The sequence below is a fragment of the Pinus tabuliformis genome, chromosome 4_2 (assembly GCF_031772625.1).
Source record: "Pinus tabuliformis cultivar Carrire ecotype Pingquan chromosome 4_2, CPIR1, whole genome shotgun sequence".
Taxonomy (NCBI): domain Eukaryota; kingdom Viridiplantae; phylum Streptophyta; class Pinopsida; order Pinales; family Pinaceae; genus Pinus; species Pinus tabuliformis.
The window spans coordinates 414,788,586-414,860,674 of record NC_142304.1 but is presented as its reverse complement, the minus strand read 5'-3'; the positions used below and the strand labels follow the sequence as shown (position 1 = coordinate 414,860,674).

The 72,089-nt window shown below is 37.4% G+C and overlaps 3 protein-coding genes across 3 annotated transcripts in view; 2 read left to right on the top strand and 1 right to left on the bottom strand.

Annotated features, from left to right (window-relative positions):
- Positions 1-164, top strand: part of LOC149169717 (uncharacterized) — a 606-nt gene extending 442 nt beyond the window's left edge. Inside the window, exon 1 of the mRNA XM_089425306.1 lies at positions 1-164. This exon is cut by the window's left edge and continues 442 nt beyond it. Coding sequence (XP_089281432.1) covers positions 1-164 — 164 coding nt within the window.
- Positions 165-3,381: 3,217 nt separating this feature from the next.
- On the top strand, positions 3,382-3,846 carry LOC149169716 (uncharacterized). Its single transcript, XM_089425305.1, has one exon. The coding sequence runs from the start codon at positions 3,382-3,384 to the stop codon at positions 3,844-3,846; it is 465 nt and encodes a 154-aa protein (XP_089281431.1).
- Positions 3,847-31,092: 27,246 nt separating this feature from the next.
- LOC149169715 (pentatricopeptide repeat-containing protein At1g06140, mitochondrial-like) lies at positions 31,093-64,169 on the bottom strand. Its single transcript, XM_089425303.1, has 5 exons — positions 63,845-64,169; positions 58,318-58,400; positions 46,088-46,425; positions 31,403-33,074; positions 31,093-31,293 (listed from the first exon to the last, which is right to left on the bottom strand). The coding sequence occupies exons 1-5, from the start codon at positions 64,167-64,169 to the stop codon at positions 31,093-31,095; spliced, it is 2,619 nt and encodes an 872-aa protein (XP_089281429.1).
- Positions 64,170-72,089: the final 7,920 nt, after the last annotated feature.

Here is a 72,089-nt window from a genome sequence, read left to right as displayed (position 1 = left end):
TTGAGGAAAAAAGTGGGGGCCGAATCAAATTGGACATTGAAAGTACTCATTTCAAGGATTTCATACAAAACAACTGGCTCATTGATCTGCCATTCAAAAATGGAATCTATACATGGAATAATAAAAGATCAGGCACCCAGAAGATTGCCACCCGGCTCGATTGATTCCTAATTTCAGACAATTCCATTCACATTGGAGGAGACTTTTCAACCTTAATCTTACCTCTATCTGGATCAAGCCATTGGCCCATCTCGCTTCAATCGCAAAGACCTGGAAAATCCGCTCGAAGACCCTTCCGCTTTGAAGCATTTTGGTTGACACATCCAGACTTCAAAAATTTGGTCCATTCTGCGTGGAAAAGTTTCATTCCCCCAGAAGGAACAAAAATGTTTCAATTCTAGCAAAAACTAAAATATCTCAAAATGCACATCAAGCAATGGAATCAATCGACCATTGGAAACATCTTTCAAGCTCAAAATGCTTTAGCTCAGGAAATGAAGAAAATCCAACAGACCATAATTACTGAAGGAAGGACTGAAGCACTTTCAGAATAGGAAAATAACCTTCAGAATAAGATTGCAGAAAGAGAAAAGAAAGAGGAGATCCTCTGGAAACAAAAATACAGAGTAAGATGGCTAAAAGAGGGAGAGTAGAATGCGAAATTCTTTCACCGCACCACCATATAGAGAAGAATGCACAATAACACTACGCAAATTCAGAATCAGCAGGGAGAAAGATTGGAAGAACATGAGGATATTGAAAAAGAGCTCCTCAATCATTTCAAAAAAGTTCATCAAGAGCCACAAATCAATAGACAGCCAGCTATAGAAAGGATTCTCCAACATATCCCAAAAATTATAACAGAAGAACATAATCAACTGCTCCTTCGTCTGATCTCTTTACAGGAAGTCGAGTCTGCCATGCATCAACTCAAGGAAGGAAAAGCACCTAGTCCATACAGTTTTACCTCAAACTTCTTTCATAAATTCTAGGATCTTATCAAAGAGGAAGTTTGGCAGGTAGTGGAAGAATCTAGGACCCTCCATTGGATGCTTCCCTCTCTAAACACGATTTTTATTACTCTCATTCCCAAAGAAGAGCAATCTATTACTCCAGACAAATTCAGGCCTATAGCTCTCTGTAATGTTATCTATAAAGTCATATCTAAAGTCATTGCTTCTCGACTAAAGCCGTTGCTTCCCCTGCTCATCTCACCAAAACAATCAGGCTATGTGGAAGGACGACAAATCATAGATGGCATCATTCTCACCCATGAGATCATACACTCCCTAAAGCACCATAAAAAAGTAGGTATGCTCCTCAAAATTGACCTCTCTAAAGCTTTTGATAAGTTGAGTTGGATTTACATTCAAAAAATGCTTTCAGCCTTTGGCTTCTCTCCTCCTTGTGTAAGATGGGTCATGAGTCTAATCTCTTCTACTTTCTTCTCCATTCTAGTTAACGGAATTCCTTCCATCCATTTTCATCCCTCTAGAGGCATCCATCGAGGAGATCCCCTCTCCCCCTTTATCTTTGTACTTATGGCTGAAGGGTTAGGTCGTATTATCAAGAATGCACTTCAATCTCAACAGCTTAGAGGAATCTATATCCATAATTCCCCTGCTATCACTCACCAACAATTTGTGGACAATAATATGTTGTTTGGGCACCCTTTGGTTCAAGAGACCCTAAAATTAAAATCCCTACTCGATTATTTCTCAGAAGCATCTGGAGCCAGCATAAATACTATCAAATCCCAAATCTTGTTTTTTCACACTCCCTCCATAACTCAATCCTCTATAGCCCGCATTCTTGGATTCTCTGTCGCCTATCTCCCATACAAATATCTTGGTGCCCCCTTAACTGATTCTGCATTAAAGCATACCTCCTGGCAATTGCTCCTAGAAAAATTTGAAGCCCGCCTTTCGTCCTGGACTTATAGAGCCCTCAATATGGCTAGTCGTCTAGTGCTAGTCAAAGTTGTCTTGCAATCAATGCCTCTTTATCTCTTCTCTATTTTGGAGGCATCAAAATGGGTGCTTAAAAAGATCAAAAATCTACAACGGAACTTTTTATGGGGATCTTCTGGTCAAAATCGCAAATGGGCATTGGTCAAATGGGCAACAATATGCCTCCCAAAGAACTCTAGGGGTATTGGTCTCCGAGACCCTCAACACAGTAATGCAGTCATGGGAGCAAGAATATGGTGGAAATGGCTCTCTGCTCCACACACACCTTGGGCCATCCTCTGAACTACCAAATATGCAAAAAGCAGACCACCAGACGATGTAATCCGACTCACAGACACAGAAAAAGGCTCCTTAATCTGGAATGCTGCCAGACAGCACAGAGCCGTGATTCAACAGCACAGTTTCTGGGAAATAAGAGACGGAAACAACACCCGCTTCTAGGTCGACTCTTGGTAGTAAAGACCCAAGATAAGAAACCTGATCAGACCACCCCAAATAGAGGATTGGGATGAGCATCAGATGGACAAAATCAACCAGCACTAGACTCCCACCCTCAATCAGGGTTATAGACAATGGCTAAGCATGGCACACATCATCAGGCAAGGAACAGAGCTAATACATAAGGAGATTGACACAGAACACACAAATCGGAAAATTAGATTTTCTAATAAGAAGGATATCTTACGTTGGGGGTACACTCCACGTGGGACCTTTACCACTCAGGGGGCGTACAACCTTCTGATTAGAAATCAGAAATTCAAGGACCGTCTTTGGGAAAAAATTTGGTCTCCTAGAATTTGGCCCAAGGTCTCTACTTTCCTCTCGTTGTTATTTCAAAAAAGAATACTCACCTAGGACAACCTAAGGAAAAAAGCTTCCACGGGCCCTCAATATGCCCAACTGTAAACAACAAGAAGAGACCATATAGCGCCTCATGGACACATGCAATTTGGCAAACAAACTCTAGGAAAAAACAAGCTTCAGATGTCAAAAAGAAGGCAGAGTAAAAGGGGACATCACCAACACCATCCGCAAGTGGGTAATCAATCCGTACAAGAGAAAACTGCTAAACTCTTTGTGGAAAATCATCCCAGGTCTTCTCATTTGGACTATATGGAAGGAAAGGAACCGCTGCAACATCAAGAATCAACGCACGCCAATAGAGATCATATGGAGCAATCTATGACCCAATCTTTAGGAAACCTTAGCGCTCCAAACATGGCACGAAGATGATTTTCCCACCCTTCCACAGGAGCAGAACATATGGAAGAATTGGAATCTTCAGATTAACCAGATACAGGAGAACCCCAGTAAATCCTCTTTAAATCACAAAACTTCTAGCAAATGGCTCCCTCTGCCACACGGAATAACTCAATTAAATTTTGATGGAGCCTCCAAAGGCAACCCAGGCATGGCAGGTTATGGAGGAATATTTAGGGATCACAAAGGCAAACCTCTCTTGATTTTCCTGGGCAAAATTGGATGGGACATGAACAATTCAACTGAACTTGAGGGATTGTGGCAAGGACTTCATCTAGCTCAGCATCATGGCTTCTTCCTCTTAGACTCTCAGATACTTATCAACATGGCTAATCAAATTCTACAGAGGACCCCTGCTCACAAAGTGGCCTACAGTTGGAGAGTGGCAGCACATTTAGAGCTCATTGAACAATGGCTCACAACTAACAGAGCAATCACGTTCAAACATATCAGAAGAGAATGCAACAAAGTGGCTAATCTCCTGGCAAATTTGGGGGTGGACAGTGATCGGACTCCACACTCAGGTTTGCTCGACATTATAAATGATGGATCCCAGCTACAGGAATGCACTAAACTAATGCAAAACGATGCAGCACCCCCGGATGCGGGTGGTTAAAGACGCGTTAATGCGGATTAGATAGTGGGATGGCAGGTGGCTTAGCCACATGGCCACCCGCGTTCCCACCCGAGATGATTTATGGCGAGCCACCGTCAACCTGTAGGCTCCATTACTCTGGTGCACAGGTCGAGGACTCCTCTGCAAGTTTAAGTCCATGGTTTCGACAAGGCTGCATACCTCTGCCCCACCCCCTTTGAATTGCTCCTGCCTCCCTAATTCTACGAAGCCGAGCTCATGCACAACAACAGGGAGGCGTCGTCGACTCCTGAGCTATATAGATTTGGGAGATGGAATCCATTTTTCCCATAATGTTCTCTGCACTCTGCAAACTGAAGCCTCGATTCTGGTCTCTGTCTCTCACCTGAATCACCCTGTGAATTCCTGCACTGAGTCTACCTCTTCCTCTATGCACATTGTTAGCACCTTCGTCATTTCGACCCACACCAGTCAGCTCCACCCCACCCGCAGGACCATGTCGCAACTCCACCACTGAATGCATTATAGGCGGGGCAGCAGCCGAGGTAGCTCCATTCGCCCCCCCTCTCCATCCCCCTCTGAGCCAACAACCCCTTCATCCTCCCCTTCCTCCAGCAGATATCCAGCCACCCACAATGGAAGAGGTTGGGTCCAACCCATCGAAGCTCGGCATGTAAATGCTGCAACCCAGACGCTCAACCTCTCTGTGTCCCCTCACCAGCCACATCAAATGGCCCAATTCCACTTCCACTGCACCATGAACCACCCTGCCATCATCGCCACCATCTTTGTGGCGTTCAGAGAGGAGACTCGCCCGCAGAATGAACAAACTCACACCACTGCAAAACATCTTGTCACTGCGCAACCCGCCACTGTTCAGGAGAATCCGGACACTAGCAAACAGAAGGCGACTCAAGAGAAGGCGGCCACCAGCGAACAGAAGGCCTCAGGCAATAGCTCTGGTTCTTGCAAACGCAAAGGCGCCAAGGATAGCACCAAGCATGGTGAAGGCATTCCTGGTAGCACGCAGGCAGTTGAGGATGATTAGGATGAATACAGGTGTCTAGTCATGGAAGAGCCTCCTCCACCAAATGACACCTAAAGAGTCAACGCAACCAGGTTTTGATTCCCGGCTCCTATTCTTAGGGGCTTTTTCTAATGTTTTTTCAAATTATGTCGTCAATTTTGGTAATTTACCATAACTGTTTCTCTTGGATTTTGAGCTGTAACCCCTGCGCGGGCAGCATTTTCCATCGGTTTTTCGGACTAGTTTCCCCTCAGTGGGCAGTCTTGAATCAGTCTTTTGGATGTCTAAACTTGTTATAATTCTGTTCTAGCGCCGCAGAGGCTGGAGCCTCACTGTAAATATATTGTTTCATTAATAGAATTAGTGCTACTTAGAAAACAAAAAAAATAAATAAATAAAAATTGGATCATTGACAATTTCTTATATTTTTCTTGTTTTCATATATATAGAGAAAGGAACTAAATTGTGGATTGCTTATCCAAAGAAGGACTCCATATGGACAAATATCTTTAGGTTATAATGGAACAGGTCATTGACCATTCTTATGAGTTCTTCCATCATCCGTTCAGGGAAGTAAATCGTGGACCAACAACAGATTAAGCTTCTTCATGGGATCTTCAATTTCATATATTTTCCCTTTTTTATTTTTTGCTATGTACATAGTAACTTTTTTTCCTGAATCTAGATGGTTATTCTCATGGACAGATTGGTTATTGTATACTATGTGGTCTGATACAATCAGATTTCATCATTTTTCAGTTGAGTAGTATGCCCTTTTTTTAATGTTAGATGTGGACAATATGTATAGATAGTACTTGTCTCTATTTTTCTCCTGGTGAGCATTATTAAAAATGTTGTCACCTGTGGGGTGATTAATGAATATACACTAGTTGTCTATATGCAGAATGTAATATCAATCATTTTATATGAATGAAATTACAGGTCTTTTTCTATGGAAAAAAAATTGCCTATGAGGACCAAATATTGATGTAAGGAGAATATTTTTTTTAATAGTAATTGGTCAATCGGTAACTTCGGAGGACCATTCTAGGAAATAACCAAGATCGAATCACAATCACTGCCACTATACACCTCAATATCAAGATATTAAATTTTCTTGCCCCTTCAAGTTTATAGGAATTACTCATGATTTTCAACATATTCATTTTTTTCCACATTGGCTAACATGTTTTCGGAGAATAGAACCCAGGTGGAGGGGAATTAAACCCCCTAGCTACCACTCGAGTTGTTGTCCTTTGACGATATAAATAGAATACTTGCAAAGTTGAATATGTCTTATCATTTCCTTTTGAAGAAGCTAAATAGACTATTGACTGTAAATTTGTACAAAGCATTACATTTTCATCTAACAATTCCCTACTTTATTTTGAAGTCTTCAGGAAACTCATTTTTTATCCAAATAAGATATGAAAATAAAACCATGAGATCATTCACTACGAAAAGGCATAAGTTTTATCCAAGAATTTTGGTCAGCGTCCATTTGAAGTAGAAAGAGAATATATGCATACATGTTAACAAAGAAAAGTGAGTCTACAAGCAAGGATAATCTCAAAAACAATCCAATTGAATAGTCAAGGCATGAAGGCAATCAACTTGCAAATGAAGAATTAAAGGCTCATAAGCAATATTGAAGACATCAACAACATTGCTTCTATGGTATCAAAGTATGGTAACAATTATTTTTCAATGTTTTAAATTTTGTTGAAAATGAATAATAATACATTTTTCTATACCAATTACCAATTTTGGTAGTCATGATTAACCACAAAATTCCAATTTTGATTTAGACCTTCAATAAAGTACCTATCCTATCATAATAATCTTGTCCTATCCATTTCTACTCTAATTATACATTTATATCATAACTATCAAAAACTCTCATTAACTCACTACATACCCTCATAATAACCTCACCATATAGTTCTTACTATCTCATACACTTGTCCTCGCACTTAAGTTATGAAATGACTCCTAAAAAGGAAAACAATCTCTATATGTTTTCACATCATATTTAGTAACACGCATACTCTATTTTGAAGCATAAGATCTCTATGCCACAATTTCATTTCAAATTGTGTTTCCACCTTACTGTGCATCCACGGTACCAAGCATTTCTACACAATTGGAATGATAATACCTCCAAATTTTCCTTGAAATCAAGGGCATTTGTTAACCAACAAATTTTTGGTCATGTGGAGGAAGGAATAGGGTTCAACACAAGTATGTTTCCATTCAAAATGTTCTAGGAGAAAGCATTTTCAATGCTCAATGTATCTATGAAAACAAATTCATATGGAATCGTCCTCAACAAATAGTTTTATCTATACGAAATTTCTGAGCTATTGACATATAGTCTAAGAAATTCGAGTAGCATCTCATTGTACTCTTTAGAGTTTTGTATTAATTAGTAATAGACATGGGAGTTTGAAAAAAATGTTTTTTGTTCCAAATGTTTTCTCTGATTCAAAATATTGTTAATCCATCCTTCAAAACTCAGAATTAATTGTTCACTAGAAAAACTAATTTGCAAAGTTTATATATTTGAGATAATGACAATAAGGATTGAACCTTCTAAGTTTGAAACAATACATTTGCACCCCTAATACTTGACATTTATCCAATATGCAGGGTGGATGGATTTCTTTCCCAGATTTAATGGGTATAATGTAGAAGTGATGAAGGTATTTTCCCATATATTTGATGGAGAAAGTGCAAGAATTGGAAACCTTACCATTCACATTTCTAATCATACACTTTCTCATGTCAAAGATTCATACATAGTAAAAAGGTGGTTTGAAAAAAAGTAGATGGATTAAAAGGCCTAGACACCCTTCCCGATAAAATTAAGAACAATGCCCAACTAGGTCAATGAAGTATCAAGAAGCTGGTTAAAGAATCCATGAAAAGATCTGGTCTTTCTAATTCAAAAATACATTCCTTATGAAGGTAGATACAATGTGGTATTTGTATATCGCATATGGTTGTTTCAACACCTCAAAAAGGAAAAAATTGTGAAAATTCCATATGATTTGTTAAAAAAGCTCACAAGGATGGCCAAAGCCATTCAAACACGGCCAAGAAACGAGGACAAGAACCTCTACCACCATGGTTTAATTAAGATGATAATGATCCATGAATGGCAAAGAAGTAACATAACTTGGAAACAATTTCTCATTGACAATGGTTTTGAGGAAGAGAAAAATGCAGAGGATATTGTAAGCATATTAGAAGAAGAAGAAAGAGAAGAATCCATTTAGCGAAAAGAACCAAGAGCCACATTTTCAAGAGAGAAAAAAAAAAAGGAAAGGCCACAAAACCCACAATTACATACCAAAGAAGAATTACTAGCTCCATGGCCAAGGAAATCAATAAACAAATGAATAGGACAATAAAAAAGAGTAAGTGTTTACAAGTGCTACCAAGAAACTGAGAACCAATTTTTCTACTTCCACTGCATCTACAGTTTCGGAAATTGATAAGGAACAACAAATTTTGTATGACTACATTGAATCAATGGAAGCAAAAGAAGGAGAATCGTCTACATCAAGGGAAGTAAGTGAAGAACCATACATAGCAGTAGAAGAAGACCCCTTTTCCACTAAAGAGAAAGAATCACCACATGAGGATGATTTTGATACCATCCCAAAAGACACTTCTAAAGAAACCAGAGGAAAATCTTCCATGAAGTTTTCAGAGGAAGATATGAAAAAAAAAAAGAGAAAAAAATCAAAAGATTAAAGAGAGAAGTGGAAGAAATGAAAGCATTAGAAAGATACATGAATGAATAGATCAGCAGGGATAGCACGAACATTATTGAGGAAAATGATAAGCTAAAGGAAGAAAACAAGAGGTTGCAGGAGGAAAATATTATGATTTCAAAAATGACTTATCAATGGTACAAGCAGAAGAAAACATTAAAGGCTAAAAACCAAAGCTTAAAGGTAAGGGTGCTTATGCAAAGGCCATGACAGTCAATCCAAAGAGAGTACATGTAATGTAAATGTTCTCTTGAGAGCAGCATGGGCCACATGAATATCAAATAAGTACAACTTTTTTGGATGAGGACATGCAACAACTTCTCCTTGGGGAGATGTTGGTCCTCATTTTTGTTGCCCAATAGCCATCTAAATAAACGTAATTGTGACCATAATAAACGCATTACCCTTCACTTTTGTCACATCTTGTTTTCATCTTGACCAATAAAACCACTAAAAATATATTTTCATTATTTCATTTTAATTCTTATTATTTGACAATTTGTATGCATTGAAAGACCATTTTTACCAGATTTTAACAAAAATAATGTGATTTGGTTATTTTTCATTCATTTATATATATACAAGAATTATGGAATAATTCAGAGATATGGGTTTTGTTTCCATCTTTCCCAAGATGGATAGGGTTCTCTTAGATCCGTGAAATATCAATTGCAATTGTTGGATCAATGCGGCCACCCAAAAAGGATAAAAAACAATTTTGGCAAACGAATTCATACAACTACTAACAATTGCAATTTGGCATGATTTCAGGCCACCTCAAGGGTCGAATTTGATCCAGAAGAATGCTAAATTAGGAGATTAGTTGGCTAGATGAGTATTATCAAGAAATTAGTTTTGTCTTGTTGTGTATAAATATCTCTTGAGGTGAAGGCATGAGGGAGTGTGAAAGATTTCCATATACGATTGATTTTTTTCATCAAAAGGCATTGTACTTGCCTTCTTTTATTAATATATGTAGCAGCTTTGAGTTTCTACTACAGATAATTCTCTTAGTGTGCAAGTCAAGGCTTGAAGGGACCTTAATTCCTTGGATTATACATCATTTTCATTCATGTGCATATTTTAGTTTGTTGTACCTTTCATTTTCGAGTAAATGCTTCTTGATTTTTCTTTAAATCTTTGTTATGTATGTGTAAATTGCTCACTATTCATATGCAACATTAGTTTCCCTTGATTAGAGTTGATATTTGTTTTTTAAACCAAGTTTAACTTTGGTTGATTGAGTAACGATTAAATATTCAAAGGAGTATTGTTGTAAGTATTTAATTTACACAATGGACAAGAATAAACACACTAAATCCATATTTTCTACTAGTGGAGACCCTAATGGATGCCTCATCAATCGATTCAACTTGAGTCAATTGTGTTCTTAAATTTTATTTAAATAGTTTTTCAATCAAAACATGTGTGATTAAAATTTCTTCCTCAATCAATAATCTACATAAGTGAAAAGAATATTGTTGTGTGGGTCCTTTTAAAGCATAAATCCCCCAACCTAGACTTCTACCTACATATGCTTTTGTAGCCTAGATTTAAGAGGATTAGTTCCAATTCTGTCTTAATGACCTAAGTTGCTAGACTAGAATTTGTTTTACTTTGCAAGTTATAACCTTTATTGCTTCTGTTGCAATGACTTAGTCATTATTAACATTTTCATTTTATGTTAGTTTAAATTTCATTTTCAAATTGAATTTCTAGATAAATAATAGTTACAACTTTGGATTTCATTTAAAATTTGTTATAATAAATTTCATTTATAGCATTAAGTGACAAAAGGAAAATCTAAGGTTAATTCTTCACATATAGTGGTGTCCTTATAAGCTTACGAACTGCCAAGTTGATAAGATGTATGTCCTAATTTATGCAAGCATATTAGATGAACAACTTCCTACTCCTCATCCTCTATCATTGGAATACGCTCATGAGGCTTCTTGGTTGCAAAAGCTTCCTCGAACTTTACATCCTAACTCGTTATTGTCTTCTACTCTAGAATATAGACCCTGTAAGGCTTTGAAGTCTCACTAGAGCCCACAAATAAACCCTTCATGTTGAAAATCCCAAACTTGGTCCTCTTCTCTATAGGTACATGGATATAAATTTGACAACCAAAGATGCAGAAATGACTCACCTCTAGCTTCACACTAGTTAATGCCTCCTCTGATGTCTTGTTCTCCAGGATCCTGCGAGGACATTGGTTTTGGACGTTGACTTATGTGTTGCATCACTTTACCCAAAGAAGCATCAACAAATCATGATTATGTATCATGGCCTTAGCAACCTCTATAATGGATCGATTCTTCCGCTCTACAACAATATTGTGGCTTGTACAGAACTATCAACTCCCTCTTGATTCCCACCTCCTTATAGAACATTTGAACGCTTTAAAGGTATACTCTGCCCCATTATCCAATCTCAAGAGTTTGACTGTCTCCCTTGTATGGTTTTCAACTAGAGCTTTGAACTCTTGAAACCTACTAAAGGCCTCATCCATAGTCTTTAAGAAGTAAATCCAAGTATTGCAAAAAAAATTATCAATAAAGGAAACATAATATGTGCTACCTGTAATTGACGCCACAAACATCTCAGTGTACAAGGTCAAGAATCCCGTTATTGTTGGAAATAATACTGAGAGGGGGGGTTAATCAGTATTTGTAAATCAATAATTTTTTCATTTCCACAATCAGATTTATATACGCTACTTCAGTGAAGGGAACTCGTGTGTGCACGCAACTGTTCTTAAGACAACAAGCGTATATCTAGTGAACTTATGATTCAGTTAATTCATCATATGTTGATATTTAATCTATGCATCAGTACTTTATTAAACATTAAACAGTAACCATGTGTAGTTAATAACAGAATGAACCATCACACATAAGCAACACACATGAACAACAAGATTTAAGGTGGAACCCAATGTGAGTGAAAACCACCTGCTATTGTCATCTTTGTCTTCTTTTAATAATAATAAAAATTGTTTACAACATTGTACTGGTGCATACTCATACCAGTACGTAGGCACCCACCTGCAGAGGGCTACAACCTTCTCTCATTCTCTAGCTACTACCAGAAGGGAGCTACAACCCCCTATCTCTTGTACTAACCGATATGTTTACTAGTACGGAGGCGCCGACCAACAGAAGGCTACGACCTTCTTTCTTCCTCCAGGGACCATGTTTCATGAATTTTCAGACTGGATACTCTTGGAACACAAGACCATAATCTGAAGGCCACTTTTCATTCAATTTTCATAATGGACCCATCAACAACATTGAAGCTCAAAATCAATCACCACTAAAATACAACCATCAAATACATCTGCATTAACCAATCATTGAAAATTAATCATCAATCTCTGAATCACCCACAACTGAATCATTGAAGGCCCATCATCACTGAAGCAAACCACAATCAACCAATCTGAACATTCAAAATACTGTCATCAAAACACAGTGACCAAAACACAGCACAGAACCCAGAATTCTGCAACAACAGCCAGATCCAACTGCAACTTCAAATATCATATTTCATAATGTATATGCTACTTAGATGTGTTGAACCAGCATGTATACGCGCTTTTATCAAAGCCAACCAGTGTACATATCTGCAAATATTAATTCATAATTTTGCAGCTATTCCAGACTTCAGTCATACCCAGATCATAACATTTACAGAATAACACATGCATCAGTATTCAGATCTAGACTATACATGATCAAACCACATAATGATAATTCATTTCAAGCCTTAAGATCCCGATCCATCATTAGATCTTATCCCTCATCAACCGCTAAGGTTCATCCTTGGTTCAAATCAAGCAAAGCACCATAAGCCGATAACCTGCATACTAGATCTCACACTTCATCAGATATTCAATACTTGCACACCTTGGCCTAATGATCTTCTCCTCCTTATATAGTTCTAGGCCTTTCTCAATACCTTGGACCAAAACCACTTAGGACCAATACCTTGGACCAAATACCTAAGGTCAATACCTCAGACCAATACCTTGGATCAAAATACCTTGGACCAAATAACTCGGACCAAAAACTTGGTTTTCCAACATGTACGCGTTTTTCCTTCTGTGAAAGTGTGTGTGTACGTATACGCTCCTTTTGTTCAGTAAACTTGCGTGTATACGCAGCTTGGACAAGGTGAACCTGCATATACCTCTCCTTTTTCATTCTTTGGAGTCTGATCTGTAATCCTTTGCTGTTGACATGTTGCACTATGATCTTTCATCTGAAAGAGTTGCCATTGTACATTACTTCTGAACTGATTCCTTTGAACTACCCTGCATTTTGTCACATCTGTAAACACAATTGTCATGCATTCTGTCACATCTGATATCTCTTCTGTAGATTCATCTAGTTACCATATACAAGTGAGTCGTTCTGCTACAAGTGGGTTGCTATCAAGTACAACACATGTATCATAATGCCAGCAATCTCCCCCTTTGGACTTGATGGCAACCATGTTGGTGTTGATTACTGCACGCTGTAGAAATTGTTAGAGATAACAAGCAACATCAAAATACTCTCCCCCTTTGACATCAAGGGAAAAGGGCGGACCAAGATATTCTCCCCCATTGATATCAAGGGCAAAGGGTTGACCAAAAATAAGACTTTCATATCTGAACAGCTAAATATAAACATTGATCATGCTCCCCCTAAGCACATGCTGAATTTTCTGATTAAACTCCCCCTTTGTACATGTTGAGATGCACTATATCATCCATGCTCCCCCTGAGCACATGCAGAGTCTGCAAATATTTTCCAAAAGAATAACATGACTCTATCACTCAACTATGTGAGTTTGACCTTCTGACTCACACATACATCAATCTCCCAACCAAGTGGGGATATACCAAATTTGACTCATCCTCCTAACCAAGTGAGGATATACCAATTATTTATACATGATAGAAATTACATCGTCCATCCCATGCAAAGTGGGGATACAAATTACATCATATGACCAAAAAGGACTCATCAAAAGACAGAGACAAATTATTACATCATGGGTCTTTATATGACCTTTACATCGAATTATATACATGACATTTATAACAGAGTCCAGATATCTGAACAAGACCATAATAGTCATCAGCAACTATCATACACCATGTATGATTTGCACCATAAGCATCTGTCAACAACATCCAGACCTGTAACCTGTATATGTCCATCATCAGTTCCGAAGATATGACAAAGTAAATATCATCAACCTATGACTAAGTATGTCGTATATAGATATCAACTCATCCTCTTGATCTCATCAAGATCAAATTGCTTCGTTTCCTTAGTAGAAAGAGCCTTCTCATAACCTTCCTTGAATCAACTAATCATATGTCATATCTCCAAGTAGTAACACAAAATCATTCACATCATATCATATGTGAAAACACCATAGTCATCACCTTATGATCTTTAACAAGAACCCTTAATATATCAACCATGTATCATCACTAAGGAACATCCCACATCCGATAAGCATCAACCATGATAATCAACATGTGTGAGTATCAACCTATCATCATAAGGTAAGAACTCATCATCATTATGTGCCTAAGTAAGCCACATCTTCGAATATCCATGTCTTCAAATAGCTATGTCTTCATGTGACCTACAATAACACCATTATCTTGGTCAACCAACAATATTTATCAATATGCAACTTAAGTAATCATCCATGTATCCAGCATACGGTATATCCATCAAAGAGATAGCAATATGTGTCTAGCAAACCATGAGCTCATGGTCATTTGTCAAGATTTCTTGATATCATCAACAGCGACAATCCTCAACCATGTGAGAGCCAAGAACTATAGGAATCCTGCATCATAACTACACCATATGAACTTTATGCATCTTTGAAGGCATGATGACAGCAGCATAAAAGAAATAAGTGGCTCATCATCAAATAATGAAGTTGTGTACTCAAGCTTTGTACTTCTCCTTGTCTTTATGAAGATCATCATGTAAGCAACATATATATACTATATGCATCATCAAAAATTCATTCATAATCATCCATAAATCTGATTTGAATACCAACTATGCGATCCCAAGTTTCATCTGAGATTTTATCATGGGCAACTCATAACCGTAACATAGCAAGATGTATCATTTAGCCATATAAGCATCATCATCATTGATTAGGTACCAAAGACTTATAAACATAATGCCGACAACGCTTTATTAGGAGCATAGCATGTTCTCCCCCTGCACCTGTTCACTATCAAATCTGATCATTGCATATATCAATAAGAAGTATCAAGGCATCATCATCAATCAGATATACATCAAGTTATCAACAACTTGTGAGGATTAAAATACTTCTAAATAACATCCACAGACTGTAGTCATTTATCATCATAACAGAAAAGATAATTGTCTGAATCATATCAAATCAGTTTTTCTGAGTCTGTCCCACTACATTTTTTCCTCAAACCACATATACGCGACTGTGCAGCTTCTAACTCGCATATATACGCGACTTGTCTTTACGAAACTTGCATATGTGATTCTGAACATTGAAGTTTCACAATTTCAGCTCCCCCTGAGTCTATTAGGTCTGTACATTGTGCCATGCCACATTTTTCTAACTATACTTCTTTCTTCTTCCATATCTTCGAGTGTGATGATGTTTTCTCCTTTTGGTATGGTGCCCAAAATTTTCTCTTGCATTCCTTTGTTATATGTCCAAACTTGTTACATGCATAACATATTACATGTTTCATATTTCTTTTATAGCAGTCAATGGCTTTGTGACCAAACATATTGCAAGAAAAACAATATCCCTTAAAGTACTTGGAAGTTGTTGATCTTTTTGTATGATGGCCTTGAACCATTCTACTTCCGCATCTCTCTGCAACATGTCCAAGATTATGACATGTAAAACATTCAACATTATTCATTTGAGGAAATAACCGACTATCACTTCCATAGTTAGGAGTAAAAGATTTTCTTTGAAGAATTTATTTCCTTGGTTGTTGATGGGGTTGACCTCTCATATCCTTGTTGAGCATTTCAGATTTTGCATTAGAGTTCCTTGCCTCACTTTGTGAGCTAAATTCACCTTCAACAGAGTCATGAAAACCAAGCCTGGTTTTGATGGCAAGAGACCTTTGACTACTAAGAATATCATCCAAAATCTTAGTACTATCTTGAAATCGTAAAAGCTTATCATTTTCTTCTAATTTACCTTTTAGGATATTTACCTCAACCTGATATTGCTCTTCCTTTTCAAGACACTGTTTCTTCATGATTTCTTCAGCTTTTCTCCCTTCTTCCATTTGTTGCCTTAATTCGAGAACTTCGTTTTCTTGTTCTTCAAGAGCTTGGAGTAGTTCTTCATTCTACTTATTTGATTTTTCAAGATCTTCTTTTAGAGAGAGAATCTTAGCTTCAAGACTTTCATAGTAATTGGATCTATCTTTAAGTTTCTTGATTGTTGTGCTCCTTTTATTTACTTCGATGTCACTTCATCCTGCAGCTTTTGACATTGATCTTCATTTTCCTTGTATTGCTTCCTTACTTTGTTTCCTTCCTCTAGGTGAGCTTTTAGTTTGGTAGCTTCTTCTTTGAAGGCATACTCCCTTTTGTCCAATAGATCTTGTTGATCTCTAATTTTGTCTGTGAGCCTTTTAAATTTTGCCTCTATTTGATATCTTTCTCTTTCACCCTTAAGAGTAAATTCAGTTGTTTCGCTATCACTTCCATCATCTTCAAATGGACATAGAAATGTATCACCAGAGGATAAAAAATTCATACCTGATAATTCTTTTGCTTGTTCATCTTCATTCTGAGGTGATTTTGAATCTGAAGAGTTGCGTCGACATAATCCCCAATCGACTCTCCCACTGTCATAGTTCCTTTGAGATGCCTTCTTCTTTTGATGTGCTTTCTTCTTTCCCATTGTTTCTACAGATCTCCTTCAAGCGATCAAGCTTCTGTCAAAGGACCTGCTCTGATACCAATTGTTGGAAATAATACTGAGAGGGGGGGTGAATCAGTATTTGTAAATCAATAACTTTTTCATTTCCATAATCAAATTTATATACGCTACTTCAGTGAAGGGAACTCGTGTGTGCACGCAATTGTTCTTAAGGCAACCAGCGTATATCTAGTGAACTTATGATTCAGTTAATTCATCATATGTTGATCTTTAATCTGTGCATCAGTAATTTATTAAACATTAAACAGTAACCATGTGTAGTTAATAATAGAATGAACCATCACGTATGAACACCAAGATTTAAGATGGAAACCCAATGTGGGTGAAAACCACCTACTGTTGTCATATCTGTTTTCTTTTAATAATAAAAAAAATATGTTTACAACATTGTATTGGTGTAGACTCATACCAGTACGTAGGCACCCACCTGCAGAAGGCTACAACCTTTTCTTGTTCTCCAGCTACTACTGGAAGGGAGCTACAACCCCCTAGCTCTTGTACTAACCGATATGTTTACTAGTATGTAGGCGCCGACCTACAGAAGGCTACGACCTTCTTTCTTCCTCCAGGGACCATGTTTCATGAATTTTTAAACTGGATACTCCTAGAATACAAAACCACAATCTGAAGGCCACGTTTCATCCAATTTTCACACTGGACCCATCAACAAGATTAAACCTCAAAATCAATCACCACTAATATACAACCATCAAATACATCTTCATTAACCAATCATTGAAATTCAATCATCAATCTCTAAATCACCCACAATTGAATCACTGAAGGCCCATCATCACTGAATAAAATCACAATCAACCAATCTGAACATTCAAAATACTATCATCAAAACACAGTCACCAGAACACAGAGCAGAACCCAGAATTCTGTAACAACAGCCAGATCCAACTGCAACTTCAAATATCATATTTCATAATGTATATGCTACTTAGATGTGTTGAACCAGCGTGTATACGCGCTTTTATCAAAGCCAACCAGCGTACATATCTGCAAATATTAATTCATAATTTTGCAGCTATTCCAGACTTCAGTCATACCCAGATCATAACATTTACAGAATAACACATGCATCAGTATTCAGATCTAGACTATACATGGTCAAACCACATAATGATAATTCATTTCAAGCCTTAAAATCCTGATCCATCATTAGATCTTATCCCTCATCAACCCCTAAGGTTCATTCTTGGTTCAGATCAAGCAAGCACCATAAGTCGATAACCTGCATACTAGATCTCACACTTCATCAGATATTCAATACTTGCACACCTTGGCCTAATGATCTTCTCCTCCTTATATAGTTCTAGGCATTTCTCAATACCTTGGACCAAAACCACTTAGGACCAATACCTTGGACCAAATACCTAGGGTCAATACCTCAGACCAAATACTTTGGATCAAAATACCCTGGACCAAATACCTCCGACCAAAAACTTAGTTTTCCAACATGTACGCGCTTTTCCTTCTGTCAAAGTGCGTGTGTACGTATACGCTCCTTTTGTTCAGTAAACCTGCATGTATACGCAGCTGGGACAAGGTGAACCTGCATATACCTCTCTTTCTTCATTCTTTGCAGTCTGATCTGTAATCTTTTGTTGTTGACATGTTGCACTGTGATCTTTCATCTGAGAGAGTTGCCATTGTACATTACTTCTAAACTGATTCCTTTGAACTGCCCTGCATTTTGTCACATATGTAAACACAACTATCATGCATTTTGTCACATCCGATATGTCTTCTATAGATTCATCTAGTTACCATATACAAGTGAGTTGTTCTGCTACAAGTGGGTTGCCATCAAGCACAACACATGCATCATAATGTCAACACTTATACTTATGTTTGCTACTTAGGAACATAGAGTTAGTATAGTTGTGAAGTGTGAAACCTCTGCATACACGAATGTCTCCCTTAAAATAGGTAATGCCTTGTGATGCATGTGCCCCATCCTCTTATGCCACAAATAACATAAGTTTTCACTAGTATGCACCAAAGTTCAAACAAGTTCACCTTGCAACTTATGCAAATAACCTTCTTTAACCCATATTACCTAAGTTGTATCAGGGCTAGAATCATATGAAGTTGGCAAACCATTCAATGCCATGCTCACTAACTATGCATCTACAACATTCTCCCCAACTAGTGCGAGCTAGCCACGAATCTATGTGATCTTCATAAGGTAAATGGTGATTGTGTCTAATCTTGTCATATTTATGAATGTGAGTTTGTTTTGTAATATTTTCTTCTTGTTTATGTTCCGACTCTAAAAAATATTTAACCAAAGCATCAAGTATCTCTTTCACGGTATCCTTCTCAGATACATGAAAGGTCAGATGGTCCTTTTTGGCATCCAAGATTATCTACTTGTCTGTCACTTCATTTTTGTTGTGAATTTCCAAATATTGCAAATCTATAGGTCAAGTCACAACATCCTTGATAATATCTCAAAGCTCATTCTCTTTTAGTAAGAGTGTAACTCTCGCTTTCCATGCTATGAAGTTTGAGGCACCATCCAATTTTTCCTCAAACTGGAGAACTGTTGGTGCTTGCCATCTCTAAGATCTATAGGTCAAGTTGCAACATCCTTGACAATATCTCAAAGTTCATTCTCTTTTAGTAAGAGTGTAACTCTCACTTTCCATGCTATGAAGTTTGAGGCACCATCCAATTTGTCCTCAAACTGGAGCGAAGTTGGTGCCTGCCATCTCTAAGATCTACTACACAACCTCTCAAACAAAACAAAAACAAAAACAAAACTTTGAAATTCTTTTATTACTAGTCCTTCCTCCCTACAATTGAAATTCCTAAGAATTTGAATCAACAATCAAGATTTCATACTATGTTATAATTTCACGCTCTAGGTGACTAATGACCTTATAATCTCAATCAAACAAGTAGCTAGATGAATTTAATTAATGTTGAAATGAGATTTCCAACCATAGCAACAATCATACAATCACTACAAATTAAATAGAAGCATAAAAACTAATTTCATACACTCGCATAGATAAGTACTCCACATCAGCGTCCATTCCTTTGAAGAAAACTTACAATGAAACCATTATATGTTGTCTAAGAAAAATAACATACACATTAAATAAAAATAAATAAAAAATAAAACACACACACTTTGAATTGAGCTTCTACAAATTTTTTGAGAGGTACAACTATTAAAAAAATCAACAACAATAATTCTCTATTGTAGAACATTGATATATGAGTTGTACAACTACTGTACAGATTCCATACAACTACACAAATCCATACAATAATGTTTGCAAGAATGTACAAAATTATTGTCTTGAACTATGTGTTGCCCAAGAATGCTTCATCTTTGGCACCCTACTCTCTCTCTCTCTCTCTCACGCGCACTCATGTGTTCTATCTTTATATTTTTAACATAAAATCTATTTTTAGGATCACTTCTAGTCTAAGTACAATTTTAGACTCAAATGCTAAAAGTAGGACTTTCAATTTTTTGTTGAAGCGGGTTACAAAATAGAATTACTTTTCAAAAATATCTCAAACTACTTCTCACATATTCATAATAAACATGTGTGGAAGTCACTATCCCATATATAATTCTTAACATATTCCCACTACAATAAAATATTTATAAATTTCATTGCTAATTTCAACACATGGATTGCTGGTTGACATAATATTTGTGTCCTACATCCAATGGTGACATATTTCTCAGGTTTTTCACAAATAAGAAAATCTCCATATTCCATTTTATTACTTTTGAGCTAAGTCACCTAACATGGGGACATGGGACACAAAGGACAGGAAAATACAAGTCTCTGACACGTGACATGGCGATGCGCCGAAACACGACACGAAGGAAACATTATACATACAAATTCTCATGATGATACAAATTTAATCATAAATTATGCATACAATCATGATTCATCAATGATACAAGTTTATAACTAGTACTTACTACTACATCAATGACGATAAATTGACAAACACAAGAAATTAACCATAAACTGTGGTTTTCTCATCAAGTCATGAAATCAAAATGTATTGCATATATATTGATCCTTGAGGACTCATGACTAAGTCACAGATACTATATGTGGGAATGTCAATGGAAAATAACAAATACAAAATAGGGTAGATACTATAACCTGAAACCGTAGATCAAGATGGAAGAATCTACACAAATCCATACAATAATGTTTGTAAGAATGTACAAAATTATTGTCTTGAACTATGTGTTGCCCAAGAATGCTTCTTCTTTGGCACCCTACTCTCTCTCTCTCTCTCTCTCTCTCTCTCTCACGCACACTCGTGTTCTATCTTTATATTTTTAACATAAAATCTATTTTTAGGATCACTTCTAGTCTAAGTACAATTTTAGACTCAAATGCTAAAAGTAGGACTTTCATTTTTTTGTTGAAGTGGGTTACAAAATAGAATTACTTTTCAAAAATATCTTAAACTACTTCCCACATATTCATAATAAACATGTGTGGAAGTCACTATCCCATATATAATTCTTAACATATTCCCACTACAATAAAATATTTATAAATTTCATTGCTAATTTCAATACATGGATCGCTAGTTGAAATAATATTTGTGTCCTACATCCAATGGTGACATATTTCTCAGGTTTTTCACAAATAAGAAAACGTCCATATTCCATTTTATTACTTTTGAGCTAAGTCACCTGACATGGGGACATGGGACACGAAGGATAGGGAAATACGAGTGTCTGACACGTGACACGGCGATGCACCCAAACACGACACGAAGGTTATACACTATAGCTCATCAGCATCAAAATTAACATCAGTACCACCACTGCTCTCTTTTACATCTTCCTCCTCTATATCCAATGTAATATCTGCCCCTGTTGGTGTGCAAGATGACCCCTCTGTTGAAATATGTAACTAGGTTCGGTCTTCATAATGACATATGTAATCATGATTTTATGTATTTGATGTAATGAGAAAAATAAATTTATTATTATTGATCTTGAGGCATGGGTTTCATGCTCAATGAAAAATTATTTTTAGGTCAAGGTCCCATTGTGAGCTCTTAGGATTGGTCATTAAGTCATAAAGTCAATTGAGTCTTTGTCATGTATAAGAGACCCTTCCTGGGCATGTTACATATTTATTTGAGTCATTGTAAGAGTCAAAAGACCCTCCAAGACCAAGTCCAAGTGCTACTAGCAAGTCGACTTCCAAATGAAGCAATCAACCTACACCAAAATCAAGTCGTCCTAGAGTCAATGGCAAGTCTACCTCAAATCATGGACAAGAAGCATATAAGGAAGCACTCGGCCTCTCTCAAAGACACACTTCTCACTCGATCACAAGAAAGGAAAAAGGAGCGATGAAGAGATGGACAAAGGAAGAGAATAGTCAATGGCAAGTCGGCCTCAAATCATGGACAAGAAGCCTATATAAGGAGGCACTCGGCCTCTCTCAAAGACACTTCTCACTTGATCACAAGAAAGGAAAAAGGAGCGAAGAAGAGAAGGACGAAGGAAGAGAATAAAGGACGAATTTCTGAATTGGTTTTGGGTTAGTTTCTCTCCACATATGCAAGGAAGCTAGGGCACGTTATACTACTGCAAATCAGAGATACAGTCACCTCAAGAAGACCAAATTAAGGCAAGGAATTGATCCATATTGTAACCTGAAATCACTAAGAAACTAGCCCAAGTCTAGTGAAGGAGGAGAAGGGTTAAAAGAGCCCTAATCTTGTCACACGTGCGAAAAAGACAGCCAATTGTAGGGAGTCGAGAATTGCAAGAGGGAAGGTTGAAAGTCGAAACAAAGATAGTAGCAATATCAAGAAGAAATTGACTTTGACTTGAAACAAGGATTGACTTTGTCTTGGAGGGGTAGTTGGTCAAGGGTCTAGGTCTTGGAACTCGTTAATTGAATATTCTATAAGAAGAAGAATTTCGTGGGTTTTGCTCTCAAGATTGGAGAGGTTTTGGCCCCTGGCTAATCGCCTATATTTTGTGTCCTTTGTCTCATTGTTCTTTATAATTTGGTAGTTGTTTGATGAAGAGTAATACATAATAATAATCAAATCAAGAACAACCTAATTAAGAAAAGTAAAAGTCTTCATAAGCAGTTATCATTGCAAGAGAAATCACCTAATCTAACCGCCCTAGATTTCTCAACATGGTATCAGAGCTAAGGTGACAAGTCAAGGAAGGGTGGCTCATCAAAGGAATATCAAGGACCGAAATACTAATAGATCATCAAAGGCATCAATCATCAAGGACAAGCCACTCACCCCAAGAGCTCCTTAAGGATAAGGATCACATTATCATCTTAAAGGAAGTAAAAACCCTAGTTCATTTAAAGAAGGCATCTACACTTAAAGCATTCTTGGGAACCTCGCTCAATCATCACTTTAAAGAAGGAAAACTCAAAAATCCAATCTCCACGAAAGATCTACTATCTGAAGCATCTTGAAGTCTTCTCATCCAAGGGAAACAAAGATAAAAGGCATTGTCATCATCATCAAAAGATTCAAGGTGATCTCCCTCTCCTTGGGTCAAGGATCACTTTTGAAGAAAATCATCTTCATCAAGAAGAATTTTTCTATTACCTATATCATCATCAAATCCAAGAAGGCCGCAGGTTGAAGGAGCATCTTCACAAGTAAGTATATTTATGTCTACATCTGAATCTGTCAAAATGTCTTTTTGCAAGGAAAGCAACAAGTTGGTTGGGGCTTCAAACTTTCTTACATGGAAGAAAAGGACAGATCTGAACCTCATAGAAAATGAGGTCATGGAACATGTTAAGGGCTCAATCACTAAACCTCCAAAGGAAGAAGCTCAAGCACTTACAAAATTCATGAAAGGGGAAGTAAGGGCTCAAAGGATTCTCATAGAATCTATTAAGGATCCCCTCATTCCCTATGTATCAAAATTAGAAACTTCAAAAGAAATATATGACAAACTTGTAGAATTGTTCTCCGTAAGCACTGCAAGAGAAGTGATATCATTAAGACAAGAACTCTACAAGATGAAGATATCGAAAGAAGAAGGAATAGCCTCATACTTTATGAGGGTGTCTAAAATAAGGGACCAACTGCAAGAGTTGGGAGAAATAATGTTTGACAAGGAAATGACTACCATAGTGCTCAATGCACTACCGAAGGAATGGGGCAACTTCACATCCAGCGTCTATGGGAAGAAGGAAGCTACTCCATTCAATGAACTATGGTCACTATGCAAGATAAAAGAAACCAGGTTGAAGGCAAAGAGTGATGTAGGATCAATTGAGCAAGCTCAAACATTTGCTTTCATGGCTAGAAGAAAAGGGAAGTTTGGAAAGTTTGGTCCTCGGAAAAAGAAGAAGAACATGTCGAAGGTTCAATGCTATGGTTGTCATGAATATGGGCACTACAAGAGAGATCTTCCAGAGCTCAAGAAGGGCAACAACAAAAGAGGAAGGGAAGAAGCCCATATCACTGAAGAAGTGGAAGAAGCTGAAAGGAAGAAATAAAAGATCTCTACTATGATTGAGATAGTCTTCTTCACCTAGTTCTTTTCAAGTTTTTCTTTCAAAAATTTTGTTGTAAAGTATAGCCATCATGGTAGGAATCATTAGAAGCATGATAGGATGCATCATGTTAGGAGATGGTATCATAGAAGCATACGATTGAAAGCAAGGGCTCATGACATCATCATAAAGAAGCATGAAAGATAGATGAAATAGAAGTCTATGGTTATCACCTATAGAAGGATGTAGCTCTTGGTAACCTCATTAGAAGCATAAGTAGTACTTATGGGAAAAAGAAAGTCATCTAGTATAGTATTCATCATACATCATTCAAAAGGAAGCATTTGCAGGATGAGGATGATCAAGATCTTTCATTGGAATCTTCATTGGAAAGTTCACTTACGGGAAGAAGCAAGTGTCTCGCTGAGAATTCCACCTTGTATGAGATTATGGAATGATGGTATGATGTCAAAAGAAGTGAAACAGTTCAAGGTGATTGAAGTTCCTTCAATCAAGGAAGCTGTTGAAGAAATTCTAGATGACCAAAAGGAAGAGATGAGGTATGTATGCTTATATTTGATAAAATTGAGTCATCTCATAGAGTTGCAGATAGCATGGATAAATGCTCTACCTCATGAGCATGATTAAGAGAAAGGGATTCCTCCTTTGGAAGGATGCATGAAAGCACGGTTCACATATTGACTAGATGAACTCAACATAATATGCCCTGATATGAAATATGAGGTGATTGATAAAGATAAAAGGAACTATGGATGGAAGTTGCTGGGAGCAGTATGTGAAGAAAGTAAGAAGAGACTGCGAAAGACGCAACTATGAAAAGAAAATCAACATCTAATGATATAGAAGAATTGATCGTGGCATCTCCAGGGAAAAAGTATGAAGACTCTAATGAAGTCTAGAAAGGAAGATGACCCTTGACATGTAATACCTTTTTGGAGATGTGTCAATATGTATGTAGGATGTTGATGTAACAACAAGAAGATGTCATGATGAAAATACCATCACAAAGGTAAGTTTGATTTAATGTTCATTCTTGATTTTTGAACAATATCTGGATGGGTTAATGCAGGGCTACCAAAGGAAGAGTTGTAGATGTCATCTACAATTCATACTCATGTGGTAGGATGAAAGATCCTGAAGGAAACATGATGTGAAGAAGGTAGCAAGGTATGAAGGAAGGCCAGATATGGACTAATGGATCATTTTTTTATGAAAGGAAGGATGACATGACTAACATGATTCATAAATAAAAGTGACGAATGGTCGATGCCCTACGAAGAAGTCCCAAAAGATGTAGCCTCCATAACAAAGAAGAAATTCATGACATCAAAAGAGAGAGTCCTACAAGCAACTGGTTGTCCCATGATCTCCACCTAGAGAGTTGCTGGAAGCAAGTCCCTAATCAAGGGGAAGCTTGGTCAAGTCCCTGGTTAAGAGACAGATTGGGTACATTCCTTTTATAGGAATAGGTACATTCCTTCATAGGAATGGATATATCCTCCATGGTTAAGAGGGAGAGATAGACACATCATTCTTGTCTTCACTTGGGAAGAAAGAATGGAGAATTGGATAAGCGTCTGGCATCTAATACTCTTTGAGGATGTGATAGGGCATCCAAAATAGTAGTCGTAGAGGACCAATATTCTTTGAGAACCGGGAATCCAAGATAAGAATAGTCATAGTGGAACATACTCTGAAAAGAACGCGGGTGCGGTGTGTTCTAAGAGAGACAGTGATGAGGGTCTCTATAAATCATTAGTTTCGCTAGCATTGTGCTCTGTGTGGAAAGATAGAGTTGTTAGCCAAGGCCTTGTTATGTGACAATGTTGATTGATATGATGTTAAACAGATGGGTTACTAATCTGACTCTTCGTATGAAAATTCTTCATATTGAGAATGTCTAAGTACCTTGTATGGATTATGAATAACTCCCTAGTTAAGAGGGAGTGTTGAAATCAGTAACTAGCAATAAGGGAACTTTGAGGTCTAAAATGGGCCTCCTAGGAAAAATGTACAGCCAAAATAAACTTATAAGAACCAATAGGATTCAAAATAATGATATCAACCATGGAGGGATGATTCACCATTTTTTGAGTATATAAACAAAAACAAAAAAAACTACTATTTCAACTCGTATTTTCAACTTATATCTCTAAGGTTTTACTCAAATTTTGAGCCGAAGTAATCGTTGGATGTAAAATTTAGTTATGCATCTAAGAAGTACCCATGTTGCATACTTTCGATGGACCCTACTATACGAAAAATGAGAAATACATGAAAAACGTGATTACAATCACATTTTTTCATGTATTTATAATATTTCATGTAGTGGGGTCTATTGAAAGTATGCAACATGGGTACTACTTGGATGAGGAATCAAATTTTGCATCCAACAAGCGTTGTCGCTCGAAATTTGAGTAAACCCATAAGGAGATAAGTTGAAAATACGAGTTGAAAAAATAGCTTTTTTTCTTTTTCCCTCTAAAATTTGATGATGTAATCTAATTGTATTTTATTATTTCTACAATTATTTTATAATTTCCTTGCTCGAAATTTGAGTAAACCCATAGGGAGATAAGTTGAAAATAAGAGTTGAAAAAATAGTTTTTTTCCTTTTTCCCTCTAAAATTTAATGATGTGATCTAATCTTATTTTATTATTTCCACAATTATTTTATAATTTCCTTAGGAGGTCTATTTTAGACCTCAAAATCCCCCTAATGGTTCGGTCTTCATAATGACATATGTAATCATGATTTTATGTATTTGATGTAATGAGAAAAATAAATTTATTATTATTGATTTTGAGGCATGGGTTTCATGCTCAACAAAAATTTTATTTTTAGGTCAAGCTCTCATTGTGAGCTCTTAGTATTAATCACTAAGTCATAAAGTCAATTGAGTCTTTGTCATGTATAATAGAATGTTATTGGGCATGTTACATATTTATTTGAGTCATTGTAAGATTCAAAAGGCCCTCCAAGACCAAGTCCAAGTGCTACTCACAGGTCGGCCTCCAAATGAAGCAATCAACCTACACCAAGCTCAGTCAGCATAGAGTCAATGGCAAGTAAGCCTCAAACCATGGACAAGAAGCCTATATAAGGAGGCACTCAGCGTCTCTCAAAAACGCACTTCTCGCTCGATCACAAGAAAGGAAAAAGGAGTGAAGAAGAGAAGGACAAAGGAAGAGAATAAGGACGAATTTCTGAATTGGTTTTGGGTTAGTTTCTCTCCACACGTGGGAAGAAGTTAGGGCACATTATACTGTTACAAATCAGAGATATAGTCACCTCAAGAAGACCGAATTAACGCAAGGAATTGATCCATCTTGTAAGTTGAAATCACTAAGAAACTAGCCCAAATCTAGCGAAGGAGGAGAAGAGTTAAAAGAGCCCTAATCTTGTCATACGTGCAAAAAAGACAGTGAGTTGCAGGGAGTCGAGAATTGCAGGAAAGAAGGTTGAAAGTTTCAGACCAGGATTGCAGGATCGAGGGTTAAGGTCGAAACAAAGATAGCAACAATATCAAGAAGAAATTGACTTCAACTTGAAACAAGGATTGACTTGGTCTTGGTGGGGTAGTTGGTCAAGGGTCTAGGTCTTGGAACTCATCAATTGAAGATTCTATAAGAAGAATTTTGTGGGTTTTCCTCTTAAGATTGGAGAGGTTTTGGCCCTGGTTGATCCCCTATATCTTGTGTCATTTGTCTCATTGTTCTTTGTAATTTGGTAGTTGTTTGATGAAGAATACATACTAATAATCAAATCAAGAAGAACCTAATTAAGAAAAGTAAAAGTCTTCACAAGCAGTTATCATTGCAAGAGAAATAACCTAATCTCATTGGCCTAGATTTCTCAACACCCTCAAAAGTATCACCGTCATCAATAGTAACAGGATCTAGCATTGGCTCTTTAAGATCCAAGTTGGCTAATGCCAACTCAACACTATTGTCCTAACCCATATCATCAAGAAACACATCCCACATCTTTGTATGTTCGTTCAACGACTCCGCCCTTTGCCTATAAATGAGGTGAAGGTTGGTGTGCACATACAACATTGTTTTTTCTCTGGACTACTCAAACATGCTATTTTTCAAACTATATAGATTCCCATATGTGCTCCAATTCCTCTCGCAACAAGAGGATGCTTAAGAGAGGAGTCACATGGGAAAAGGGCATGTTACCCCATGAGTTGCCCACCATACATTGCGCTTCTTACCTGCAAATTGCTTAGTGCCAACAAAGAACTCTGCAAAGGCATCCTCCACCTCATCAATGGATACTTTATCCTGGAATATTCATCTCAATGCATCCTTCCTCCCCTGTGAAATCTCACCATTCATGTGAGGAGGGAATTTGCATGAAGGTCCACAACTCAACCACTTATGGCTATAGTATTTTGGATTCAATGAGTGGCCAAGCAATGCAAAGGTGTGTAATTCTTGTCCCACTTTCTAACAAGAATATCCTATATGGTGGTGAAGAAAGTCTCAGCTGATGTCTCATACTCAGGGCACTAATTCTAAAAAATAATGGTTCTCGTGAACTCAATCATGGAATCCCATCCCTCATAAACCTCTCTTAGGACGGGTTGGTATGTATCCACAGATCATAACAAAGCAATGATAGGGTCCATGATTTTAATAGTAAGATCTACCCTCTCCCACCAAGCATCATCTAACATTGTGTCATTCCCTCTTTTTGAGGTTGTTTGATCTGTATTTCTCCAAAAAGACCAAACCTATGAAATAATCATGGCCCCAAGAGCAGTCTGGACCTCCCTCAACCCCTTTAGCATGATGAATACAAAGGCAAACAATATATCTGCAATCTTCAACAATGATAGACGTGTAATTTTTGTAGATTGTGAAGGCATTGGGATGATTTTGTACAAAGTTGTGGATATGTCGTGCATCCTCAATAAGAATTGCAATCCAAGGCACATCAAAATCAATAGATTTAAGTGTTATATTCAAGGAATGAACAATGAAAAGTGTCCAAAATATATGTGGATATTTAACTTCCACAATCATGTCAACGGCCTTGCAAACAAATGCATTATCTATAATGGTTTGCACACAAGAATCAACACCTACATCTTCAATAACTTTAATGAACAACTCACCCATATATTGTGCATCTTTGTATTTTCCAAGAGCATCCACTGCTTTCAAGAAAAATGGTACATTCAAGGAAGAGACCATGAAGTTGATGACTGGATGGCATGTTGCATTTGTCCATCCATCAAAAACAATACTAACCCCAAATGTTGGCCATATTGATTTAATAGGCTCAAATATTTTATTCACCTCCTTCTTTCCCTTAGTCAACAATGTGGTTCTAACCCTCTCTAAACTAGGAAGCACGTACCCCGATGGAGCCCCTTAAGCTCAGGCTTGACACATCTCAATAAATAAAAGTGATCATGCAACATTAAATGATATGAAGTTAAGATAGAAAAAAAGCAATGGTAATATCAATCTCTTCTCGCCTCTCTTGTTGAAATATCTTGTCCATTGGACCAAGTGCCCTCCTTTTTGTTGCTTGACCTGCACCCCCACTGGAACTCCCAAATGGATAATCGTTTTTCCTCAAGAATGGAAGGGGATTCTCATTCTTATTTTTCTAAGATGTTGTAGCCACCATTGCCACACCAACATTGGTCTCTCTTTCTAATTATTTTCTCTTAGATGGAGTCACTCCTACACATGCTCCAATTCCACAAGATGATGTGCCCAACAAATGCCCTTTCACATGGAAATAGGTGCTCTTGAATTGATGGTTGCAAAAGTTGCATGTCCAAAGAACATTGCCTCCTCCCTTTAACTTGTTGCCTAGCCCTTGATGTCTTGTAGCATACTTCCACAAGGGATATTTCAATTTTTGAGTCTACTATCTTGTCAAATTGATGTCTCTCAATATTTGAAGCTATTGTTGCAGCCCCACTTCCAATAAATGGAACAACCGCAGACCCTGATAAATTAAAAGAGGGGGTATTACCAATGGGGGCATTCCTCCCCTTCTTTTGCCCCTTCCCTGCTGCCCTTGATTGAGCCATGACTGCTGTAAAAATAAAGAAAAATGCATTGCTATAAGGTTGTGCATGTAAACAAAATGGACAGGCAGACTATTGTAGCAAAACTAGAACAAAATGGACAGGCAAACTACTGTAGCAAAACTAGAAAAAAAAAGGAAGGGGAATCCACTTACTTGTACCTTGAATCACCTCCAAAAGACATCTATATCCTTTGTTGGTTGCTCATGCAATCCTATAGCGCCTAAACAACAAAGCAAAATAACCAAATGCAGCCCAAATCCAGCATTTACCTAGTGCGCGGGTCACTTTTTGTCAGACATGTGTCTGAAAATCGAGACATGATTTCGGCACGTGCCCGACACGAGTTTGACTCGTGTCAGCTCATGTCGAACATGAATCAAACTCATGTTAGGCTCAAATCGTGTCAGACACGACAGATTCACGACAAGTGGGGGGAGGGAGAGGGACATGTCAAGTAACTTAGTTTTTGAGCAACCAAAGCTTAAGGTTCAAACTTAACTCCATGCTTAATAACCATATAACCATCCATGATTTCACCATAATTTGGGACGTCAATCCCACTTGATTACAAATATTCAATCGATCAAATTTTTCAGAAAGCCCTTGGCTCAACTAGTATAAGTTAACCAACATCCCCCTCTCAATGCTTTATTCAAAACATATTCTCATTCAATGACTATTATCGATGACGTCAATACGGTACATCCTCTTGGAAATAAAAATAAAAGCTTTACAAAGTTTACATTAGTGAGTCCTCCAAGCGCCAATGCTTGTCCAGATCTATTTCTTATGAATGTCTATGCCTCTGACATCAAACTTTTCTCAGCAGTAATCAACAAAGAAGCACATACTATCTTTATGGTTGAAGCAGTTACATTCCTCAATTGTATTTCCTACCAAACAATCATTTTGATGAACTTAGCAGCAGTTGGAAAATCTCTACAAATACCAGGGTTCATGATCGTCCAGACAGTTGATCCAGGGCATCTTTTAACAAGGTTGAAAGCAGTGGCCAGTTTCTTCCCGTGGCAACAGACAATATGCCTCTTTTCATCAACATTACAAAGTGACAAGTTTACGTCATGCGCGTCATTCTTCATTTTCCAAGCCAAACACCTTTAAGAGTTCACATATTTGCTCCGAATGTAGTTGTTATCTGTCGCCTACACAGGACACATGCATACTGCTGCCTCTGGTTTCTACCCAGCTGCATCCTGGCCTTGTTTTTAAACCCCTTTCTTTCGACAGTTCTCTAATCTTTGCTACATCATCCCACCTGTCAGCATCAGCATAGATGTTTGACATAAGAACATAATTTGCAACATTTTCAGGCTCTAGTTCATATAGACGTTCTGCAATAAGTTCTCCTAGCTCTACATTGCAATGAAGTCTACAGGCACTATGCAAGGCTCCCCAAACACTAGCTGTAGGTTCTAAAGGCATATTTTTTATGAAGTCATATGCTGAATCCAGATGCCCGGCTCGGCCGAGAAGATCTACTATGCAAGCGTAATGTTCAACAGCAGGAGTGATGCAGTACTCCCGACACATGCAATCAAAGTATTGCAAACCTTTATCCACGAGTCCTCCATGGCTGCATGCTGAAAGAAGACCAGTGAAGGTAATTTTGTTTGGTTTCATTCCTGCCTTTTTCATTTTTTCAAATAACGTAAGGGCATACTCAGTAATACCATGCATACCACATCCCATAATCATGGCAGTCCACGAGACGACGTCTCTTTCGGACATTCTGTCAAACACTAGGCTTGCATCCCCTATACTACCACATTTCCCATACATGTCTATAAGACCATTCCCCACAAAAATATCGGATTCAAACCCACGTCGGAAAATGTAATTATGTATTTCCTTGCCTTGTTGCAGAGCTGCTAAGTGGGCACAGGCTGGAAGGATGCTCGAGATGGTTACTGGATCAGGTTCCACTCCTGCTACTTGAGTTTTGCAAAAGAGCTCGAACGCTTCATCGCAGTACCCATTTTGGGCACATGCTGCAATCATAACATTCCATGAGACCACATCTCTTTGGAACATTTTGTCAAACACTTGGCGCGCATCCTTTACACAGTAACATTTAGCATACATGTCCATAAGAGCGTTCCCCACGGAAACATCCCAATCAAATTCATTTTTCATCAAATAAGCATGTATCTCCTTACCCTTCTCCAGTAATCGCAGCTCTGCACACACCGGAAGAAGACTCGCCATGGCGATGGAGTCCGGTCTAATGCCATCTACTAACATCTGGCGAAAAACCTTCAAAGCCTTGCAACCCTCGTTATTCTGCACATACCCAGCAATCAGAGCAGTCCATGAAATAACATTCCTCTCAGACATTTTGTCGAACACTTTGCGTGCATCCTCTGTAATTCCACACTTCGCATACATGGCCACAAGGGCATTCCCTACAAACACATCACCATCAAATGCACTTGTTTTTATGTCACTATGAATAGCCCTGCCCTCTTCAACATAACCCAAATAAGCGCACACCTTGACTAGACAGGGGAATGTGAAATTGTCAGCTCGCAGACCTTCTCTTCGCATTTGATAATAGAGATTTAGGGCTTGTTCGCAGTTTCTACCCCGGGAATAACCTGCGATCATTACATTCCATGAACACAGATTTCGTTTCGGTATTTTGTCAAACACTTGGCGACCATCCTGGATGGTGCCATACTTGATGTAAAGGCTTACGAGTGCTGTCCAGGATACGGCGTTATGTATGTTAAGTCTGCCACTAATGAGCATCTGAGCATGGAGCACCTTGGCGTATGACAGGGATCGAACACTAGCACAAGCCACTGCGACAGAATTCGCAACCTCGACAAAATTATTTGTTGCATTAACGCTGAAACTGAAGGTTGAGATGATGAAGCAGTCATAAACAAGCGAAATGGCATCTATCTTTATGGTAGGTGTGGTGGTAAGGAAGACGTTTTATCCCGTGGTGAGACCACTCGAACATGGGCTGTCGTAAAACCTGTGCATATTGCTTATCTAGAAACTTATCAACATCATTAATTCTAACAAACCCATGGAAAAGGGGGAAAGGGCAAAAGGAACTACAACATATGTGGGGTTACTTACAAGGTCGTGGGAAGGAAAATGAAATTGCTCATATTTTTACTTTTATAGAGGAAAAAAATGAAAGGAAAGGGTAGAATAATAATTATATCTATAAATTGTAAGGGGAAAAGGGCAAAAAGAATTATAACATATGTGGGGTTAGTCAGAGCATTGTTGGAAGGAAAATGAAATCAATAATATTTTTATAGAGAAAAAATTAAAGGGAAATGGTAGAATAATAATTATATCTATAAACCCCAAGCAAGGAAAGCCTCGGTCAAAACCTTACAATGAATAAGCTAACATTAGGAAGCTATATCAAGTAATCAAAGGAAAATAATAATATTTCAAACCAAATGCTGAGGAGATTCATTGCACTTAGGATCACCTTTATCTGTGGGAAAAATTAAGATACTAAATTGTATGATTAGTAGATGCAAAACTATGAGTTGAGAGTAAGCAATTGTTGGACTATTGAAGCCATATCAAGAGATAGTGTCAAGATATGCTTCTTAATAAGAGTGACACCAACTGTCTATGCAATGCTTCTCAAAATTAGAGTCTTTTGGGGTTGTTTAATAGTCTTAGGATAATCTCTAATTGCCATTTCTTCGATCTACTAAATGTTCAAATTTACTCGAATTGACTTGAATTTGTGTAGATCTATATTATTATAACATATATTCTGATTGTTCGGTAATTTCCCAATATGTGAATGTTATGATCTCTGGTAATTTTGCAAATGTGTCAAGGTTATGATTGATTTCCAACAGTGAAATATAATTATGTAATGTTATTTGGTTTTTTAGGAAAGAAATTATGGTTATTGAATGGATGTTATGTTTATGTTTTCCCATCAATTTAATTATGTACTCTTCGAGGGGAACATCAATATTACACCTAAGTGATGCCCTTTGCATTGTGGTTTAGAAGTATATTTGTAGAGGTTACTACCTAACCTAGATATCTTTGTGCCAATAAAAAGGAAGATCTCACACCAAGAATCTTAAATAATTATGAATAATATGCAATAAAATGGATAAAAGATAAAAATACCAAATAAAATCACTTCTATGAAACCTCAATATTATTTTCTTATAGTAGTATTCTTTGTTTAGAAATATGACCTTGTGGAAATTTGTTTAGAGAATTTGTTCACCTACACAACTCCTTTAAATATAATGGGATCTAATGAAGAATATTGCAATCCATCATCCATAAGTGCAATTGATATTAACTTTAGTTTCCTACACTGAATATATCACCTTAAAAACAAGATGTATCTCTCAATTAAGATGGGTAATGAGTCCAAATATCATAATAGTACATTTAATGTAAGAACTGGTTACCATGAAGCTATGTGTAGATGAGCATAAGTGAGTCACCTATGCATTAATTAAAAGGCTCCAACAAATCTTCCTGTGATGACACCTAATAACACAATTGTAAACAAGGGTGAAAGTACTAATGACCCTTTATTGTTAACATACTCAATTACAAAAATAATTTTCTTAAAGTAACCCAAGAACACAATGCCTCTTTTGGCTAATGTAGATTGTGATTCTTGTTAAGGATTATGATCCAGTGGAAATTAGTTGAAATAATTTGTTCACATACACATATCCTTTACCTAGCTTCCCAACATCATTGGTTGTGGCTTTTGGAATGGGATGTAATGAAGTATTGTTGTAATCTATCCTCCATCAAATGCAATTCTCACGAGAATCAAAATGGAAGAGAGGAATAGGAAGGAATTAATCAACTACTTTGAGAGTTAACATAAAATTATATTCTATTAGATAAATACATGATCTTGAGAAACAAATAGGACTTTCAGTCTAAAATAATATACATTAAATTGCATATCTTTATCAAGAAACTTATTATATAAAGAATATAGTGTATTGTGTTCAACCAAGTTATATATATATAAACTCTCAATTTTTACAATGTATGCAACTACTACAATTGCAACTTCAAGTGGTGCAACTTTGATTACTTTCATCATGTTAGAAACACATGCACAGTCAGCCAATGAGTTAAATGAAAATTCTTTGTAAGAGAAATTTCATGGAAGTCATTTCAACATATTTCCTAAACATTTCATAATAAGTCCCAATAACCATGCACCGACTAACTATTGACAATTGAGAAATATATTTATCAAGGACCCACTCCTTATTGATTCTCTCTTTGTTCAAGCATTTAAAGCTCCAAAGACATCCTTCAAGGGAGTCCCTCGTCCCCCAATACACTTGTTATAACATGAAGTTATCCCAACATTTGCATCATTAGTTTTGCTCAAAATAATCAGGTGATGATTCAAGTTCAACATTGGATGCCAACTATTTGTTTTTTACTTTCTCTCATATTGGAGGGGAGACAAATTTCCTAGTTAGCAACAAAGTGAGGCCTATTTGAACAATAATTTAGAAGTAGTTGACCACTATACTATGCTATTACCTACCTATTCAATATGAAAAATTCAATGTGTAGCAGTAATTGAAGAGCACTTTGGAGAGGAAGCCATAGCAATGGGGCCTCCCGCTGGTGATCATTTAGGGATAACCCCTATTTTTGAAGTTCACTTCACTCAGCTTTGTACCCTTCCCCATTTTCTCTATCTCCCTATTCCCTAGCCTTGGCTCATTCCTTGAAAGGATTTGGCATTGATGTTTGGGGATATGAAGTAGAAGTATGAGTTGCTCATTATAATTATAAAGTGAATTGAATAAACTACAAAATCATTGGATTGTGGTTGAGGTTTATTGTCACTAGGGTGACAATAATTGTGTCATTTTATTATGTTGACTCATTTCATAATTATTAAGAATTTAGAGCCCCTACCAATCAATCCCCAATACCAATTTAATCAACGACAATCCTAATCAATCCAATCAATCCCTTATCCTTCAAAGATGTTATACCTAGCATCCATTGGCCAATTCCAATCAAGGCCTCTACTTTGACCGAATGATTGATATTAGAATAAGGAGAGCTTGTTTGATCTTAACATGTCCATCACTCCTCATTCATTGCTACCTTATAGTAATCACAACAGCAATCTAAGATGGAAGGAAGATGCTATGGTATTGAAAAAGTGGATTGTAGCATGTTAGTTCAACAACCTATATAGAGAAGAGACAAATATTATTTATGAGTTTAGGAATGGGTGTAGGAAAGAAAGAGGGATTGAAGCAAGGGAGAAACACTAATTCATTCAAAATATGATAACATATTAGAAAGTTGATCTGTCAAAGTAATGGGAAGCTAAATTGGTGTTTTTTTTGGAAATTTGGGTTGATAACCTAAATTAGTAAGCTTTATGGAAATTTAGGTTGTTATTTGTATAATTGGACATCAATTGTTTATATCTTATAGCTATAAATTGTATAATATAATTATTAACATAATATATTTACAAAATTTCATTGATATCTTTTATAGATGAAATGATAGATATCAAACCCATAAATGGGATATATATATATATATATATATATATATATATATATATAATGATGATGATGATGATGAAATTACACACATCAAATCCATAAATGGGATATAAGGGTGGGCCTGGGGTATGCCCTAAAATTGCTTGTTCTTGGCTAAGAGCTTTCTTTCTTTGATGTGGCTCAAAACCTAGAGGCATCTCGCACGAGTGAAATCCTACCCCCTTATGGACCACCAACAACTAATTACAAGTGGCGTGATTTTCCTTAAATAATGGTGATGAGTTATAATACATTCATGGATGACAACCAATGATTAATGTCTCCACTACTAGTTTGACAATTAAGTTATGATAGGTTTTCCCACCATAAAAAATAATAATAATGAAATATAAGGGAAGTCTTTAATGGGCCCAATAATAAAAAGGACTTTATGTCGTGTATCACAATTTAAATTTTCAACAATTTAATAATAAATTATAACAAATTTACATGTAAAAATTTAACAAATATAAAAACAATTGATTTGATTATCTTTTTTCCCAAGGAAAAATTGTAATTTTCATTGATTGAAGTGAAAAGTACATTTTTACATATGCACATTGTGCATGCCAAAAAATTGTTTTTGGATAAAAACAGTCAGTCATCAAAAAACAAAAAATGGGCTTTAAATCCCATGTTATGACCTATCATATAAATATGTCCATAAAGCGATATAGTTCATCAGTAAATAGATACAAAACAGAAAGCAAATTGATCAAGAGATAAATCCTGAAAACCATGAGACAACATCAAAATTGGAGATGATCAAGGAATTTGGTCAGCCGTCTGCACACCTTCAAAGAGGGGCATGTGATAGTACTCTTGGGAAGTGTCCATTAATTTCTCATGTATCTTCCAAATCCCCAAAGGTTGTTATGCACCAACCTTGGAAAGAGCATTTGCAATAGTGTTTTTCCATGTAGACGTGACAACGAGAAATCTAATCAAAAGAAAGCTTCAGCCTCAAAACTTCTTCAAGAATTGGTAGTAGCATGTGAGTGTGACATTTGTTAGTCTCATTGAACCATTTAATAAAAACCAAAGAGTCTCCAAAAATCTGAAGTCTTATGCATCCCTTTTCAATGGCAAACAACAATAAGAGCTTGAGGCTAAGCAAATTCGCATAATTATTTGATCCCCTTCCCAACCCACTTTGAAGCTTAAAAAATGACTTTCAGACAAATATAAGACAGATCCACCACCACATACACCCCCATTAAGGGACACCCCATCAAAATAAGCCCACAAAATAGAATGGTCCACTTCCTCAATAGTAATACTAATGTTCCTTGGTCTAGCCGATACAACATTATCATGAATTAAATCATATATAGCAATAATTTGGCTAGTTGCTTTGTCAAAAGAAAGTGACTTTGATTGGAAGATGTATTTATTCCTTGGAAGCCAAACACCCCAATAGGGAATTAGAAGAAGATTCCTATTTATTTTTTGAGTTGCATTTTCCCACCAATATTTCCAAGCCATTTGATTTTATTATCTTATTTATTAATTATCATAATTTAATCCTTACTTACATTCATTAATTTAAAATTTAAATTTAACAAAAACAAAAACATTTTCATAATAACAAATATTTTTTCTTTAATTCAAATAGAGAAACAAGTATAATTGAATATATCTTTATCAACACAAAACTTATAAATGATAAATACAGAGATCCATGAAATTATAAAGCTGAAAAATGAAACATACCCCCATCCACTCCATAGCCCATCATATGGGTAGAAGAAGGTGTTATTATCATTAACCTAACCTCCAAAGTCTCGTTATGGAAATGGGGTCTTAAATTTTCATTTTTTTCAAAATCCTCAAAACCCAAAATGAACGGCGTTATTTTGTTCATCTCGTCAAGAGATTTTTAGCGATATAATTTTTTCCTCAATCTGAATTCCAGATTAAAAGATATGGCCATTCAAAAGTCTTGCCACATTACCGTCAGCCACGTGGTGCCACATGCCATCCCATTTCATTGCCAAGCCATCTCCCTGACCAATCCATATCATCATGTGTTCCTATATAGTGACATCATGACACACCCCTATGGAATGCCACCTAACCCCTTTCCATGTGTGGGTTTCCCATTTAAAAGAATATTGTCCCTGACCTTTTCCAAATGCACCATATAGCCCCCCTTATAAATATGTCGGGACCCGGATAGAGTACTCAATTATCATTTATTTCCATAGAATTTTTTCCGCCTTGAGACTTAAATAATTTGTTGACATCGCTCTGACATCTCCTTCTAAATCTCATGGGATGGAACCCATTTCTCGTCATTTGCTGAGAATTTTTTCCATCATGGAATCGAAATCCGTACCATTTCTCGTTGTCCCCCTCCTGAAGCCGTCAGGGTGATATCACTCAACCATGTGGTATCCTCTTAGAGTGCCATGTGTCACCAATTATTGGGCCATTTTTCCCACCAAAAGGTCAAATATGGCTACCACGTGGCATGCAACCGTGGCACCAAGTTATCCTGGATCCATGTTAACAACCACATGGCCTGGGTCCCACTAGGCTCTTTCTTTTACACACAAATCAAACTCTCATTAATTGTTATAACATTTCCCATTTCATAACATGAATACCCAAAGACATAAATACCCTCGGAGTTTTGTCCAGAGTGTAACTGATCACATTTTAAAATGACCAGGACAGTGGTTTGATGTGATGGACACAACCCCTAATCGTATGAGCCCTTTCTACCAACGTTGGTGCTAACATATGATTTAGAATTCTTCCCACAACTCCATACATATATGTCTATATAAAAATGTGTTGCATAGGTTGGGAATTCGGCGTAGAGATATAGGGATATTAAGCCAAAGTCGGGGCATGTTATGAATAAATATTTTTATCTGGCCCACACCATTATTGTGGAGGGTTACCCTCTAGCACTTGGAATTATATCTCTGCACAACTTCTTCTTGAGCTTTTAATTAAATCAAACGAAATGGATATCTCTTCTGAGCTTATGAGGGATATCTATCTATTTGTGTGTGTGTACGCATGCATAGCTTGCGACTTATCATTAATAGGTCTACCCCCATTGATCTTAGTTTACACTCAACCTAGCCCATGCAGGGATATGTGTGTGTAGAGAGAGAGAGAGAGGAGAGAGAGAGAGAGTTGTCTCTCCTGATCTTTCAGTCGATATAAGTTATTCATCCTAAGATTTACCACACTCAGAAGTCTAGCATGCGCGCATATATCCTAAGCTTTACCATTATTTACCTCAATATGTTATTCACATTGTTTCTATACAAGAACGTGGTCAGCCACATAGGTCACACATCTTCTGTGTTTGGTCCATTAAACTGAATTTAGACTTAGGAGGTAAACACAGGAATTAGACCATTCCTGAGGAATTTCACCAGAGATAAACATTACAAGAAATGAAATTCCTTAGCATTAGCATATACATTTTACCATTACTCAAAAAATTACACAGGACATCAGCACTCCATATCCCTAAAGGAAATCACATTCCACACGTTCATAATGGAATTTAAATAACACAGCAAACATACATATAAAATTCACTTGCATGCAAAGCAAAATAAGCACTTAGCTTATGATGAAGGACCTAGCAACTGAGATTGGGACTCTAACTCTCCACCCAACCTAAGGAAGACTACATTGCACTATTTCTTGCAGTCAACCACCCCCGAGCCAAATTCCAAATCTTGAGGAAGAGTGCTCCAAGGAATACAAACCCATGTTGATAGCTTAAACGAGGATTACAAAGGCTACACCACCTCCACCCACCAGCTAATCAAGAAATCAACTGAAACAGGGAATCCATGGACTAGATATGAGCTCTCAATTAATCACTTACATACAATGAATGAGACCCATTTCTCACAAATATTCTCAGGAGTTCTCGACTACTACACCTCAGGGCCTTTAACTTGCTCAGAATCAACACAGGAGTTCTTGCAAGCATAGAGAGTCTCCTTTCGCATCTATGTTATTATTATCTATGCTCTAGTGTTATTGTTGCATCCATAATTTTGAACTTCACATTGCAAATAGGTTCATCATAAAGAGGTCCCTCTAGAGCACCCATGGAAATCCTTGCACAATGGAATCTAATTGAAGCATCTACACCTTCTATTAGAACCCAAGAACCAACAGGTGCTTGGCTTATAGGATTTTGATATAAAGCTTGGTAGACCCACAATTTAGTTACTTCCTTGACTGTCATGTCCTCCTCATCATTAGGAGAATATCATTCTACAAGTACCTGTACAGTTTGGTTGCTTTGGATTATGCCACTATATACTGTAGCAAATGAATCAAAAACATTGCAATCATATTTTGGATATAATTTAGTTACATTCACCATAAAAGGGCCTTCAGGGCACAATCTCTCATAGCTTGGACAAGTGGTGCGCCTTGAGGACTTGTGTATATATGTTATATCTTCTTCTAGTTGCAGCATCCTTGGCAAAGGGAATATGTTGCACCGGCATGTCCATGAAGCCACTTGCAAACCGAAAGATAGAGCTGCAATATAACCTCAACAAGGACCTCACATTAAGTTTATATGCAACATTTCTAAGTTTCACCCCTAACTCTGCTAGGGTAGTCTCAACACTCTTCCTATGTTCACCAATGACTTGGTTGTAGATTATATACAAAGGTTCAAGAACAAAATACACAAATGACCTCTCACCTCTAGTTGGGGAAGGTCTCTTTTTAAAATTCCTAGTATTTGGTTTAAATTATAGGTCCCCCCCAAGTGCAGGATGTAAAACGAGTTGAATCAAACGGAATTTCATGGAGTTTCACATAAATCTTGCCAAATGATTGTAAAGTAAAACACCACCTTGTAGATGCTCTTGCAAAAGAAACATTCCCAATAGTTGGATCAACCAACTGAGACCCCCTACTCTAGTTGAAAATACAATAATCAAGTTATTGATTTCTTCTAATGTATGCTTCAATTTGTGATAAGCATCTGTTGGTGGCAATTTTGGCTTTGTTATCAGCCTGTCCGACACATTCGCATGTTGAAATCACAAGTCACATTTGATGACAATCAAACAAATCGCAAATTAAGATTTTAATGTCAGATAAGCTTGGGAATACGACTTGTGATTTTGGCAAGTGAGAGCTCTTCTAGTCGCAAATTAAAAGGCTACGCAGATGAAAGGCTATATTCACATTTTTCTGGAGCAAGTCGCATTTTAGGGAGCAAGTCACATTTTCCTATGCTAGTTTCTGGAGGCTACAAATGTAATTTCTGACCTAAGAGTAACAATCTCACCTGTTCATCACATTTGTGTTCTTTGGAAGCACTGAGTATTATAATTACGCCTTGCGACTTTGGAGAAGTTACTCCTTTCTTTTATAGTTATGAGGATTAAGTGGAATGTGTTGTTGTGATGAGTTGTGCGATTCAACTAAGATTTCAACTCATGAATTTGACCTCCCAACACCTGCAACTGCACCCAAATGGATGACACAACCATAATCAAAGGGATTTCCACGATCTCACCCAATAAACCAATGAAATTCAACTAATGTTCATACACCATTTCACATAAATGAATATATATGAAATAACTCAATGTGATTTCTCTTACAATTTCACCCAACAAATTCATATGGTTTCCTGAGTGTGACTTTCATGTGATTAGGATGTCAAAATGCTAGGATTGTGAGCTAAATTTGAGAAAGGGATTGCTGCAACAACAAGTGACGTGTTAGTACTTGAAATTGCTGCAATAAAAAGTGATGGGTTAGTACTTGAGATCACATCTATGAAATCTAGGAATCAAGAAGCGAATCAAGTGACTTTGCAATGGTATGGTCAAAAGAGAATATTGTTGTTGTGCACAAAGAAGATCAAGAGCAATAGCATATGGGGGTATAAGTACTTAGAGTGAGGGTAGCCAAAATGATTAGGAGTCCAAATGGTAGTAATTGCATGCAAAGGGGGGTCATAGGTTCAAACAAGTTGCATTTTTTGGAGTGAGTCACAATTTTGTGAGTGAGTCTCCTTACGCATTATAAATGCGACTTATGAGCATAACAACATCTATGTAGTCACAAATTGGAGGTTCATTTAGAGGGGTTCCAGTGGTCAATAAATTTCTTTCTATACCATTACCAAATATATTGGCTCCATCCCACAAACTTGAAGCTCTTGTCATGATGGAAGAAAGATCAAAACGGAAACCATCAATATGCATTCCAATAACCCAATCCCTAAGGGTCACCATATCTTGGGCACTTGAGGTAATCCACTATAATATTGTAATTGAATGTGTTTCCACAACCAGAATAATTATAAGACTCATCTCTAGGTGCAAGCATGTAATAGACACCATTATCCAGGGCTATAAAAGACAATGTTGGACCCATCTCATTTCCTCAATGCCATGCTTGTGTGCTTCTCTAACAAGAATTTTAATTTCATGAATTGCATCTCGTCCATAATTCTTAACACTTGCAAAAATCCATCTTGAAATCACCCATAACAAGATTATATGAGGAGTATTCTAATTCATAAAACCTCCGACAAGGGATAATCTTAATAGAATTTACTCCCAATTCCTTCAATTGTTCAAGGTTCCCAACTATAGGACTAACTCTTATAACATTGCTTGAGTCTGGTACCTTCAACGACCCATCCAACTACATTTTTTCATCATTTAGCAAGAATTCAAGTCTTATTATGGCATGTATAATAGTTCTATATGCTTTTACCATTCATGAATTTCTCTCTTTAGATTTTCCTCCTGACCCAATTGGCCCGTGATTAGATTAGCACTAGTGCCCTATCTTCCACCACTCCATTTATTTTCCTTACACTACAAAAAAAAAAAAAAACATGTTTGCTAGAGTTATATCTTCACATCACCTTTGAACCTCAATGTTATAATTTTGGTAATCCTAATACCTAAGGATACCCCACTTGAGTTGGAGAAGGGCCAACCAAAAGTTATTAGATAGGTTTCTTAGATGGCAATGGTGATTGCCTCAGTGGTTCTCCCTTATGTTGCACCTTACGAATTAGGGGATATTATTATTATAATAATTAAGTTCAAGTTGGGGTGGTAACAATCCAAGATATGAGATGAGGACAATTCATAGCCTTTTGCATGTTGCTACCAAAAAATCATGAGCCTTCACAGTAATAGAGCAAATGGTACCTTCTATTCTACACACACATAAAGCTTGGTACACGGAAATCATGAAGAAAATTACAATAAATGTTTGTTCAAATAGCCCTATAGGAATCCTCAATGGCTTCAACAACCTTCATGTTGATCTGAACAATACATTGATTCATCCCACCTCCATCTTTATGTTAATTGCAAGAAATTTGGATAAGAAAGATGTCATAAATAGGTTAACACCTTGCAAGTTGCCAAAGAGAATTTCAATTTGCTCAATGATCTTCTTGAGCATTAATATGGATAATTGTTAGAAACTTTTATGAGAGGGAGTTAAAAGATCTCAATAGTTGTCTAAGAGACTCTCATATGTCATTTATCCACATGGACCTACATGATTTAGAATGTAAAGGCACAATGCAACCATGTATTGGTAATGTGTTGAAGGTGTTGGACCCGCCAACATTCAGGGGATCTCCCAATATGAAGTCCCAACTAGATCTCAAACCGTTTGGAGTAGGAGTCCCAACAGTGGGTGGTAGTGTAATGCCTTGACCGCGGTAGTGCGCAGAGGTAAGTATGATAACTTTGGGTGAGAGCAAGTGTGTGACCCTATGAAGAGTTAAGTGCGATGCATGAAGGTTCTAACACACTTAAGGGAAAAGGAAGTGAGCCCCTTGGAAGTCTATAACAGTACGCGGCTAGAAAGGAACACATGAGCAGAATGACATCACAAGCTAAAATGCAGAAAAGTACACAAATTAAAGTGATGAGTTAATCCAACAACACACATTCAATAGGATTCGTACAATTGCATACAAAGTAGTTCATAAGCAAATGTGTAAGTTAAACAACATACATTGCTAAAGCAACCATAATAGTCCAACTACATTAACAACGTATGCATGAAAGTGTGTTGGCTCTAATATTATTATTATAAGTGAAAGTTCCACCAATACATACACCATTGACGACCACTAACCCCCAATAGTGGAACATCACAATCAAGAACATCTGCTCCTCCAAAGAAGTATACTTGCTCTACGCTATGGAGAAGCCGAGGCTCTTCACAATAAGTTCCCAAGCCTTTTCTAAGCCTAAGACTAGCCAAAAGCTTGGCTCCCAAAAGCCCTTTCTATTAGTTATGAGGTTCTATTTATAACAAAGGGTGGGTGACACTTGACATTCCCCTTTGTGACTCTTTGACTCCCCTCATGACTCTTCAACTTTTTTACAAGTAACTCATTACATAACATGATTACATTTCACATTCCACTAATGACACTTGGAATTTCACTTACAACATATTTACAAATAATATTACATTTCCACATGTACCCATGTAAGAAATAGGCTAGAGGCAGCCTAACAAGACAAAACGCTATGATTCTGAAGTTTGGGGAAAGATCGACTTGGTGCTTCTCGGTCACATATTGATGCCAAGATTGGTATTGTGTGATGGTGTCCCCAAACTATTTGATGGTGTCTTTCTGAAAGCGGACCCTTGCCTCCATGGCATCCAAGTATATGGTCTTGGAACCTGTATCCAACTCGTTCTGAAGCATGTGCAGCATGGTGTTGACCGTGAGAGGATCACTGATGTACTTCTACATGTTATGTGTGCCTAGCTCCAAGTCTTCCCTGGTTTCCTCTCACCTTAGCTGCTCCATGTACTCATTGATCTCTATCCAGACTTGGTTCTTAGGTTTAGCATCGGTGAGGGAACTGGTTGATGGGATCTTGTGCATTATCACCATTACATCCAAACTATTGTGCAACCATGCATATGAGGCTTGTAGGCTATTGATGAATGGGGCAAGTTTCTCATAGTTCTGGATCAACATCCGAACCTTTACTTTCTCTAGCTCTGCTTGTGGCTTCATCTTCCTTGTTAAGTCAAGAAGGGCCCCTTTGTACTGCATTGTCCACTCTTGTACATGGGCGATGGTCGCATGTATGTTCCCGATAGTTTGAACAAACTCTTTGCTCTGTTGCAATAGGCCATGCACACGGACAAATACTTTATGCATGGTGACAAATCCTTCATAGAGCTTTTGCATGGTACTCTCAAGTGTTGATACGTCAATGAGTATGGCTTTCCTAATCTCCCCAATTACGGAAACTACGTTTTGTGTTGATGCTCAAAGTTGTTCTACCTCTTGCCTAGAACCTGCAAGTTCTTTGCCAATTGTTCATTCTCAGTCGTCAAGTACTTAACATTTAAGTCTTTTTCTCCTGCATAGGCCAAGCTAGCTTCAGCAATGGTGGTTTGATGTTCCTTAGTGTCTGACACTATCACCCTTTCCTTGATGAATGCAAGTGATGCGTGATCATCCGGAAAGTGCTTCCTTTGCGCTTGTACAATCCTCTTTTGCATCTCGTCAAATGATAGAATGTACACATTCATGACCAGATCATCATCAAGGAGAACATGTTCTCCTTTCTCGCTCGAGGTTGGTTCTGACACTGGAGGTGGCAGAGAATAAGAGATTACCTGTTTAGTTAATTTAATGTTCTTAAATTGCAAGCATAAATTATCGACCGAAGTTGGTAAACTTATGAAGTGCAAGCACACTATATATGCTAGAAGCCTATTCTTTCGTTTAGTAAGATGATGGTTATGCTTATTTTTAGATTTTCATTGTTTATCTAGATTTTCATTAGTGTTAGATTTCTATAAATTAATACTTTGAAAGTTAAGTTGTTGTTAGCATGAATGAGAGTTAAGTTATTGTTAGATCAATCTATCAAATCGTATCTAATTGATTGTCATCTTTAAAATGCCTTATGTTATTCATCCTAAAATTATGAATCTTATATAAACAACTTGTTGCTATGAAACAGAGTATTGAAATCCAAAAGTTTGTCTATTGAAATATATACAATTCTGAGTTCAAAAAGCATGAAAGAAATCTTCAATTATAAACTGCAAAGTGATATAAATTCTAGCTCTAAAAAGCATGAAGAGGCTAACTGTAATGAATTGAAAGAGCATTGGAGAACTAGACTAATTGAAAGACTATAAATATAAACGAAATGAAAAATAGAAAATGATATAACTAAGTTTATACGAGATAATGAAAATAGTGAAATAATTAAACTAGAATGCAGTGATAACAGAAAGCAATTTAAAAAAAGCGATTACAAAGCAACGAAATAAACATAAACTAAAACCTTGACTGTCTGCAAGGGCCCTACGCATCCAATAGGTATGATTCACAACACATACTCATCATATCAACAAAGTATCTTTAGATTAATGCAAAAGCGAAGGTCTAGTTCACAATTTCTTCAGCAATTAACTTAATACTTTTTTCCTTATTGTTCAAATGGTGTGTTTATATAGTGATTACAATGTAGCTTCATGGAGGTTTCATGTGGATAAATATCATAACCGAATGGACACCTAATTGCCAAGAATTTGATAAAGCACAGTCCATTCCAACCGCTTTTTGCTTGACTGTGCGTTTATTTACACATACGTGCATTGTTTGCTCACGCAACTGCAAAATAGGGCTCCAAAGAACCCAAAATATCTCCCAAATGGTAACGAATTTGAGAAAACTGTTAGTTACAAACTTAATTGGGCCCGTTATGAACAAAACCCATGTTTGTTTGTTTTTTTTTCTTCTTCTTTTTCTAAGATTCGCTTTCATTGGCTTGGAAAAATCATTTGAAGTTGACTGCTCAAAACCGCTGCAATTTCCCCTTGATCTTTGCCTGGAGGTCCACATGTGTGAGCTGGGTGGAATTTGACCAATCACACTCCATATTGGAGCTTCTATAAGATATGTCGAATTTCATTCTAGAGTGATGCTACTACCTCAACCATGGAGGTAGCTACGGAAACTTGACAAATCTGCATCAACTTGAACTTGCTAGACTGCATTAGTAAACCATGCAAAAGTCTTCTTAATTCATTAAAAATAATGGAAATAATAATAATAAACCATGTAAACATGTATGTGGAAATTTGGTGTGTTTTATGGAGGGATATGGTTAAAAATGCTAACAATGGATTAATGGAATGATGTAAAATGGATAGTTCAGTTAATGGAATTATGACAATTTAGAGGCCCAATATTCCCCCACATCGAAGATTTTGCATGTCCTCATGCAAATAAAGCATTGCAAAGTTTTATAATCCAACTAGCTCCTTGTGTTCCTTTATTCTGTCATTTCAACTACATCCTTGACCAAATCTCCAAGAGATCAATATTGACCCTCTATCTCAAAAAGATGCACTTTCTCTCTCAGTTTTTCAAGATTACAGATCTGGTAGCATAACTCTTTGTTTCCACATTTGCTTGTGTCATAATAAAGAAGATTTACCCATCCTCCCTTGAAATTCAAATAAGTTGAAGTCTTCACATCCTAGGTTGCTCATGGATGCTATAAAGATAGAAGCTATTCCTGTTGATTTTTTCTTCTCCAATAGAACAAACATCCCTGCATTACTTATTAGCTCCTTGCACATTATCATATACAACTTGTGTGAAGGGAAAGGGTGCCCACAAAGTAGCACATCCAAGTACATTTTCATTGTTGTCAAAGCCTTTGCAAATTCATGTTTTTTTTTTCAAATATAACTCTTTCAATAACTTGGAAACTATTTATGAGGTTCTTGTCACTACTGAGTTATGCACAATTTGTTCAATCCTTGGTAGAATGTCATATTGTGAAGAACACATCAAGACTCTTACTACATCCATATAATGTGCTTTCCCTCCTTGTAAAATTCATCCCATTAGCATGGTTGGAAATGATCATAAATTGCAACCCATAATGCTTGTCTTCTTATCATCCATGCATAGAAACATTTTTTTTATAGCAACCAATCCTACTTCAACAATGTTATCAAATAGTTTCTTCAAGAACTCACAAACTAATGAAATAAGAAGACTTTCCAATGTGAAGCTTTGACAAGATGAGTTGCACATAACACAAAATAAGAGTTGTAGGTGAGGGTTGTACAATTTATCAAAGCCTAAAATATACTTCCAAGTGATTTCAAGAGTGTGAACAAAGCCTTCTTGCAACCTTCTTCTTCTTGTGGCTTTGTACTCATCATTTCTTGGCTTCCATTAGAAATCTGAAGATGAACAATATGACACATAATCCAAATGCCCCATGTACTTTTTGATCATGTGCTACAACCATGTAAAGAAAATCATCTCCACAACTGAATTAGTCTCATATGAAGGCCAAAAAGGTCAAATTGTTTATCAAGAAGATATGAGTCAATTTATATTGCATCAAGAAGAGAAAGTTAAACATGAGAATGGTGGGAGACAACATTATTACTAGGGTAAACATAAGACCTTATGAAGGAAAATATTATGCAACCATGGGATGGAGTTCAACCATAACAAGGTTTGAAGAGTATCCAATAAGGAACGAAGGCTAGAAACAATTATTGGGATTGATTATGCATGAAAATTAAAATATGAATGAACGATTGAGAAAATGGTTTGAAGAATGTGGATATGATAGGGTGAAATACATAGATTACATGTTTTACAATAGCTTTCTTATTACAATTTCCAGAATTTTTAACAAATTAAAAATTTCAAGGCTAGTTTTACCTCAAGTATATCTTTTGGAATTGGAGAAGAGAACACAATCTGATGGTTAATTCGGTGTTGACTTGGCTCAGGTATTCTACTCCATGATGCATTGACCTCTACTTTGACCTTGTTCCACAAAATGTATCTTTTCCATGTAGCATACTTGTTTTTCCCATTTCTCTCAAATGGTAAATCAGACTCTCTTGAAAATTTCTGAGATTGTTACCATTAATATTATGCATCTTCCCACAAAAGCTCTCAGTCAATGGGTGCATAGATTTCGATAAAATTGAGAAATGGTTGTAGGTGAAAGTGACTAATTTCTTGAAAAATACACTAGGATTTCTTGAAATTTTGTGTATTTATTTACCCTAACTCAATTCATTTCCCATAAAAATTTCAGGACCAATGAATGCACGATTTGCAAGATATGGTCAAATCAATTTCTGCCCTATTTCATCCTTCACATCGCCCAACATTGCAACAAAAACATATGCCACGAACTCATTTTAAGCCAAATTGAGTGATTCAAAAAGGAAATAGTGTACTTTTACCTTTTTTACTGCTTCATGCCTTCAGAATCTCATTTTGATGAAGAAAAGACGTTACTATGCAAAAACACTGAAATCTAGCCTAATTTGTCCATAATGGTGAAAAATGAAAATTTGCCTTAAAATCCCGCTGAAAAGTCCTAGAAAATTGCACTTTTTTGGAATTATGTCTATGTTTTACTCAATTTACCATATTTTGAGAAAACCCAGAAGCTTAGAATTTTTTATTTCTGCTCCAATCTCCTACAATATTTGTGCCAAAACTGCCTCTGGAAAAAGCTGCTACAGAAAAAACAGTCTGCTACAGCAATAGCTGCAGAAATTGCAACTTTTCGTAGCTATTTGCGGAAAATGTCAATTTTTTCAAAAAGTAGTTTTCTCCGAGTTTGAACTTCTTATTTGGATTGTGTACTGCATGTTCAAGTAGAAAACATGAAACATAATGCATATTGACTAAAATAGACCTAATTTTATTGTTTTGCTTGAAAATTAAATGAATGAAAAAGTGTTGTAATGGTGCCATCATGTTGTTGTTGAATGACAAAAAGATGAACATGCTGCTACAAGAAACCAATAAAATATATTGCTGCAAGTTGTTGTTGATTCCATAAAACCATTAGTCTTCATCCAAAACCAAAAATCATGGTACAATTCTTACCATGCGAATGAATGTGCCGAAGTCGAGCATGGAAATAAATCATTGGATTACCGATCATTAATGAAAATCGTTAACCAATGCGAGACAACTCACCGATAATGTAAATGAGTGTCAAGGTACCTGAGTGCATCTTGACAAGGACGAATGAATGTGTTGAATTCGAGTCACCTGCAAGGTCTGACAATCAAGAGACATTGTTGTATTCCCATTGTTGTCAACGAGGAGGCTTGTCATTGATGTATGAAAGTTCCAAGGCACTCCAAATAATCTTTGATCTTGATCCCAGAAAAGGTGTTGAGGTTAATGGGACAAAATCTATTGGAAGGTGGGCCTTAAGGAATCCCACATCAGCCAACTAGAGCATAGAACCAAAAATTATTTGAAGAACCACAATAAAAGATTGAAACCATCATAAAATTGCAGAACTTATTGTGAACGTTGCTTTCCAGTTGCTTGATTTTCAAGCAAATCTCATGTCCAAATGCGCCGGCAAGCTGGTTTTCACAATAGGACTTATTTTTCTCTCTATTTTTTTATTTTGTTTTTTATTTTTTATATGTCCTACTCTACTTGAAAAAGAAATCTCATTCAAGTATATGAATACTTCCAATGGAACCATGTGTGTAACAAGATGATAGATAAACTCATATGTAGGTTTGAAATATACTCTTTGATATGTACCCGTGTATGAAAGACCAACTGCCTTGATTGAGTGATGTCAGAAGATACTGAAGAATGGAATATCGGGATCCAATGACTGTCTTGAACCAAGATTCAATGTAAGCTTGTCTTCCTTGGCTTGCCATTCAAGTCTTCAGAGATGTGATCTCCATTCATAGAATTTGGTGATAGGCATGCAAGAAACTTTTCAATTTCAGGTTCCAACAACTGCTCTTTATTGACAAGTATCCATGATTCTTGGACCTTATCTGAATCTTCTTCTTTTGGTTGTTGTTCTTCAATAGTAGTTGGTGAATCATTTTTCAATACTTCAACATTGTAAGTGGATTGATGTGTTTTATTGTTGGGAATTCGAAATGGTTGTGCAGGTAGTGGTCTGGGAATGGATCTTTGGGGTGTTTGTGTGTGTGGTAATGGGAAAGGTTGAATTGAGGTCAATTGAGGGTGAAACTAATGTTGTGGTGAATGGTATGGATAACATTGGTATTGGTATTAAGGATAGTGAGGGAATGATTGAGGATATGGTGGATTTCCTCTGTAGGGCCTTTGCCAACTTTGTTGCCAAGATTGGTGTTAAGGTTGGGATGGCCAAGGTTGCAAAGCCAAGGGTGTATTCCAATTTCCTTGAGACTGTTGTGCATAACCTTGAAATTGTGCATAAGGATATTGCATCATATTGGGTTGATGAGGCTGCCATAACCCTCTTGGAGCTACATAACGGAGTTTCTCTTTTTCTTGATTCGCTCCATTATCCTTTTAGTAAACTGCCTTCAACCCTAGTAATGATTGGAAATCTTTAGTAGTATGTGATCTTGCACAAATTTTAATGTTACCAAGTGGACATTCATGCAAAGAATGTTTCTTTGTACATTTAGGGCAAAATAAAGCAAAATTTTCAACTTTTTCCTTGTTTTGATTATTATCATGTCAATTTGTTCATTTAAATTACCAAGAATGTTTAGTAAATTATTAAGTTTAGTTTGACTTACCAATCCTATTGTCGATTTACTTACTTTTTCCATAAATGGATCTTGAGGGGATCTTACATCCTTTGATTTTCCTCTTGATAGGTTCTTGCACACTTCACAAATCTCTTGAAATGACAATTGATAGACATCTCCTTTTCCCACCAGGTTAAGAATATCAATCCATTCATCCTTTATAGTATTTAGTAGGAGAGTCTTTAATGTGTCTGATCCCAAATTATGCAATTTATATCTTTTGATATTATAAGTAAATCTCTCCGCTAAGTCTTCTAGGTTTTCATCTTCTTTTTGGTTCATCTTAAAGACTTCATTTCTAAGGTCATGGTGTTTGCAATAATCTTCATGTTTTTCCAAAATACTCTTTTCATATCATCCCATGTCCTTATAGAATTTATTCCTAAAATCATGAACCATCTAAGAGCTCTATCCTTCAATGTTGTTGGAAACAAATTCGATTTTTGAATGTGTAATGAGTAGTCATAAGATCTACAAATGATTTCAAATTCAAAAAGAAAAGTTTTCGTGTCTTCTAATCTCATACCTTTGAAGTTAGGAAGTATCAGTTTCTTGAATGGGAAATCCAAAATGATCTTCCTCATTGTCATCATCTCCATCCATTTCTTCTACCTCTTTTGTCACCTATTCTTCTACCTACAAAACTAGGAATTCATGATGTGGATGTGTGGCTCTTACTGCTCCACGTGATATAGTGGGAGTGGTAGGTGGTTGAAGGTTTTTTTTTTTTTTAAGAAAGAAAAAGGCTCCTATTTACACTTCCAGTCAATTTAATGTTCTTAAAGTGCAATCATAAATTATCTACCGGAGTTGGCAAACTTATGAAGTGCAAGCGCACTATATATGCTAGAAGCTTATTCTTTTGTTTAGTAAGATGATGGTTATGCTTGTTTTTAGATTTTCATTGTTTATCTAGATTTTCATTAGAGTTAGATTTCTACAAATTAATACTTTGAAAGTTAAGTTGTTTTTAGCATGAACGAGAGTTAAGCTATTGTTAGATCAATCTATCAAATCGTATCTAATTGATTTTCATCTTTAAAATGCCTTATGTTATTCATCCTAAAATTATGAATTATAAACTGCGGAGTGATATAAATTCTAGCTCTAAAAAGCATGAAGAGTCTAACTGTAATGAATCGAAAGAGCATTGGAGAACTAGACTAATTGAAAGCTTGTAAATATAAACAAAATGCAAAATAGAAAACAAGATAACTGAGTTTATACGAGATAATGAAAACAATGAAATAATTAAACTAGAATGCAGTGATAACAGAAAGCAATTGAACGAAAGTGATTACAGAGTAGCGAAATAAACATAAACTAAAAACTTGACTATCTGCAGGGGCCCTCCGCATCCAGTAGGTATTATTCACAATCACATATGCATCATATCAGCAAAGTAACTTCAGATTAATGCAAAAGCGAAGATTTGGTTCACAATTTCTTCAGCAATTAACTTAATACTTTTTCCCTTATCTACTTCAATGGTGTGTTTATATAGTGATTGCAATGTAACTTCATGGAGATTCATGTGACTAAATATCATAACTGAATGGACACCTAATTGTCACGAATTTGATGAAGCACAATCAATTCCAACCTCTATTTGCTTGATTTGGCGTTTATTGACACATAGGTGCAATGTTTGCTCACGCAATAACAAAATAGGGCTCCAAGGAACCCAAAATATCTCCCAAACGGTAATGAATTTGGAAGAACAGATCATCAAAAACTTAATTGGGACCATTCTAAACAAAACCCATGTTTTTGTTTTCTGAGATTCGCTTTCATTTTCTCATAAAAAGCATTTGAAGTTGACTGGTCAAAACCGCTGTGATTTTCCCTTAATCTTTGCCTGGAGGTCCACATTGCGATCTAGGTGGAATTTGACCAATCACAATCCATATTGGAGCTTCTAGAAGATGTGTCAGATTTCATTCTAGAGTGGTTATACTACCTCAACCATGGAGGTAGCTACGGAAACTTGACAAATTTGCAGCAATTTGAACTTGCTAAACTGTCATTAGTAAAACCATGCAAAAGTCTTCTTAATTCATTAAAAATAATGGAAATAGTAATAATAAACCATGTAAACATGTATGTGGAAATTTGGTGCTTTTTATGGAGGGATATGGTTAAAAATGCTAACAATGGATGAATGGAATAATGTAAAATGGATAGTTTGGTTAATGGAATTATGACAATTTGGAGGCCCAACATGACCTATGGTGCTCTCAACATAATTTCAGTACCTTCATTCTGTGGATCCTATTCCAACTCCATGTCTTTCATTTTAATCAGTTGCTCAATCTGCTAACCAGGCTCTCGATCCTACATTTTTTCACCCTCTTCTTCAATTGTTGGTTGTTCCGACTCATAAACCTGTATAAGCGACGTTTGATCTGTCATCGTGCCTTGCCTTTGTTCTTCTTCCTGCTTTTTCTTTTCTCTTTATCTTCTCCTCGACTCTTGTTCTTCCTTCAACTTTTTCTATGTATCCTGCAACTTCATTTCTTCTTCCTGCAGCCTCTGCTTTTATCTCTTCCTTCACTCTACTCTCTTTATCTGTTGCTCCCTCTTTGCTTCCGCTACCAAAGTTGCTTTCTCCATGATAGGATATGCCCTCATCTTGCAACTTTTCTCTGCCTCTAGGTTCTTAGCAAACTTCCTCTTTCCCTTGTCCTGCATTGGATTGTTTCCTATTGTTGTTTTTGTTGTTGCTTCCTATGTTGTTGTTGTCTACAGAGTAGCTTTTCAAGTTGTTGCTATACTGACTGGCTCATGGATTTTGGAGGCATTGTAACAGTAACTCCAAGGGTCCTCCTCTAGCCAACGACATGCCCCATGTATCCATGGAAAATACACCCTTGCACAGTGGTCCTTGCAAATACCGTGGGGATCATATGGATTAAAGTCTTTGGTGTTGAACTCGAATTTTACTATCTCCTTAGCCTCAGCCTTAGCATCCTTCAAGCTCTTGATCTCGTATAATTCGATCTGCAAAGGAAGAGTGGGGCATGGATCTTTCTTCTTCCTATGAAGTTCCACTAACAGCCCTGTGGAGAGGTGATATTACACTTCTTGCATGATCAACTTGTCAGTGGCGTACATTGGTAGAACGTGCGGAAGCTTTTCTCTGCCAAACACTCTGATGAAGATGCCACCTTGTGAGGCATACCAATATGCAATGTTTATTATCACCTCCATTACTTCTTAGGACATGCAAGGTGGATCCTACTCAAAGATAAGCTTGTACAATGGGATGATAAAATGGTCAGTTAGATTTGCCATCACTTCTTGATAGCTGCAGCCAGAAAGAAACTTGCAATAGATATTGATAACAGTCTCTTTCGGTGTCCATGTCCAACTCATGCCAAGGAACTGTTACTGGGCACAGATTGCATCAAGTAAGTATGCAAACATGTAAAATATTTCTTGCTCATCCTTGAGAGGATTTTCAGCGTTAGTCACATGGATCTTCAACTGATGAGCCAAAAAATTTGACCAGTTGAATGGCTTCCCATCACTCACCAACTGATCCAGTATGACTACCCACCCTTCAGGAAAGGTTTTTGTGTTCTCTTGACGGCTCTATAACACCCTCCTCCCACATCCACCCAAGTTACCATGCCAACCAGTGTAAACATGAGATGAGAGGCTACTATGATCACATTCGACCTCCTAGGTAACCTTAAGGAAGTGGAATCGACAAAACACCGCACACAGTCATCCAACATCATCAGCAGAACACTCAGGAGACGGATCAGCCACTCAAACAACCTGTTCTTGGCTCCCACTATTATTTTATACCTTTGAGACCATGTTCTCTCTCATGCTATGGGCAAGGGAGCGACTAGAGACCTAAAGTTTCTCTCATAAGCCTACCTGCGAATGACTGTGGACTAAAGTTTCCAGTTTTGTGCCAGCGACCCCAGAATTTAAGCCATTTTTTCAGGCTCGGAGCCTAGGCCACTGCTTAGAATGGAATGAAAGTTCAGAATCAAGTAAAGTACAAGGAAACAATGATACAAAAGTAAATAGTTGATCAAGACCTCAACCAGACCCCTACTAGCCATGACAGACATTTTATCAAACATATTTTCAATGTGTAACTTACAAGTGTAAACAACAGAATTAAGTGTAGGGATCTCATACTCATCTGGGAATCGCCATGAACCATTGTTTCGTCGTGTCATTTGTTGCCTTATCACTTATTAGGTCATAGATATCATATCCATTCAAATACAAGTAAAAACATGCTAAGATCCATACATAGTTGTTGTCACAAAATATACATCTAACCAGCATAATAGGAGCAGAATTACAATGAACATATCAGCCATCAAAATCCATATATATATATATATATATATATATATATATATATATATATATATATATATATATATATATATATATATATATATATATATATATATATATATATATATATATATATATATATATATATATATATATATATGTATATATATATATATATATAAGTACATTTACACATGAAAATCAATGGAATGAATTTCTCATTAATCAATGCAATGAACCAACCAGTGATGGGACTACCACGTTCCACCCACCCATAGATTGGATAAGCCAAGTTTCTCTTCATCCAATCGCCCACATGCCATATTCCAAGCATGAATGTGGGACTCATAGAAAACATCAAAGACACCAATCAATTTGGATGCCACTGGAGTTCTCCTCCTACACCATGAGTAATTTGAGTGCCTCCTAGTCTCTCAGGCTTTACCATGCATCACATTCTAATCCAGGGATCACTAGGCCCTACACTAAGACATACTCTCCAAGATTTACCATGCATTCCATCCCATAATCATTAAGCCCAATGGAGAGAAAATCCACCTCTTGGCTTTACCATATATCCCGCCATTCACCGGCAAGGATTCCTAGGCCCATCGAGGCACATAATTGGCTTTACCGCAACCCACATTCTAGTTTAGGGTACCGCAACCCACATTCTAGTTTAGGGGTTACTAGGCCATAGGCTTCATGCATCCTCAGTCCGGCTCAGGGACCACTACACCATGTGTTTGTCAATTCAGAGATCCACCCCACTCAGCTTCAAATCAATTTGACCATCCCACATAAACCGAATGAGATAACCCATCTCATCAAAGCTATCATGAAATGGCAAGGCTAGGCTAGAAATACTGTCACACCTGGCAAAACCCATGCCATGGTAGACAAGAAACACATGCAATCCCATGCATGCCAAATCTAACAAGGAAAATACACATTCAAGTCGATACCTACAATGAAGCTTGTTGTAGCTACTTGATCTTGCCTTTCCCTGCTTGATCATTGCTTCCTTTTGCCTTCTTTGCCTTTCTTGCTCCAATGCCAAAGTTCTCTAAGAAAAACTCTAAGTGTCCAAGAGTATGAGAGAGAAAAAGAATAATGAAAGAGATCCAAAGCTAAACTGACAAAACGTTACCAACTGATCCCCAGAAGCCTTTTTATGAATGAAGCCTCTATTTTCTTCATTTTCCTCCTCACGTGCAACCTGTGACCTTTCACCTCCTTTTTCTCCTAATTTTCATTATTTTCATAAATAATTGTGCCAAAAATGCTTTTTTGCCTTTCCAAAGCCTTAGCCATTTCCTTTGTCAATTTCCTTAGCCATAAACAACCAAATGAACACCCCCTAGGATGTCTTGCCCAACATTCAGCTTGGAATCAGTGTCTCATTCATCTGTGGTTATTGTTTTTAACTTTTATTACATGAAATTTTCACCAGGGTTGTTATAGAACCCTCCCCCTTACATAACATTTTGCACGGGCACCTTCGACCTTTCTCACACAGCACAATCACCTTCGACCTTTCTCACACAGCACAGGCACCTTCGACCTTTCTCACACAGCACAGGCACCTTCGACCTTACTCACAGCACGCAGGAAACTTTTGCCTTTCTCATAGTAGTGCAACTCTCGGGGTCTCTTACCTCTGGCTATGCACTCTCGGCCTTTCTCTGCAAAACAGGATCACTTAGCCTCACACGGTAGTGCACACACAAAGAGATTTTCCACTTGGCTCTCTAGCAACTATGTTTCTTCCCCCAACTTTCTCATTTGAGCTTCTGGGTTTTGTTTCTCTGTTTACCCCCCCCGATCGATGTTTCCACTATGTATTGTATTCACACTGTGTGAGTGTACCTGGCATGGTTCTTCCATTTTGTTAATATGTCTGCCTTGGTCTCTGCCACTACATTAACCATGAGATTTGGCACTTGACTGTTTTCTCCGTACTAAGAATTACTTATCATTCCACCTACACACTCCAACCAGGCACAGACCTCTTTGTGAATAACTTTCCTATCACTGAGGCTATCCATTCTTATTCATGGTTTCACAGTACTTCGGCATGGCTTCTTTGTGGATCATTGTCCTTGTTGCCTTGTTTCAAAGTTTTCTGCTGATCCATCTGACTCCATGAAGCAACTCTGCCTATTTGCATCGGTTCTATGGTATCCAACCCATTCATCCACTTAACTCACTTAGACATGCATCAGATCACAAAGCTATCTTGTCTCATCTTAATGTGAACCCAACACTCTTTCCTGAAGATTGTGATCCTTGCTACCTTGACCCAGCGATCTTTGACAGTCACCATTACTCCTGAGACCAACTCCTCTGCTCCTACATTCAACTTTCCAGTTTCTGACTCATACACTCTTTAAAGCCCTGTACTTCGTTATCGAGGCGATTCCATATCGCAATCTTCACAGTGGTGTAGTATTCTAATATGTCGATTGCTGACCTTTAATATGATGAGCTCCTTCCACTTAGCCCTTCCTGCATTTCTCACCATAGGACCGAGGTTCATGACCTACCGCTTAGCCTTGAGGTGTTAGAGTGTTTTTTTATCCTGCTGGGGGCTATTTTTCCTTTGATAAGTGCTTAACGCCCTTGGTTTGTTAAGTCATTCTTGACCATGCGCTAGCCAAATATCGGAGCCCCTCTCATCAGAAGTTTGAAATCAAGGATTTAACTTTGGAGTTGTAATATTCCCACTTCCGATATAGCCCATAGTTCTCAGTGCTTGACCCCAGCTCCGCACCTTTGGTTCTTTGAGTCTTTACAACCGTGGTGTCAACCTAATATCATAGCCCCCTTATCGACACTTTTTCAGTTGCCAACTGTTATAAAGTGTTGACATCCTCAACCTTTGATATGTCGACCTCCGATATGATGTCATCACTCCACATGGCACTTCCTAAGTAGTGACACATGTCACCCAGATTTTCCCCCTTAGGCCCCTCAAAACAACAAAATTGTCTGCTACCTACCCTGCCATACTGCCACGTCATCCTGCCGTCAAATGCTAATGTAGCTTATTGGAACCAATCATATTTTGCCACATGTAGCTTATCGGAACCAATCATATGTTTCCATGTGTCTTATGAGAGGAGAGAGAAAAGGGCCCATCCACCTTTGGTTTTTCAACAAAATCCTTTGTTAATCCTTATCGGCACTCCTTAGTGGCTTTTAACGCTAACATAACTTTTAACACTATCGCAACTTTTTAAAGGTTTGTACTGTCAGAAGTTATGATCCTCTGATTGTCGATGTTCTGATCTCCTCCAAGATCTGATGTTGTGACCGTCGATCTTCGATGTCTCTGGACCTCCAATATGTGATGCGTCGATATGCTTGATACACCGATGTTGCGATGCACTGGTATGCGTGACCTCTGATATGTGATCGCCGATATGCCTGATGTTCTAATGTTGTGATCACCGATATGCCTAATGCTCTAATGTTGTGATCATCGACATGGATGATGCTCTGATGTTGCGAACGCTGATATTTCTAATGCTCTGATATTGCAATCGTTGATATCTTTGGACCTCTGATATGTTGATCCATCGATATCTGATATGTTGATATGTTGGACTGTTAATCTCTGATATGTTGATATTCTTTCCTACCTAAGGATTCAAATCCCTAAACTTCAACAGGTCATAAAATTTGATCCAGGAGTCCATTTTTGGACTTTTGCATATTGTTGGAAATCTCTTCTAGAGAATTTTCCAATGGAGAGGGTCTGATGTGGTATTTGAGCCCATCTTCTACCTCTAATATGGCTCCAATCTCTCTGACATTATTCTTCTCCTTGACTCTCTGGACAACTGGAATCACAACCACCAAGGTGATCCTTTGCATGAAGCCTACAACTACCATGGACTTCCTCCTGGTCCATCACTGTAATCATTAGTTTATGGCTTCTCCAATAAGCCTGTTCTTGTGATGATTCTCTACATGAAGCTTGCAGCTACCATGAGATTCCTCCTGGGCCATCATTGCCAGCATCTGTTTGACATCAATGCCAACACTCCAACTAATAGTTAACCAATGCTCCTGCCAACAGTTAAGCAAGGCAAACTTCCCAATGCATTTATCCAGCATGACTATTGATATAAATGCCAACACACTTGCAGATGCCTTCACTAGGCCACTAGCCATCCATACAATGCAAATTGTCCAACAATCTCCCCCTTTGGCATTGATGGAAACACTCCATCCTTTTCTTCATGTGATGGCCAAACCTCATGCTACTTCCACACATCTCACTACATGAGACAACAATGGCCTACTTTCTTCTACACAGACCATGACAGCTTCTCCAAAACCTCTCTCCCCCTTTGACATCAATGGAAAGGGGCTACAAGTTGCCTTTCTCTCCCCATGCAATCACTTGGTTGTGAAGACCAAAGTCTAGTTGTTGAGATGTGCATTCTGCCTCGCGGACATCTCTTCCAGGACTATCATTGTTGCTGCTCCATAAACTGGGCATATGTGATATGCTCCCCCTGAACATATATTGCCTCTGATTTGAATGCTTCCAGTTTTGGACACCTTATGGCTGTTGGCTGAGCACTCTCTCCACTAATGCATCTTTTGTATCAAAAAGATTGATACCCATTAAACTTCTCATGGTATTGTTGCTACTACAAATACCAATTAATGATGATGCATTTCGGCTTACACTTCTTCGTTGTTGTTGCTTCTTTCGAGACTGTGCTCACATTATTTGTGCATCTCCACTACTCCCCTTAATATCATATTCATACAATAGGGATTGTTTTCAACTAATACCAATTTCTACAAATGGAACAATGTACCAACCAAACTCTAATATTTATTTTCTCAAAAAGAAATGTCCATTTGCACATAGTGTTACTCAACGAGCCCAACACAACTAATTGACATAGCGATACCAATTGAGGATTAAGGGACATGGAAAGCTTGCACCAATAGTGTTTCATGAACACAAGACTGTTATGCATAATCAAACTTACAACTTAAATGAAATAAGGGTATTTCACAAAAGATGCAAAACTTTCATTTGCTCATCCATCTCCCTTTCTGAGGTTGGCCATTGTTGCATGTTACTTCTTATTAAAGCAGCTCCCCCTAAGCCAATGTTCCTTGATCTCCTACAACAATTTTCTTTCCTTTGTGTGGGGATTGATCCTCTGGACCTTACTTGACTGTGAGCTTCCTGTCATTCCACATTTCCATTGCAGCCCATATTCTTCCCACAACATAAGATATGGTTGTGTACTCCTCATGTTGGCTACACTCCACCTTTTCAATGATGATATATTCAAAATAAACCAATTTATTCTAGTAATCTGCAAGAAAAACATAGCCATACCTTCATCAATCAGATGCACCTTTCTGTTTATTCTTTTTGGCTTCCTGCATCTGACTTATTCGACCTCCCTTGAGGTCGTTCTCTTCCTTCACTAAAGAGAAATAGACAATCTACTCCCCTTGAGCAAATCATCCCCCTTCTTCCTCCAGACATTGAAGGTTGAGCCCTGACAGAAGCATTGATCTCCATCTTCTTCTTTGCCCCTGTTTGGGCTTCTTCTCAGTTGCACATGGGTATAGGAACCTTCTCTTTTACCTCTTTCTCCACCCAAATCCTTTTGATTCCTCTCTGCCTTACAAAGAGGTCCATCACACGAGTAAGAGGATCATTCTCCTTATTTCTTCCTCCTCTTTTCATCTTGATCTTTTGACATAGAGAATTGAAGAAAAGTCTATATTTATCAACTCCATTCTTTCTCCTTGGATTGAAATCCCAAGTTGCTGCATTCACATGCATATGTTGAGAAGTATTCCATATCTTCTCATTTCTGCAGCTAGCTCTCTTGTTCCCAAATTTGCCACAATTGTAACATTTGATTTGGCCTAAGAATGGGGTAGAGGAGTTACTCTTTTTGACAATGTTTTTTTCAAAAATCTTATCGTGACCAGCATGCCTTCTTCTAGCCTTTTTGTGCATTCTTGGGTTGTTGCTACCCAACACATCTTGTTTCCTTGCATGCCATCTACAGTCTATGGCTTTATGCCCAAAATTATTGCAAGAAAAACAATATCCATGAAAAGGATTTTGATGATAGAGGTTACATTTTCTTTGTAGGCTTTGTCCTTTAGTAGGAAAGGACCTCTGTTGGCTCTTCATGTGCCTTCCATGACAGTTTGCATTACTGCCTTTCACTTTTTCTTTCAGTTGCCTAGCCCTACTGCACTACCAGCTGCTGCCTCTTAGCCTTCTGTTGTTGCCTTTTCTTCTTTTTTTTGTTGTTTCTTTCCTTGATGTTGCTACTGTCCAACAACCTTTCTTTCTTATTTTTTGTTGGAACCTTGGACTCCCTTTACCTAGGAAGTTGACCCTTCAGCCTTTACCTTATTGGATCTAGGTTTTACCTTCAAACCCATACTAGTCTTGATGAGAAGGGATATATGCTTTCCAAGCATCTCATCCAAGACTTCCTTGCTCCCCTCAAGCTTCTGAAAATGAGACAACGCTTTATTTGACTTTTCTAAGTCATGTTTGAATGAGAATACCTCATCTTGTAGTCTCCCACAGTAAGCTTCCTTCTCACCTAGTTGATTGGTTAACATCCCAATCAGTCTTCTAGCCTCTTCTTATTGAGCATTTAGATCAACTAATGTTTTTCTCGACATTTTATTCTCAAGCTCATAAATTTTCAGCTGCTCCTCTTGCTTGATATTTTCCCACTGATAGGTCTGTGATCTCCTTTAGGGAAAAGATCAACTTCTTTCTAAAAAAAAATCCTTTCATCTAAATATTTTTCCTCGCTATTAGAGGTGTTAGCTGAGTTACCACAGAAATCTAAGCCCATCTCTATGCCCATGGAGTCTTCCATAGGTCTTTGGGTTGTCCCTTCTTCGTCACTTTCAGCGATACCCCTATTCTCTCCACGAGATGTACTCTCTTCTCCTTTAGAGGATCCCTTATTTTCTATTTCTACTAAAATGGCTCTATCTTCATTACAAATACTAGATGCATGGCTCTCTCTATCTTCAAGTGATTCACATAAACATCTAGATAATGAATGACCTTTTTCTTTACATTCATCACAAAGCAATAGCATACCTTTTGAGCAACTTGGTCTCTCCTCTGAGACACATTCATCATCAACACGAGTGTGATAAGCAACAACTTCTCCATATTCTAGTTCATTGCTAGAGGAGCAGGACTCCTCAGCCTTTTCTTTAGCCACATGGTTATCTCCACCATACAGACATTGTAGTATGTCCAACACTTCCTTTGCTGACTCACAATGCCTCACTTTATCAGCATCTAACTTAGATAGCCCCTTCATGATAATCTTCAGGGCTTCTTCATTTTTCTCACGCTTTTCTCCATTCAATACAAAGTGCGACATGTCAGCATCCAAGGCTATTAAATAGGTTACCATTCTAACCTTCTAGAGCTCATAGTTTGATCCATTCAAGAATGGTACTCATTCTATTGTTATCCAAACTCGATTAGCCATTGTTTCCCTTTGATCTACCTTCTAGTGATTAAGTTATTCTTGAAGGAACTTGGCTCCGATACCAATTCTTGGAAACAATGATAATACTGAGGGGGGGGTGAATCAGTATTAAGGCTAATTTTAAACTTTTATGCCTATTTACTTTTCTTATTCAAGCTTGGAAACCATCCATATAATCAGCAACAACATGTAATATGGCAGCAATATCAAATCAACATACAAGCACACACCATGAGCATCATACACATGAGACACAAGGATTTACGTGGAAACCCTTTCGGGAAAAAACCACCAAAGCTTGTTGTTGTTATTGATGTAAAATAAGAGCACCTACTCTATTACATCAATCTGTTTTGGTGAGCCACCACTCACCGGAAGCACTAACTCCCCTTGATTGTTTGCTAGCACGCACTGGCAGGAAGCACCGACTCCCTCTTTTTGTAGATCCCTGTCCATCTTACCAGAAGCACCATGTGAAGCACCAACTTCACGGATTTGTTGCAAGCACCAACTTGTAAGAGGCACCAACCCCTAAGCCTTCTCAAGCACCCACTAGATATGGAAGCACCAACTTCCTGTATGTAGGCTCCAACCCACACTCAAATAGGAACTTGATGTTCTTTGTAATTTGGCAGCCACTCTACCTGATAACAACTTTGTTCTCTCTGCTCACTCTGTAGCAACCCACTGATCTGCTCAAGAACACTCACTCATCACAGTCTGCATAACTCATTGTTCTATGCTCTTCATCAACATACAACCAGCTCATGGCCTTCTTCTCTCCACAGCGCACACCCATCTCTCGGCCTTCTGTGGAGTGCACAGGCATCTTCGACCTTTCTCACACATCACAGGCACCTTCGGCCTTACTCACAGCAATGCATGCAACTTTTGCCTTCATCACAGTAGTGCAGCTCTCGGGGTCTCTTACCTCTGCCTAGGCACTCTCGACCTTTCTCTGCAAAATAGGCTCACTTAACCACACACGATAGTGCACACACACATAGCTTTTCCACTTAACTCTCTAGCAACTATGTTGCTTCCCCAAACTTGATCATTTGATCTTATGGGTTTTGTTCCTCTATCCACTTTGTCCTGTATTCACACTGCGCGAGTGTACTTCGACATGGCTCTTCCATTCTACTACTACGTCTACCTTGGTCTTTGCCACTGCATTAACCATGAGAATGGGCACTTGATTGTTTTCTCCATACTGAGAATTAATTCTCATTCCACTTGCACACTCCAACCAGGCACAGTCCTCTTTGTGAACAATTCTCCTATCACTGAGGCTCTCCATGCTTATTCATGGTTTCACAGTACTTCAGCATGGCTTCTCTGTGGATCATTGTCCTCATTGCCTTGTCTCAAAGTTTTCTGTTGATCCATCTGACTCCATGAACCACTTCGTCGATTTGCATCAGTTCTATGGTAGTCAACCCATTCATCCACTTAACTCACTAATACGTGCATCAGAGCACAAAGATAGCTTGTCTCATCTCAAGGTAGACCCAACACTCGTTTCTTAAGACTGTGGTCCTCGCTGGCTTAACCTAACGATCTTTGATAGTCGCCATTACTCCTAAGACCAACTACTTTTCTCCTGCATTCAAATTTTCAGCTACCGACCCATACGCTCTTTAAAGCCATGTACTTCCTTATCAGAGTGATTCCATATCACAATCTTCATAGTGGTGCAGTATTCTAATATGTTGATTGCCGACCTTCGATATGACTACCTCCTTTCGCTTATCCCTTCCCGCATTTATCACCATAGGACCGAGGGACGTGACCTTCTGCTTAGCCTTGAGGTGCTAGATCATTTTTAATCCTGCTCGGGGCTATTTTTCCTTTGTTAAGTTCTTGATTCCCTTGGTTCGTTAAGTTCTTCTTGACCATGCACTAGCCAAATATCAGAGCCCCTCTCATCAAAAGTTTTGAATCAGGGATTTAAATTTGGAGTTGCAACATTACCACTTTCGATATAGCCCATAGCTCTCGGTGCTCAACCCCAGCTCTGCGCCTTTGGTTCTTTGAGTCTTTGCGACCATGGTGCCAACCCTAATATCAAAGCCCCCTTATCGACACTTTTTCAATGGCCAACTATTATAAAGTGTCAACATCCTCAACCTCCGATATGACGTCATCACTCCACTTGGAACTTCCTTAGTGGTGACATGTGTCACCCATATTTCCCCCCTTAGGCCCCTCAAAATGCCAAAATTTCCTTCCACATGTCCTGTCGTATTTCCACGTCATGTTGACATCAAGGGCCATTGTAGCTTTAATGGAACCAATCATATGTTGTCATGTAGCTTATCGGAACTAATCATATGCTGCCATGTGTCCTACTAGAGGAGAGAGAAAAGGGCCCCTCCACCTTTGGTTTTGTGATAAAATCCTTTGTTAATCCTTATTGCCGCTCCCCAACATTTTTTAATGCTATCAAAACTTTTAACAATATCGCAATTTTTTAAAGGTTTGCACTTTCAGAAGTTTTGATCCTTTGATTGTCGAAGTTATGATCTCCTTCGAAATCTGATGTTGTGATCGTTGATCTCCGATGTCTCTGGACCTCCAATATGCGATGCATCGATATGCTTGATTCTATGATGTTGTGATGCATTGATATGCTCGACCTTCAATATGTAATCATCGATATGCCTGATGCTTTGATGTTGCGATCATTGACATGACTGATGATCTGATGTAGTGATCGCTGATATGGATGATGCTCTGATGTTACAATCACTGATATCTCTAGACCTCTGATACAATTGTCCGCTGATCTCCGATATGTCGATATGTTGGACCATTGAACTCGATATGCAGATATTCTTTCCTGCCTAAGGCTTCAAATCCCTTAACTTCAACAGGCCATAACTTTTGATCTAGGAGTCAATTTTTGGACTTTTGCATATCGTTTGAAATCTCTTACAGAGCACTTTCCAATGAAGGGGTTGTGATGTGGTATTTGATCCCATATGCCACCTTTAATATGGCTCCAATCTCTATGACACTATTATGCTCCTTGACTCTCTAGACAACTGGAATCACAACCACCAAGGTGATCCTCTGAATGAATCCTGCAGCTACCATGGACTTCCTATTGGTCCATCACTGTAATCATCAGTTTATGGCTTCTCCAATAAGCCTGATACTGTGATGATTCTCTACATGAAGCCTGCAGCTACCATGAGATTCCTCCCGATCCATCACTGCCAGCATCTGCTGTGACAAGCATCCAAACTAGTTTGGTTGACATCAATGCCAACACTCTAACCAATACTTAGGCAATGCCAATTACCCAACACTTTTCCCTAACATGACTATTGACATCAATGCCAACACACTTGCAAATGCCTTCACTAGGCCACTGGCCATCCAGACAGTGCCAAGTGTCCAACAAGTGGAGGTGGTTTAACCTTTTGATCCCCATGGTTGTTTTTGGATTGGTTTATCCATGATATCCCACATTCATGCTTCGAATATGGCATGGGGGTGACTAGATGAAAGAAAGATTTGGCTCAGCCATGTCTATGATCAGGTGGTACGTGGAAGTCTCAAACCTGGTCAGATTTTCCTATGATTAATGAAAGCTAAGTTATCTTTATTTTGTGCTTGTTTATATGTGGATTTAATGGATGTTATATCTCTATTATTTCCATGGTTTTATGTTGGTTATTTCATGTATTTATTTGTAAGTGTTAAAATGATGGATGCAATATCTAATTGATGTCATAACAGTTCAAGGGAGAAGGTGGTGATCCTTCTCGTCATGTTTCAAAAGAGTTTTTTGGTCATTCATGCTTTGTCCTGTATCCTAGACTTGTAGGTTGCATTGATGTCAAGTGTTTTACAGAATGTCAGTCTCGGTTGGGGATGGTCAAGCCTAGTCTTGATGTTGTTTTTTGGTTTATTAGTCTTTTCATCATGTGGTTGATATATTCTGAAAGTTATAGCAAGTTCTGAGTAGTGGTCGGAATTCTGCGCTAGAAAAGTGCCTTAAATTCTGTGGACACTCGCACAGTTATGCTAGGAAAAGTCCCTGGACGTAGGCATGCAGACTTGTGAGAGTGTCCAGAGGTCCTTGGATGTTGGCATGCCCAAAGCATGAGAGTGTCCAGAGGTCAAGATGTATAAAAGGTCAGTGGGACCTAGGGGTAGGATGCTTTAGCAGATAGATTTGTTATAAAACCAAATGGTATATTAGAAGACGTGTGATCTATTGTTGAATGTTAGTTTTGTTGTGCTAATTTCAACTTCAGAATTAAAAACAGTTTCTCATGATTTGCTTTATGTGCATAGGTTTCCTTTATGGTGTTTGTGAATGTAACGGGTAAATTTGTCAAGTTTTATGTCAAACTCATGAGAAAAATAGCATGTAAATAAAGTGTTGAACAAAAACAAACAAATATACAACAAACCATCAAAATTAACACTTAACACAATGTTTTGATGAAGGAATTCACCCCTCCTGGGCTACATCTCCTTGGTCCAGCTTCCATGGTTTGGGCCTCTGTATTAGATCAAAATGGAAAAAAGTGTTGTTTACAATGCTCTACTGCTCCTAAAACCTACTTCAATGTGCTTAGAACATCAAAATCATCTAGGAATGACTTTTCCTTAGCCCAAATTGGTTGAAAATTGCAAAAGTTATGGCCAAAACAATTTCTCTTAAGAAATCTCCACTAAAACTGGAGAAACTCCAGTTAACTCCACCAAATTTGGAGTTGTTCCGGATTTTTTAGCTCAACCAAAATATATGCAAACTTAATCCCGCATTAATTAAATGATAAGCGTGGATTAATTAACAATAAGTTGCAATTAGCGTGTTAATGGTGCGCGGCTATGGTTAGTGCTAGCCTTTGGTTTTCATGGTGTGGTCACATGGGAGGAGGTTGGCCCGCAGGGCTGGCCCTCTCCTCCCCCAACCACCATAGTTTAAAACTTTAAATACAACTACAAACCATTATAGGTTAAGACATATGGTGGTATTGTAGTGGTAAGTCGTGGAGTTTTTACAGGCGAGGTCGCGGGTTCGACTCCGCTGACCTGTCTATAATTTTTCCACTGCGCGCCGATAGATGCCAGACCTTTGGGGAGGGACACGTGGCAACCTCCGAGCTTGCCACATGTCTCATCTTCATTGGTCCTCCTCCAACCAATCAGAAAACACCAACTCACCAAATTGTAGACCAATCACAATGCGCCACTTGGCGAGACCTAGTTATCCATTGACCATCCTTTGACCTGCACAGTCACCTGCCACGTCAGCAGTACGGATTGCTGACTGTGCAATGACTATTTTTTTGCAAAATTCTTCTATTTGGCAAAGCGGAAAGAACGTGATATCTTCCTCATACGAGCCCCATTTTGAGTGAAATGAGATGTGTTTGGATCGTATCGCCGATACATAGGCGGTCATTCAAGTTTTGAGCGATTCTAAGCACTTTGATTTTTGAGCTAAATACTAATCACCTAATCAATGTGTCTGTATCTTTAGATTCATGGGAATATCTTGTTGATTTTGTGAAGTTAACTCCCAATAATAATCTAGGAGGCCATCCATTGATCCTTGGTAGACCTTGGCTAGTTACAACTGATGCATTCATAAGTTGTAGATCTGGTGATATGTACATTTCTGAAGTTAACTCTACTAAGATATTCACATTGTATCCACCTACAAAAATAATAACTGAAGTGGAAAGTGAAGTTTTGATTAATGATGATAACGAAAGCTTTGAGGACATTCAACCAGTATTTACTTTTTCACAAATAGATGAAGAAGATCGATTGATAAATTTGATGAAAAATAATGTTTCGTATTCATATTGTGAACAAAACCAAAGTTTTCAAGAATAATGTAATATTGAATATTTATCTTCTCATCAAATATCTTTACATTCTATGGAAATGTTTGGCAACTCTTTAGTATAATTTTTTCTAGGAAAAACATTAAACATTAATAACAACTTAGAATAATTTCAATAGAGACAATTGATAAAGATGCTACATAAACATTTTGTTGCATATGTATGGGAATACATTGATATGAAGGGAATTGATCCTAATACGTGTATGCATCACATCTACATTCAGTAAAATTCCAAACTAGGTAGACAACCTCAAAGAAGGATGAATCCCAATTTGAGAGATGTTGTTACGGTGGAATTACAAAAGTTTCTTGATGTGAATTTCATTTATCTGATATCAGACAGTGAATGGGTCTCACCTTTAGTGATTGTTTCTAAGAAGAATGGAAAATGGAGAGTGTGCATTGATTATAGGGAATTCAATAAGGCTACTTTAAAAACTCACTTTCCACTACTTTTCATTGATCAAGTACTAGATACCTTAGCAAGGAAGAAATATTTTTCATTTCTTGTTGGTTTTCGTGGATATAACCAAATCCAATTGGCACCAGAAGATCAAGATAGAACAACCTTTACATGTCCATGGGGTACATACACTTGTAGGGTAGTTTGTTTTGGGTTATGTAATGCACCTGCAACATTCCAAAGAGTAGTTTTAGTTATTCTGATCTAATTCATGATTGTGTAGAAGTTCACATGCATAATTTCATTGTCTAAGGAAATACTTTTGAAGAAGCTCTTGAAAAATTGGAAAAAGTTCTTATTAGATGTAAAGAAGCAAATTTTTCATCTAGTCATGAGAAATGTTTTATGATGTTTAGTGAGGGAATGGTGTTAGGCCACCATATCTCAACTGATGGCATCAAATTGGATGCATCTAAAGTAGAAGTAATTTCTAAAATTTCAGTTCCTACTTGTCAAGAAGAAGTTAGAAGTTTTATTGGTTTTACAAGATATTACAGAAGATTCATAGAAAACTTCACAAAAATATCCTCTCAACTTTTTAAACTTCATACAAAATATTGTGATTTTGCTTGGAATTATGACTACCAGAAAGCATTTAAATCATTGAAGCAAAAAATTATTGAAGCATGAATCTTAAGAGGACCTAATTGGTCTATCCCTTTTCATATTTCCATTGATGCTTCAGATACAGCTTTAGGAGTTGTATTGGGACAAAAATATCTAACTCCTTATGCTATTTATTACACAAGTAAAAATTTGACTCCTACAGAGTTAAATTACACAATAACAAAAAAGGAGTTTTTAGTTGTTGTTCATGCCATTAATAAGTTTCGACACTATATCACTAGTTATGAAACTTTCATTCATACAAATCATTTTGCTATTAGATATCTAATGAATAAACCAATTACTAATGGCAGGATTACTAGATGGTTGTTATTATTACAAGAATTCAATATTACTATTCTGGATAGACCAAAGGAAAACATAGTCGTTGATTTCCTTTCCAGGATGCAGAATGATAATAATGATACCCCTGTGAAGGATAATTTTCCTGATGAATATCTTTTTGCAGTGTATACTAAAACTCATTGGTTTGTAGATATTGCTAACTATTTAGCTACAAGAAATTTTCTTTCACAATTATCAGTCAAAGAAAAGTAGAAAGTCACCAAATCTAGTGCACCTTACTCATGGATAGAGAGAGAATTATATCGAATTCGACCAGATCTGATCATCTGGAGATGTGTTCGAGAGGATGAAGTACCTGAGATATTAAAAGCTTGCCATGATGAATGATGTGGAGGACACTTTGTTGATAAAAGAACTGCTTACAAAGTCCTTCTTTTGGGATATTATTGCCTTTCTATTTTTAAAGATGATAAGGAAAATGTCAAAAGATGTGATAGCTACCAAAGAATGGGTGATCCAAAATGGATTTAGAATAGACTTCTAAGTCTAAAAATCTTTCTCACAGAGGAAAAATCGCATCGGAAGGGTT

Excerpts from the sequence above, each read along its gene's own strand:
- LOC149169716 (XM_089425305.1), top strand. The coding sequence starts at position 3,382 with ATGGCAGGTTATGGAGGAATATTTAGGGATCACAAAGGCAAACCTCTC.
- LOC149169715 (XM_089425303.1), bottom strand. The coding sequence starts at position 64,169 with ATGGTAACCTATTTAATAGCCTTGGATGCTGACATGTCGCACTTTGTA. Across the intron at positions 33,075-46,087 it reads TTGCAGGTTCTAGGCAAGAG|TTTCAGCGTTAATGCAACAA; the intron begins GTAGAACAACTT and ends CTCAACCTTCAG. Across the intron at positions 31,294-31,402 it reads CAAGGCCAGGATGCAGCTGG|AATGACGCGCATGACGTAAA; the intron begins GTAGAAACCAGA and ends TGGAAAATGAAG.